This window comes from Dendrobates tinctorius, unplaced genomic scaffold (genome assembly GCF_039654945.1).
Source record: "Dendrobates tinctorius isolate UK_male_01 unplaced genomic scaffold, ASM3965494v1 ptg000038l, whole genome shotgun sequence".
NCBI classification, from domain to species: domain Eukaryota; kingdom Metazoa; phylum Chordata; class Amphibia; order Anura; family Dendrobatidae; genus Dendrobates; species Dendrobates tinctorius.
This window is the reverse complement of record NW_027361706.1, coordinates 894306-966394: the sequence shown is the minus strand read 5'-3', so window position 1 is coordinate 966394 and position 72089 is coordinate 894306. Positions and strand designations below refer to the sequence as shown.

At 47.2% G+C, this 72089-nt stretch overlaps 1 protein-coding gene across 1 annotated transcript; it reads right to left on the bottom strand.

The window, feature by feature from the left end:
• Window positions 1-23726: 23726 nt before the first annotated feature.
• Window positions 23727-49502, bottom strand: LOC141088161 (NADP-dependent alcohol dehydrogenase-like). The gene is made up of 5 exons (XM_073574086.1): window positions 49482-49502; window positions 45569-45654; window positions 38481-38610; window positions 25677-25751; window positions 23727-24374 (listed from the first exon to the last, which is right to left on the bottom strand). Exons 1-5 carry the CDS (start codon window positions 49500-49502, stop codon window positions 23727-23729), a joined length of 960 nt encoding a protein of 319 aa, XP_073430187.1.
• Window positions 49503-72089: the final 22587 nt, after the last annotated feature.

Here is a 72089-nt window from a genome sequence, read left to right as displayed (position 1 = left end):
GAAAAGGGGCAGACATGTTGTTGGTACAACTTGTGCAACTGCACACGGGCGATGAGGTACATATATTAATCCTTATCTATCTATCTAATAGGATGACGACAGCTGTCCAGACCTGCATCCCACCACAACAACCACTCCGGAGTAATCCCTGGCGAATGCTATCCTCCTCTGTGAGACAGTAAATGGCTACGCGCCCCCTTCTGCTCTGAGGGTATGTACTCATCTAAGAGTGATGCTCAAACTGTTGGGGTGCAGCTGTGGGACCCTATTTTCAGAGATGATGTCCTCCACCCAAGTCTCAAAAGCTGAAAGGGTCTTCAGGAGAGGTGGGTAGTCGAGCTAGGCTATCAGACGGTCACCTCTGTAGCTGTAGTGTCATCCTTCCTATGGTTCCATTCAGGGGTGGACAGGGGCGGACATGTTGTTGGTACAACTTGTGCAACTGCACATGGGCGATGAGGTACATATATTAATCCTTATCTATCTATCTAATAGGATGACGACAGCTGTCCAAACCTGCATCCCACCACAACAACCACTCCGGAGTAATCCCTGGCGAACGCTATCCTCCTCAGTAACACAGTGACTGGCTACGCGCCCCCTTCTGCTCTGAGGGTATGTACTCTTCTAAGAGTGATGCTCAAACTGTTGGGGTGCAGCTGTGGGACCCTATTTTCAGAGATGATGTCCTCCACCCAAGTCTCAAAAGCTGAAAGGGTCTTCAGGAGAGGTGAGTAGTCGAGCTAGGCTATCAGACGGTCACCTCTGTAGCTGTAGTGTCATCCTTCCTATGGTTCCATTCAGGGGTGGACAGGGGTGGACATGTTGTTGGTACAACTTGTGCAACTGCACATGGACGATGAGGTACATATATTAATCCTTATCTATCTATCTAATAGGATGACGACAGCTGTCCAAATCTGCATCCCACCACAACAACCACTCCGGAGTAATCCCTGGCGAACGCTATCCTCCTCAGTAACACAGTGACTGGCTACGCGCCCCCTTCTGCTCTGAGGGTATGTACTCATCTAAGAGTGATGCTCAAACTGTTGGGGTTCAGCTGTGGGACCCTATTTTCAGAGATGATGTCCTCCACCCAAGTCTCAAAAGCTGAAAGGGTCTTCAGGAGAGGTGGGCAGTCGAGCTAGGCTATCAGACGGTCACCTCTGTAGCTGTAGTGTCATCCTTCCTATGGTTCCATTCAGGGGTGGACAGGGGCGGACATGTTGTTTTTACAACTTGTGCAATTGCACACAGGCGATGAGGTACATATATTAATCCTTATCTATCTATCTAATAGGATGACGACAGCTGTCCAAACCTGCATCCCACCACAACAACCACTCGGAGTAATCCCTGGCGAATGCTATCCTCCTCAGTAACACAGTGACTGGATACGCGCCCCCTTCTGCTCTGAGGGTATGTACTCTTCTAAGAGTGATGCTCAAACTGTTGGGGTACAGCTGTGGGACCCTATTTTCAGAGATGATGTCCTCCACCCAAGTCTCAAAAGCTGAAAGGGTCTTCAGGAGAGGTGAGTAGTCGAGCTAGGCTATCAGACGGTCACCTCTGTAGCTGTAGTGTCATCCTTCCTATGGTTCCATTCAGGGGTGGACAGGGGCGGACATGTTGTTGGTACAACTTGTGCAACTGCACACGGGCCAAGAGTTAAGGGTACCAATTTCCACTTCCAAAGCTGATGAAGCTGTGCGTTATGATGAGTCATTGGGCTGATCATTAGCATAAAGACAGAATCTAAAATTTATCCACAACAAGACCATTAATATGAGGCATACAGGTAGGACTAGCTTAACATTTCTATTACCTGTATGCTCATATTAATAGGCCATATACGTCTCGCGGGGGGGGTGACAGATTCTATTTAAAGCATAAACAGACATATATAAATTCTTATGTATCTAATTGGATGACGACAGCTGTCCAGACCTGCATCCCACCACAACAACCACTCCGGAGTAATCCCTGGTGAATGCTATCCTCCTCAGTAACACAGTGACTGGCTACGCGCCCCCTTCTGCTCTGAGAGTATGTACTCATCTAAGAGTGATGCTCAAACTGTTGGGGTGCAGCTGTGGCACCCTATTTTCAGAGATGATGTCCTCCACCCAAGTCTCAAAAGCTGAAAGGGTCTTCAGGAGAGGTGAGTAGTCGAGCTAGGCTATCAGACGGTCACCTCTGTAGCTGTAGTGTCATCCTTCCTATGGTTCCATTCAGGGGTGGACATGTTGTTTTTACAACTTGTGCAACTGCACACCGGCGATGAGGTACATATATTAATCCTTATCTATCTATCTAATAGGATGACGACAGCTGTCCAGACCTGCATCCCACCACAACAACCACTCCGGAGTAATCCCTGGCGAATGCTATCCTCCTCAGTGAGACAGTAAATGGCTACGCGCCCCCTTCTGCTCTGAGGGTATGTACTCATCTAAGAGTGATGCTCAAACTGTTGGGGTGCAGCTGTGGGACCCTATTTTCAGAGATGATGTCCTCCACCCAAGTCTCAAAAGCTGAAAGGGTCTTCAGGATAGGTGGGTAATCGAGCTAGGCTATCAGACGGTCACCTCTGTAGCTGTAGTGTCATCCTTCCTATGATTCCATTCAGGGGTGAACAAGGGCAGACATGTTGTTGGTACAACTTGTGCAACTGCACACGGGCGAAGAGGTACATATATTAATCCTTATCTATCTATCTAATAGGATGACGACAGCTGTCCAGACCTGCATCCCACCACAACAACCACTCCGGAGTAATCCCTGGCGAATGCTATCCTCCTCAGTAACACAGTGACTGGCTATGCGCCCCCTTCTGCTCTGAGGGTATGTACTCTTCTAAGAGTGATGCTCAAACTGTTGGGGTGCAGCTATGGGACCCTATTTTCAGAGATGATGTCCTCCACCCAAGTCTCAAAAGCTGAAAGGGTCTTCAGGAGAGGTGGGTAGTCGAGCTAGGCTATCAGACGGTCACCTCTGTAGCTGTAGTGTCATCCTTCCTATGGTTCCATTCAGGGTTGGACAGGGGCGGACATGCTGTTGGTACAACTTGTGCAACTGCACACGGGCGATGAGGTACATATATTAATTCTTATCTATCTATCGAATAGGATGACGACAGCTGTCCAGACCTGCATCCCACCACAACCACCACTCCAGAGTAATCCCTGGCGAATGCTATCCTCCTCAGTGACACAGTGAGGGGCTACGCGCCCCCTTCTGCTCTGAGGGTATGTACTCATCTAAGAGTGATGCTCAAACTGTTGGGGTGCAGCTGTGGGACCCTATTTTCAGAGATGATGTCCTCCACCCAAGTCTCAAAAGCTGAAAGTGTCTTCAGGAGAGGTGGGTAGTCGAGCTAGGCTATCAGACGGTCACCTCTGTAGCTGTAGTGTCATCCTTCCCATGGTTCCATTCAGGGGTGGACAGGGGCGGACATGTTGTTGGTACAACTTGTGCAACTGCACACGGGCGATGAGGTACATATATTAATCCTTATCTATCTATCTAATAGGATGACGACAGCTGTCCAGACCTGCATCCCACCACAACCACCACTCCGGAGTAATCCCTGGCGAATGCTATCCTCCTCAGTGACACAGTGAGGGGCTACGCGCCCCCTTCTGCTCTGAGGGTATGTACTCATCTAAGAGTGATGCTCAAACTGTTGGGGTGCAGCTATGGGACCCTATTTTCAGAGATGATGTCCTCCACCCAAGTCTCAAAAGCTGAAAGGGTCTTCAGGAGAGGTGGGTAGTCGAGCTAGGCTATCAGACGGTCACCTCTGTAGCTGTATTGTCATCCTTCCTATGGTTCCATTCAGGGGTGGACAGGGGCGGAAATGTTGTTGGTACAACTTGTGCAACTGCACACGGGCCAAGAGTTAAGGGTAAAAATTTCCACTTCCAAAGCTGATGAAGCTGTGCGTTATGATGAGTCATTGGGCTGATCATTAGCATAAAGACAGAATCTAAAATTTATCCACAACAAGACCATTAATATGAGGCATACAGGTAGGACTAGCTTAACATTTCTATTACCTGTATGCTCATATTAATAGGCCGTATACGTCTCGCGGGGGGGGTGACAGATTCTATTTAAAGCATAAACAGACATATATAAATTCTTATCTATCTAATTGGATGATGACAGCTGTCCAGACCTGCATCCCACCACAACAACCACTCCGGAGTAATCCCTGGCGAATGCTATCCTCCTCAGTAACACAGTGACTGGCTACGCGCCCCCTTCTGCTCTGAGGGTATGTACTCATCTAAGAGTGATGCTAAAACTGTTGGGGTGCAGCTGTGGGACCCTATTTTCAGAGATGATGTCCTCCACCCAAGTCTCAAAAGCTGAAAGGGTCTTCAGGAGAGGTGGGTAGTCGAGCTAGGCTATCAGACGGTCACCTCTGTAGCTGTAGTGTCATCCTTCCTATGGTTCCATTCAGGGGTGGACAGGGGCGGACATGTTGTTGGTACAACTTGTGCAACTGCACACGGGCGATGAGGTACATATATTAATCCTTATCTATCTATCTAATAGGATGACGACAGCTGTCCAGACCTGCATCCCACCACAACAACCACTCCGTAGTAATCCCTGGCGAATGCTATCCTCCTCAGTGAGACAGTAAATGGCTACGCACCCCCTTCTGCTCTGAGGGTCTGTACTCATCTAAGAGTGATGCTCAAACTGTTGGGGTGCAGCTGTGGGACCCTATTTTCAGAGATGATGTCCTCCACCCAAGTCTCAAAAGCTGAAAGGGTCTTCAGGAGAGGTGAGTAGTCGAGCTAGGCTATCAGACGGTCACCTCTGTAGCTGGAGTGTCATCCTTCCTATGGTTCCATTCAGGGGTGGACATGGGCGGACATGTTGTTGGTACAACTTGTGGAACTGCACACGGGCGATGAGGTACATATATTAATTCTTATCTATCTATCTAATAGGATGACGACAGCTGTCCAGACCTGCATCCCACCACAACCACCACTCCGGAGTAATCCCTGGCGAATGCTATCCTCCTCAGTGACACAGTGAGGGGCTTCGCGCCACCTTCTGCTCTGAGGGTATGTACTCATCTAAGAGTGATGCTCAAACTGTTGGGGTGCAGCTGTGGGACCCTATTTTCAGAGATTATGTCCTCCACCCAAGTCTCAAAAGCTGAAAGGGTCTTCAGGAGAGGTGGGTAGTCGAGCTAGGCTATCAGACGGTCACCTCTGTAGCTGTAGTGTCATCCTTCCTATGGTTCCATTCAGGGGTGAACAAGGGCAGACATGTTGTTGATGCAACTGCACACGGGCCGAGAGGTAAGAGGACCAATTTCCACCTCCAAAGCAGATGATACTGTGCGTTATGATGAGTCATTGGGCTGGTCATTAACATAAAGACAGAATCTAAAATTTATCCACAACAAGACCATTAATATGAGGCATACAGGTAGGACTAGCTTAACAATTCTATTACCTGTATGCTCATATTAATAGGCCATATACGTCTCGCGGGAGGGGTGACAGATTCTATTTAAAGCATAAACAGACATATATAAATTCTTATCTATCTAATTGGATGACGACAGCTGTCCAGACCTGCATCCCACCACAACAACCACTCCGGAGTAATCCCTGGCGAATGCTATCCTCCTCAGTGAGACAGTAAATGGCTACGCGCCCCCTTCTGCGTTGAGGGTATGTACTCTTCTAAGAGTGATGCTCAAACTTTTGGGGTGCACCTGTGGGACCCTATTTTCAGAGATGATGTCCTCCACCCAAGTCTCAAAAGCTGAAAGGGTCTTCAGGAGAGGTGGGTAGTCGAGCTAGGATATCAGACGGTCACCTCTGTAGCTGTAGTGTCATCCTTCCTATGGTTCCATTCAGGGGTGGACAGGGGTGGACATGTTGTTTTTACAACTTGTGCAACTGCACACGGGCGATGAGGTACATATATTAATCCTTATCTATCTATCTAATAGGATGACGACAGCTGTCCAAACCTGCATCCCACCACAACAACCACTCCGGAGTAATCCCTGGCGAATGCTATCCTCCTCAGTAACACAGTGACTGGCTACGCGCCCCCTTCTGCTCTGAGGGTATGTACTCATCTAAGAGTGATGCTAAAACTGTTGGGGTGCAGCTGTGGGACCCTATTTTCAGAGGTGATGTCCTCCACCCAAGTCTCAATAGCTGAAAGGGTCTTCAGGAGAGGTGGGTAGTCGAGCTAGGCTATCAGACGGTCACCTCTGTAGCTGTAGTGTCATCCTTCCTATGGTTCCATTCAGGGGTGGGCAGGGGTGGACATGTTGTTTTTACAACTTGTGCAACTGCACACGGGCGATGAGGTACATATATTAATCCTTATCTATCTATCTAATAGGATGACGACAGCTGTCCAGACCTGCATCCCACCACAACCACCACTCCGGAGTAATCTCTGGCGAATGCTATCCTCCTCAGTGACAGAGTGAGGGGCTACGCGCCCCCTTCTGCTCTGAGGGTATGTACTCATCTAAGAGTGATGCTCAAACTGTTGGGGTGCAGCTGTGGGACCCTATTTTCAGAGATGATGTCCTCCACCCAAGTCTCAAAAGCTGAAAGGGTCTTCAGGAGAGGTGGGTAGTCGAGCTAGGCTATCAGACGGTCACCTCTGTAGCTGTAGTGTCATCCTTCCTATGGTTCCATTCAGGGGTGGACAGGGGCGGACATGTTGTTGGTACAACTTGTGCAACTGCACACGGGCGATGAGGTACATATATTAATCCTTATCTATCTATCTAATAGGATGACGACAGCTGTCCAGACCTGCATCCCACCACAATAACCACTCCGGAGTAATCCCTTGCGAATGCTATCCTCCTCAGTGAGACAGTAAATGGCTACGCGCCCCCTTCTGCTCTGAGGGTATGTACTCATCTAAGAGTGATGCTCAAACTGTTGGGGTGCAGCTGTGTGACCCTATTTTCAGAGATGATGTCCTCCACCCAAGTCTCAAAAGCTGAAAGGGTCTTCAGGAGAGGTGGGTAGTCGAGCTAGGCTATCAGACGGTCACCTCTGTAGCTGTAGTGTCATCCTTCCTATGGTTCCATTCAGGGGTGGACAGGGGTGGACATGTTGTTTTTACAACTTGTGCAACTGCACATGGGCGATGAGGTACATATATTAATCCTTATCTATCTATCTATCTAATAGGATGTCGACAGCTGTCCAGACCTGCATCCCACCACAACCACCACTCCGGAGTAATCCCTGGCGAATGCTATCCTCCTCAGTAACACAGTGACTGGCTACGCGCCCCCTTCTGCTCTGAGGGTATGTACTCATCTAAGAGTGATGCTCAAACTGTTGGGGTGCAGCTGTGGGACCCTATTTTCAGAGATGATGTCCTCCACCCAAGTCTCAAAAGCTGAAAGGGTCTTCAGGAGAGGTGAGTAGTCGAGCTAGGCTATCAGACGGTCACCTCTGTAGCTGTAGTGTCATCCTTCCTATGGTTCCATTCAGGGGTGGACAGGGGCGGACATGTTGTTGGTACAACTTGTGCAACTGCACACGGGCGATGAGGTACATATATTAATTCTCATCTATCTATCTAATAGGATGACGACAGCTGTCCAGACCTGCATCCCACAACAACCACCACTACGGAGTAATCCCTGGCGAATGCTATCCTCCTCAGTGACACAGTGAGGGGCTACGCGACCTCTTCTGCTCTGAGGGTATGTACTCATCTAAGAGTGATGCTCAAACTGTTGGGGTGCAGCTGTGGGACCCTATTTTCAGAGATGATGTCCTCCACCCAAGTCTGAAAAGCTGAAAGGGTCTTCAGGAGAGGTGGGTAGTCGAGCTAGGCTATCAGACGGTCACCTCTGTAGCTGTAGTGTCATCCTTCCTATGGTTCCATTCAGGGGTGGACAGGGGCGGACATGTTGTTGGTACAACTTGTGCAACTACACACGGGCCAAGAGTTAAGGGTACCAATTTCCACTTCCAAAGCTGATGAAGCTGTGCGTTATGATGAGTCATTGGGCTGATCATTAGCATAAAGACAGAATCTAAACTTTATCCACAACAAGACCATTAATATGAGGCATACAGGTAGGACTAGCTTAACATTTCTATTACCTGTATGCTCATATTAATAGGCCATATACGTCTCGCGGGGGGGGTGACAGATTCTATTTAAAGCATAAATAGAGATATATAAATTCTTATCTATCTAATTGGATGATGACAGCTGTCCAGACCTGCATCCCAACACAACAACCACTCCGGAGTAATCCTTGGCGAATGCTATCCTCCTCAGTAACACAGTGACTGGCTACGCGCCCCATTCTGCTCTGAGGGTATGTACTCATCTAAGAGTAATGCTAAAACTGTTGGGGTGCAGCTGTGGGACCCTATTTTCAGAGATGATGTCCTCCACCCAAGTCTCAAAAGCTGAAAGGGTCTTCAGGAGAGGTGGGTAGTCGAGCTAGGCTATCAGACGGTCACCTCTGTAGCTGTAATGTCATCCTTCCTATGGTTCCATTCAGGGGTGGACAGGGGCGGACATGTTGTTGGTAAAACTTGTGCAACTGCACACGGGCGATGAGGTACATATATTAATCCTTATCTATCTGTCTAATAGGATGACGACAGCTGTCCAGACCTGCATCCCACCACAACAACCACTCCGGAGTAATCCCTGGCGAATGCTATCCTCCTCAGTGACACAGTGAGAGGCTACGCTCCCCCTTCTGCTCTGAGGGTATGTACTCATCTAAGAGTGATGCTCAAACTGTTGGGGTGCAGCTGTGGGACCCTATTTTCAGAGATAATGTCCTCCACCCAAGTCTCAAAAGCTGAAAGGGTCTTCAGGAGAGGTGGGTAGTCGAGCTAGGCTATCAGACGGTCACCTCTGTAGCTGTAGTGTCATCCTTCCTATGGTTCCATTCAGGGGTGGACAGGGGCGGACATGTTGTTGGTACAACTTGTGCAATTGCACACGGGCGATGAGGTACATATATTAATCCTTATCTATCTATCTAATAGGATGACGACAGCTGTCCAGACCTGCATCCCACCACAACCACCACTCCGGAGTAATCCCTGGCGAATGCTATCCTCCTCAGTGAAACAGTGAGGGGCTACACGCCCCCTTCTGCTCTGAGGGTATGTACTCATCTAAGAGTGATGCTCAAACTGTTGGGGTGCAGCTGTGGGACCCTATTTTCAGAGATGATGTCCTCCACCCAAGTCTCAAAAGCTGAAAGGGTCTTCAGGAGAGGTGGGTAGTCGAGCTAGGCTATCAGACGGTCACCTCTGTAGCTGTAGTGTCATCCTTCCTACGGTTCCATTCAGGGGTGGACAGGGGTGGACATGTTGTTTTTACAACTTGTGCAATTGCACACGGGCGATGAGGTACATATATTAATCCTTATCTATCTATCTAATAGGATGACGACAGCTGTCCAAACCTGCATCCCACCACAACAACCACTCGGAGTAATCCCTGGCGAATGCTATCCTCCTCAGTAACACAGTGACTGGCTACACGCCCCCTTCTGCTCTGAGGGTATGTACTCTTCTAAGAGTGATGCTCAAACTGTTGGGTTGCAGCTGTGGGACCCTATTTTCAGAAATGATGTCCTCCACCCAAGTCTCAAAAGCTGAAAGGGTCTTCAGGAGAGGTGAGTAGTCGAGCTAGGCTATCAGACGGTCACCTCTGTAGCTGTAGTGTCATCCTTCCTATGGTTCCATTCAGGGGTGGACAGGGGCGGACATGTTTTGGTACAACTTGTGCAACTGCACACGGGCCAAGAGTTAAGGGTACCAATTTCCACTTCCAAAGCTGATGAAGCTGTGCGTTATGATGAGTCATTGGGCTGATCATTAGCATAAAGACAGAATCTAAAATTTATCCACAACAAGACCATTAATATGAGGCATACAGGTAGGACTAGCTTAACATTTCTATTACCTGTATGCTCATATTAATAGGCCATATACGTCTCGCGGGGGGGTGACAGATTCTATTTAAAGCATAAACAGACATATATAAATTCTTATCTATCTAATTGGATGACGACAGCTGTCCAGACCTGCATCCCACCACAACAACCACTCCGGAGTAATCCCTGGCGAATGCTATCCTCCTCAGTAACACAGTGACTAACTACGCGCCCCCTTCTGCTCTGAGGGTATGTACTCATCTAAGAGTGATGCTAAAACTGTTGGGGTGCAGCTGTGGGACCCTATTTTCAGAGATGATGTCCTCCACCCAAGTCTCAAAAGCTGAAAGGGTCTTCAGGAGTGGTGGGTTGTCGAGCTAGGCTATCAGACGGGTCACCTCTGTAGCTGTAGTGTCATCCTTCCTATGGTTCCATTCAGGGGTGGACAGGGGCGGACATGTTGTTGGTACAACTTGTGCAACTGCACACGGGCGATGAGGTACATATATTAATTCTTATCTATCTATCTAATAGGATGACGACAGCTGTCCAGACCTGCATCCCACCAGAACAACCACCACTCCGGAGTAATCCCTGGCGAATGCTATCCTCCTCAGTAACAAAGTGACTGGCTACGCGCCCCCTTCTGCTCTGAGGGTATAGAATCATAGAATCGTAGAGTTGGAAGGGACCTCCTGGGCCATCTGGTCCAACCCCCTGCTCAAAGCAGGATTCGCTAAATCATCCCAGTATGTACTCATCTAAGAGTGATGCTCAAACTGTTGGGGTGCAGCTGTGGGACCCTATTTTCAGAGATGATGTCCTCCACCCAAGTCTCAAAAGCTGAAAGGGTCTTCAGGAGAGGTGGGTAGTCGAGCTAGGCTATCAGACGGTCACCTCTGTAGCTGTATTGTCATCCTTCCTATGGTTCCATTCAGGGGTGGACAGGGGCGGACATGTTGTTGGTACAACTTGTGCAACTGCACACGGGCCAAGAGTTAAGGGTACCAATTTCCACTTCCAAAGCTGATGAAGCTGTGCGTTATGATGAGTCATTGGGCTGATCATTAGCATAAAGACAGAATCTAAAATTTATCCACAACAAGACCATTAATATGAGGCATACAGGTAGGACTAGCTTAACATTTCTATTACCTGTATGCTCATATTAATAGGCCATATACGTCTCGCGGGGGGGGGTGACAGATTCTATTTAAAGCATAAACAGACATATATAAATTCTTATCTATCTAATTGGATGACGACAGCTGTCCAGACCTGCATCCCACCACAACAACCACTCCGGAGTAATCCCTGGCGAATGCTATCCTCCTCAGTAACACAGTGACTGGCTACGCGCCCCCTTCTGCTCTGAGGGTATGTACTCATCTAAGAGTGATGCTAAAACTGTTGGGGTGCAGCTGTGGGACCCTATTTTCAGAGATGATGTCCTCCACCCAAGTCTCAAAAGCTGAAAGGGTCTTCAGGAGAGGTGGGTAGTCGAGCTAGGCTATCAGACGGTCACCTCTGTAGCTGTAGTGTCATCCTTCCTATGGTTCCATTCAGGGGTGGACAGGGGCGGACATGTTGTTGGTACAACTTGTGCAACTGCACACGGGCGATGAGGTACATATATTAATCGTTATCTATCTATCTAATAGGATGACGACAGCTGTCCAGACCTGCATCCCACCACAACAACCACTCCGGAGTAATCCCTGGCGAATGCTATCCTCCTCAGTGAGACAGTAAATGGCTACGCACCCCCTTCTGCTCTGAGGGTATGTACTCATCTAAGAGTGATGCTCAAACTGTTGGGGTGCAGCTGTGGGACCCTATTTTCAGAGATGATGTCCTCCACCCAAGTCTCAAAAGCTGAAAGGGTCTTCAGGAGAGGTGGGTAGTCGAGCTAGGCTATCAGACGGTCACCTCTGTAGCTGTAGTGTCATCCTTCCTATGGTTCCATTCAGGGGTGGGCAGGGGTGGACATGTTGTTTTTACAACTTGTGCAACTGCACACGGGCGATGAGGTACATATATTAATCCTTATCTATCTATCTAATAGGATGACGACAGCTGTCCAGACCTGCATCCCACCACAACAACCACTCCGGAGTAATCCCTGGCGAATGCTATCCTCCTCAGTAACACAGTGACTGGCTACGCGCCCCCTTCTGCTCTGAGGGTATGTACTCTTCTAAGAGTGATGCTCAAACTGTTGGGGTGCAGCTGTGGGACCCTATTTTCAGAGATGATGTCCTCCACCCAAGTCTCAAAAGCTGAAAGGGTCTTCAGGAGAGGTGGGTAGTTGAGCTAGGCTATCAGACGGTCACCTCTGTAGCTGTAGTGTCATCCTTCCTATGGTTCCATTCAGGGGTGGACAGGGTCGGACATGTTTTGGTACAACTTGTGCAACTGCACACGGGCCAAGAGTTAAGGGTACCAATTTCCACTTCCAAAGCTGATGAAGCTGTGCGTTATGATGAGTCTTTGGGCTGATCATTAGCATAAAGACAGAATCTAAAATTTATCCACAACAAGACCATTAATATGAGGCATACAGGTAGGACTAGCTTAACATTTCTATTACCTGTATGCTCATATTAATAGGCCATATACGTCTCGCGGGGGGGTGACAGATTCTATTTAAAGCATAAACAGACATATATAAATTCTTATCTATCTAATTGGATGACAACAGCTGTCCAGACCTGCATCCCACCACAACAACCACTCCGGAGTAATCCCTGGCGAATGCTATCCTCCTCAGTAACACAGTGACTGGCTACGCGCCCCTTCTGCTCTGAGGGTATGTACTCATCTAAGAGTGATGCTCAAACTCTTGGGGTGCAGCTGTGGGACCCTATTTTCAGAGATGATGTCCTCCACCCAAGTCTCAAAAGCTGAAAGGGTCTTCAGGACAGGTGGGTAGTCGAGCTAGGCTATCAGACGGTCACCTCTGTAGCTGTAGTGTCATCCTTCCTATGGTTCCATTCAGGTGTGAACAAGGGCAGACATGTTGTTGATGCAACTGCACACGGGCCAAGAGGTAAGAGGACCAATTTCCACCTCCAAAGCAGATGAAGCTGTGCGTTATGATGAGTTATTGGGGTGATCATTAGCATAAAGACAGAATATAAAATTTATCCACAAGACCATTCATATGAGGTATGCAGGTAGGACTAGCTTAACATTTCTATTACCTGTATGCCCATATTAATAAGTCATATACGTCTCGGGTGGGGAGGGAAACATTCAGTTTAAAGCATAAAACATACATATATAAATTCTTATTTATCTAATAGGATGACAACAGCTGTCCAGACCTGCATCCCACCACAACCACCACTCCGGAGTAATCCCTGGCAAATGCTATCCTCCTCAGTGACAAAGTGAATGGCTACGCGCCCCCTTCTGCTCTGAGGGTATGTACTCTTCTAAGAGTAATGCTCAAACTGTTGGGGTGCAGCTATGGGACCCTATTTTCAGAGATGATGTCCTCCACCCAAGTCTCAAAAGCTGAAAGGGTCTTCAGGAGAGGTGGGTAGTCGAGCTAGGATATCAGACGGTCACCTCTGTAGCTGTAGTGTCATCCTTCCTATGGTTCCATTCAGGGGTGGACAGGGGTGGACATGTTGTTGGTACAACTTGTGCAACTGCACACGGGCCAAGAGGTAAGGGTACCAATTTCCACTTCCAAAGTTGATGAAGCTGTGCGTTATGATGAGTCATTGGGCTGATCATTAGCATTAAGACAGAATCTAAAATTTTTCCTCAACAAGACCATTAATATGAGGCATACAGGTAGGAGTATCTTAACATTTATATTACCTGTATGCCCATATTAATAGGCCATAGACGTCTCACGGGGGGATGACAGATTCTATTTAAAGCATAAACAGACATATTTAAATTTTTATCTAGCTACTAGGATGACGACAGCTGTCCAGACCTGCATCCCACCACAACCACCACTCCGGAGTAATCCCTAGCGAATGCTATCCTCCTCAGTGACACAGTGAGGGGCGATTCTCCGCCTTCTGCTCTGAGGGTATGTACTCTTCTAAGAGTGATGCTCAAACTGTTGGGGTGCAGCTGTGGGACCCTATTTTCAGAGATCATGTGCTCCACCCATGTCTGAAAAGCTGAAAGGGTCTTCGTGAGAAATGGATTGTCAAGCTAGGCTATCATACGGTCACCTCTGTAGCTGTAGTGTCATCCTTACTATCTCTCCATTCAGGGGTGGACAGGGGCGGACATGTTGGTGCAACTTGTACAACTGCAGACAGGACAAGAGGTAAGGTGACCAATTTCCACCTAAAAAGCAGATGAAATTGTGCGTTATTATAAGTCTTTGGGGTGATCATTAGTATGAAGACAGAATGTAAAATGTATCCACAACAAGACCATTAATTTGAGGCATACAGGTAGGACTAGCTTAACATTTCTATTACTTTTATTCATTCAGTGACATCACTAGTAGAAGGTAATGGGGGTGAAACCAACAACCAAAACATTTAGTGACATCACAAGTAGTGTCTTATGGGGGCAAAGCTAACAACCAAAACATTCCGTGAAATGAAAAATAAGAGCTAATGTGGATGAAGCCAATAACCATAATCTTCCGTGACATCATATGACGCAGCTATTTGGGGTGGATCAACTATCCCATCACTCTAAGACAGTGTTCCCCAACTCCAGTCCTCAAGAGCCACCAACGGTTCATGTTTTCAGGATTTCATTCGTATTGCCCAGGTGATGGAATTTTTGCCTGTGCAGGTACTGCAATTATCACGTAGGCCATACTAAGGAAAGCCTGAAAACATGAATCCTTGGTGGCTCTTGAGGACTGGAGCTGGGGAACGCTGCTCTAAGACATAACAAGGAACAGCTAATGTGGGCAGAGCCAACAATTACCACATTCCGTGACATCGCAAGTAGCAGTTAGTGGGTGCGGATCCAACAACCTCACTTCCACTGAAGTGCATTGTCCAATATATTAGAGATCAAACTATATGAATCCTACCAATGTGGGGGAATATTTGAATAGTTTTACTACATATGGAGCTAATATGTATATACATCGGTGTTGTACAAGGATTTCCCAATATTGGTTGGATTTATATTTTTGACCTGGACTGTATTTTACTATGTGTCTCTATAACATCCGACAATTACATAATTATCTTCATGTTACATGTGTTCCATTTACAGGATGTAACTTTAATCTCCCAGATTTGGATGATTCTATAACAATACATGGCCTAAAAATCAAGAAGTCGTCATGTTCCAGTTATGGCTGAGGGGATTCTCTTAATTATAACTAATCTATGGACCTGATGAGCAAGAAAGTCAGAAACCAGTAAAATGTGATGGATAATCGGTAAATCATTGTCATTTCTGTACTTGAAGATAAATCCCGTCACATCCTATGTATCTCTTTACTGTTGGAAGAAAGGCTGTAAAATTTGGACATCTCCTAATATGAGGGGTTCACTATTTATTTTGGACCTGCTTGTATTATAGAGAATAAAGACTCCTTAATGAATAAAAAATAAATGAGAAATAGATGATAGAAGAAAATGAAGGACACAACAAGAGATGACATAGCGCCGACTTATCTCTCTCCACCGTCTGCAACTGTCAGATGGAATGTTGGCTCTGCAGCTCTTTACACAATATTTGTGTGTGATGTCATAATGCAAGGGGGCAGAGCCAGAAACCTCAACATTCCGTGACATCATCAGCAGGAGCAGCAGCTGTTTAAAGAGACCAGAGCAGGCCATACAACCAATTCATTACCATGTACATGAAATGGACTCTAATTATCCACCTTGGCTTCTTAAAACTTTTATAAAATGGCACAATGTTACCATACACTGTAATTCCAGAGTAGTTCCTACTGATTTGAACAGTGATAAATCAATAATAATAACTCATATATCCCAGTATTATAGAAGATTAGATTATATGGATGGTTGGATGGGGATGTGGACATGCTACTGTAGGATAATGTTACTATATACCAGGGTTGGGCTATTACTTATCCCAAGGGGCTACATGGTAGACTGTAACATATTAATTACAATTATTATTTTATAGTAATAATAACTTTATAACTTAATATTGAGCAGAATTAAATATGCTGACACCCCATACATACCATATGAGCCCATATACAGCTCTCCTCTATACCTCTTTATACTGTAAGAGCTCACACTTAGCTTCCTACATACAGTATGATTCCTCACATAGCCCCTCTATATACGTTGTCAGAACCCACGTAGCCTCTCTATATATAGTATGAGCCCCCACATAGCCTCTATATATAGTATGAGCCTCCACATAGCCACTCTGTATATAGTATGAGCCCCCAAATAGCCTCTCTATATTAAATATGAGCCCTCACATAGCCTCTCTATATTCAATATGAGCCCTCACATAGCCTCTCTATATATAGTATGAGCCCCCACATAGCCTCTATATATAGTATGAGCCCCCAAATAGCCACTCTATATATAGTATGAGGCCCCACATAGCCTCTATATATAGTATGAGCCCCCACATAGCCACTCTATATATAGTATGAGCCCCCACATAGCCTCTATATATAGTATTAGCCCCACATAGCCTCTACATATAGTATGAGCCACCACATAGCCACTCTATATATAGTATGAGCCCCCACATAGCCTCTATATATAGTATGAGCCCCCACATAGCCACTCTTTATATAGTATGAGCCCCCACATAGCCTCTATATATAGTATGAGCCCCCACATAGCCTCTACATATAGTATGAGCCACCACATAGCCTCTCTATATTCAATATGAGCCCTCACATAGCCTCTCTATATTCAATATGAGCCCTCACATAGCCTCTCTATATATAGTATGAGCCCTCACATAGCCCTTTGTATATAGTATGAGACCACACATAGCCACTCTATATATAGTATGAGCCACCACATAGCCTCTCTATATTCAATATGAGCCCTCACATAGCCTCTCTATATATAGTATGAGCCACCACATAGCCACTCTATATATAGTATGAGCCCCCACATAGCCTCTATATAGTATGAGCCCCCACATAGCCACTCTATATATAGTATGAGCCCCCACATAGCCTCTATATATAGTATGAGCCACCACATAGCCTCTCTATATTCAATATGAGCCCTCACATAGCACTTTGTATATAGTATGAGACCACACATAGCCACTCTATATATAGTATGAGCCCCCACATAGCCTCTATATATAGTATGATCCCCCACATAGCCTCTCTATATTCAATATGAGCCCTCACATAGCACTTTGTATATAGTATGAGACCACACATAGCCCCCTATATACAGTATGAGCCAGAGGTGTATCTAGAAGTGATGAGCAAGCCTGCTTGCCACTGCTCAATACTTGATCAAGCATCGCGGTCAGTGGCGTAGCGTGGGGGGGCAGGGGGGGTGGTCCGCCCCAGGCGGCACGTGTGTGGGGGCGGCGCGGTAGCAGCCGCAGCAATTCCTCTCCTCTGTGGGAGAACTCATTTCCGCCCAGTCTCCCTGGCTGTGGATGGTGCAGCAGTGCTGGAGGTCTCCTCCTTCCTCCAGTTATGGGGGTGGCTGGGATTGCTGTCTGATGTGTATACACTGGATCCAGGGCAGGGTTTGCTCCATGCTCTCACTCATGCTGAATGTGCCCGGGACAGGAGCTGTACAGCCTGGGAACCAAGTCCTCTGCCAGGCTGATGCCCACTCCTGCCCTGCAGGTAAGCTGCCCCCCTGCTGTGCTGGGGGCACTGTGTGGGTGAGGGGCTATAGAGTGCCAGGAAGCTCTGCTGCAGGGATCTGTGCCCCAGGCATGGGGGGAGAGCAGGGCAGCCCTGCTAATCCTATTAGTATGTGCAACTAGTAGAAAACTCATGAAGTTTTTTTTTTTTCTTTTTTTATTTTTAATGGAAAAAACTGCTTCACCAGGCTGCATGCCCTCTGTATGTGTGATCCCTGCCAAGAGGTTCTGCAGCAGCAGCTCAGAGCTGATAATAGTGATGTGGTTATGCACAGATATAGCAGAGTTGGGTGTGTCATATAACTGCATGCTGTACAAGCAGTGAAGCTATTGCATTGTAAGCACTTTCCCATTCCACATCTTGTAGCCCAGTTTAGGAGCCTGAATTTTACGTACCCTTACGACTTGACTTTTTTACACCCCTTGTGCATGTCGTACAGCAGGCGGTTGACACAACTGATGAGAACTGAGGGGAAAAAAAGAAATATTGCCAGGGAATTGCTCACAATGCAATTGCTTGATATATAGTAGGACCCAATGCAAAAACAATTGCCTTATTATGTGACAACTAGCTGGAGAGCTCGGCGCTGCCCGGGCATAGTTACTAACTGTGGTTAGTTATAACAAATTATAATTATCCGCCATCCCATAGTCCCATGCCCATATACCCATCACACATCCTCCATCCCATAGTTCCGTGCCCATATACCTGTCATACATATTCTCCATCCCATAGTCCAGTGCCCATATACCCATCACACATCCTTCATCTCATAGTCCCGTGCCCATATACCCGTCATACATATCCTCCATCCCATAGTCCAGTGCCCATATACCCATCACACATCCTCCATCCCATAGTTCCGTGCCCATATACTCGTCATACATATCCTCCATCCCATAGTCCAGTGCCCATATACACATCACACATCCACCATCCCATAGTTCCCTGCCCATATACTCGTCATACATATCCTCCATCCCATAGTCCAGTGCCCATATACCCATCACACATCCTCCATCCCATAGTCCCGTGCCCATATACCCGTCATACATATCCTCCATCCCATACTCCCGTGCCCATATACCCATCACACATCCTCCAACCCATAGTCCCGTGCCCATATACCCATCACACATCCTCCATCTCATAGTCCCGTGCCCATATACCCGTCATACATATCCTCCATCCCATAGTCCCGTGCCCATATACCCATCACACATCCTCCATCCCATAGTCCCGTGCCCCTATACCCATCACACATCCTCCATCCCATAGTCCCGTGCCCATTTACCCATCACACATCCTCCATCTCATAGTCCCTTGCCCATATTCCCGTCATACATATCCTCCATCCCATAGTCCCGTGCCCATATACCCATTACACATCCTCCAACCCATAGTCCCGTGCCCATATACCCATCACACATCCTCCATCCAATAGTCCCGTGCCCATATACCCGTCATACATATCCTCCATCCCATAGTCCCGTGCCCCTATACCCATCACACATCCTCCATCCCATAGTCCCGTGCCCATTTACCCATCACACATCCTCCATCTCATAGTCCCATGCCCATATACCCGTCATACATATCCTCCATCCCATAGTCCCGTGCCCATTTACCCATCATACATATTCGCCATTTCATAGTCGAGTGCCCATATACCCGTCATACATATCCACCATCCCATAGTCCAGTGCCCATATACCCATCACACATCCTCCATCCCATAGTTCCGTGCCCATATACTCGTCATACATATCCTCCATCCCATAGTCCAGTGCCCATATACCCATCATCCTCCATCCCATAGTCCCGTGCTCATATACCCGTCATACATATCCTCCATCCCATAGTCCCGTGCCCATATACCCGTCATACATATCCACCATCCCATAGTCCAGTGCCCATATACCCATCACACATCCTCCATCCCATAGTCCCGTGCCCATATATCCATCATACATATCCACCATCCCATAGTCCCGTGCCCATATACCCATCACACATCCTCCATCCCATAGTCAACCATTATGACATCATAATGAGCGGAGGCAGGGCTTGCAACCTATGATGACATCAGCGTCGCCATGGCAACCATTGTGACATCATAATGAGGGGCGGGGCTTGATACGCACACACTGCTTCCCCAGGATGCAAATAGGGGCATTATGACATCATAATGAGGGGCGGGGCTTGACGCGCACACACTTTTTCCCCAGTATGTAGGCAGGGGCAAAATTGTTTGGTGAATTGGAACGCACAGGGTTAAAATTTCGCCTCACAACATAGCTTAAGACGCTCTCGGGGTCCAGACGTGTGACAGTGACAAATTTTGTGGCTGTAGCTGCGACGGTGCGGATGCCAATCCCGGACATACACACACACACACACACACACACACACACACACACACACATACATACAGTTGTGGCCAAAAGTATTGACACCCCTGCAATTCTGTCAGATAATACTCAGTTTCTTCCTGAAAATCTTTGCAAACACAAATTCTTTGGTATTATTATCTTCGTTTAATTTATCTTAAATGAAAAAACACAAAAAGAATTGTCCTAAAGCCAAATTGGATATAATTCCACACCAAACATAAAAAAGAGGGTGGACAAAAGTATTGGCACTGTTGGAAAAATCATGTGATGCTTCTCTAATTTGTGTAATTAACAGCACCTGTAACTTACCTGTGGCACCTAACAGGTGTTGGCAATAACTAAATCACACTTGCAGCCAGTTGACATGGATTAAAGTTGACTCAACCTCTGTCCTGTGTCCTTGTGTGTACCACATTGAGCATAGAGAAAAGAAAGAAGACCAAAGAACGGTCTGAGGACTTGAGAAACCAAATTGTGAGGAAGCATGAGCAATCTCAAGGCTACAAATCCATCTCCAAAGACCTGAATGTTCCTGTGTCTACCGTGCGCAGTGTCATCAAGAAGTTTAAAGCCCATGGCACTGTGGCTAATCTCCCTAGATGTGGACGGAAAAGAAAAATTGACAAGAGATTTCAACGCAAGATTGTGCGGATGTTGGATAAAGAACCTCGACTAACATCCAAACAAGTTCAAGCTGCCCTGCAGTCCGAGGGTACAACAGTGTCAACCCGTACTATCTGTCGGCGTCTGAATGAAAAGGGACCGTATGGTAGGAGACCCAGGAAGACCCCACTTCTTACCTCGAGACATTAAAAAAGCCAGGCTGGAGTTTGCCAAAACTTACCTGAAAAAGCCTAAAACGTTTTGGAAGAATGTTCTCTGGTCAGATGAGACAAAAGTAGAGCTTTTTGGGCAAAGGCATAAACATAGAGTTTACAGGAGAAAAAGAGAGGCATTCAAAGAAAAGAACACGGTCCCTACAGTCAAGCATGGCGGAGGTTCCCTGATATTTTGGGGTTGCTTTGCTGCCTCTGGCACTGGACTGCTTGACCGTGTGCATGGCATTATGAAGTCTGAAGACTACCAACAAATTTTGCAGCATAATGTAGGGCCCAGTGTGAGAAAGCTGGGTCTCCCTCAGAGGTCATGGGTCTTCCAGCAGGACAATGACCCAAAACACACACTTCAAAAAGCACTAGAAAATGGTTTGAGAGAAAGTACTGGAGACTTCTAAGATGGCCAGCAATGAGTCCAGACCTGAATCCCATAGAACACCTGTGGAGAGATCTAAAAATGGCAGTTTGGAGAAGGCACCCTCCAAATATCAGGGACCTGGAGCAGTTTGCCAAAGAAGAATGGTCTAAAATTCCAGCAGAGCATTGTAAGAAACTTATTGATGGTTACCGGAAGCGGTTGGTCGCAGTTATTTTGGCTAAAGTTTGTGCAACCAAGTATTAGGCTGAGGGTGCCAATACTTTTGTCTGGCCCATTTTTGGAGTTTTGTGTGAAATGATCAATGTTTTGCTTTTTCTTCATTCTCTTTCGTGTTTTTTAATTTAAGACAAATTAAATGAAGATAATAATACCAAAGAATATGTGTTTGCAATCATTTTCAGGAAGAAACTGAGTATTACCTGACAGAATTGCAGGGGTGTCAATACTTTTGGCCACAACTGTACATATATACATACATACATACACACTTTGAGCTTTATATATTAGATGAGTGAGTTATGCCAAATGACAAACATGGCTCTGCTACATCTGTAAATAAGCTGAATTTAAGGAAAAGCATTATAAATGCAGAATGGTCAAATTGCTGGATGAGCTTTCTGGATGCCCTGGTGCCGGTGTTTGCGCTGTCACGCTACTGCACACCAGGACGTACAGCAACGTGACCAACAGGTTTTGGATTTATTATTTTCTTCTGTGATATTTTATTGGATTGTTTCATTGCAGACAGGGTTTCGCTGTTAATCCACCTTTACTGGGGACGGCCAGATATTTGTGGTATTAATACACAAACATCTTTAATCCACACAGCTCTTGCTAATACATGGGGGTCCTGGGCAGGTGACCACCTCGCAATGACGGGTATACAGGGTTTATCTTCGTGAGACATTTATTTTGGTTTCCTTTCTTTGGTAGCATCATGGTTGGCACTTGCTATGTGGTGGGGGCCCTCTGTGGCGCTGTAAGTGGGGGCCCTCTGTGTGACTGTGTTTGGTGGGGGTCCTCTGTGTGGCGCTGTTTGGTGGGGGCCCTCTGTGTGACGCTGTTTGGTGGGGGCCCTCTGTGTGGCGCTGTTTGGTGGGGGCCCTCTGTGTGGCGCTGTTTGGTGGGGGGTCCTCTGTGTGACGCTGTTTGGTGGGGGCCCTCTGTGTGGCGCTGTTTGGTGGGGGCCCTCTGTGGCGCTGTTTGGTGGGGGCCCTCTGTGTGACGCTGTTTGGTGGGGGCCCTCTGTGTGGCGCTGTTTGGTGGGGGTCCTCTGTGTGGCGCTGTTTGGTGGGGACCCTCTGTGTGGCGCTGTTTGGTGGGGGCCCTCTGTCTGACGCTATAGGTGGGGCCCCCAGCCCCTTATGTATTATCAACGACCAAAGGGGCGGCAAATTTTTCGACCGCCCCGGGCGCCACAAACAGTTGCTACGCCACTGATCGTGGTGCTTGGTTACACTCGTTACTCGATTGAGTATCGCGGGTGCTCAAGTGCCATTCTCAAGTAGTTTTGGATTAGAGGCATACAGGCAGGATTTATTGCCTTACAGGCCTTCCATAGGTATACTGCTGCTGTAAGCTAAAAACAAAAGTCCTTTTCAAGGCAACATATTTTCTTTTACCTATTAATACCAGAAAATTTGCATGCATAAATTATATACGTAATTTAAAAAAGCACAAGGCGTGGGGTAAGGGACAGAGAAGTTTACGTGCTGCTGATGGTGCACGCAGAGGCCAAAGCCGTTGGCCAAGTGAAACTATGCATGCTTTGGGAACACAACAAACACGATCATCCATGAGACGTAGGTTCCTGTCCCATTTTGCAGAGCGTTGCAGGACACCACTCTTAAAGCCAGATCAGTGCAAACAGGTGGTTGGTTAAATGGCAGATAATGCTTCCAGTATTTCCCAGCACTACCTGTCTTCCACACGGTCCAGTCTCACTAGCCAGGAGTCTGGACCACAGAATCCTCACCCTGATCCTCTTTCCTCCCACCATGGCGAGTCCCAGGAGCAGTAACGGCGTTAGGGGCAGGCAGACCAGGCAGCTGCCTAGGTTCCCCGCTAACCCAGGGGCCCCCCGGGTAGCGGCACATCACACATCCGCTATGGGGCCCGTGAGGCGGGGGGCCCACCTGCCGCTAGTGGCGACTCCCCCCACCGCCGCCACATTGAACTATACCGGTGTCTGCATTAGTATAGAAGTTGAACCAAAGCAAATGCCGAAATTCTTAAGTGGATTCTATCACTGTGAACAAAAAAATCATACACCAATCAGATAGGAGAATGTATGCATATAAGATATGATTAATCAGAAGCTGTAAAGTGCATTTCTACAAGGACAGCTCCATGGTCTACTTCCATATTTTCACTTGCAGTACGATTAGAATATCACAATACTCCGAGCTCCTGCCCCACTGCTAAGCAGTTCAAATGCTTCATTGATTTTTTCCAGGGCTAGCTTCTTGCTTACTAAATGTTCCAGATTGTTCCTTTTGTTCATATAATCTGTAACCAGTTTTGGGATATCAGAACCCTTGTAGCCTCCAAATATAGATCCTTTCAAGGTACGCCCTGTGACAAGCAAACCTGGATGCAAACAAAGTGTGTCCTTGGGAGATGCCACACCCAACACAACAGCAACACCATTTCCACAGTAAGTACACTGGAGAGCAGTCAGCATGGTTTCAGTGCGTCCTGCACATTCAATGGCAAAATCCACTCCTCCGTTAGTTAGCTCCGTAATGACCTCATGGATGGGTTTATCATAATCCTTTGGGTTTAGGCACTCAGTGGCTCCCAGTTGTAGGGCTTTTGGATACTTATCCTTATGTGAACCTACGCCAATGATTCGTGTAGCGCTTGCATCCTTGCATCCTACAATTGCTGAACAACCAACTCCTCCCAAGCCAAAAACAGCACAACTAGAGCGCTTGGTCACCTTAGCAGTGTTGACAGCTGCACCATATCCAGTAGCAAATCCACAGCCTATAAGACAAACTTCAACAAGGGCACGGGCATCTGGGTCGCCCTCCAAGGGCTGTGGGGTACTCGGTACCGGGCCAGTGTAAGTGGGATAAGTCACAGCAGCTGTGACCCGGTCCGTGGCCCTGGGCGCCCAAATCAATGGTGGTTTGTAATATAGTTTATGTGATAGTTTGTGACGCCACCTGTGGTGTTTGGCAAGCAAGATGGTAAGCCAACGCTTCGTGCAGATCCTCTGGGGCTGATGGTGTGTTGCAGCATAGATGGTGTAGCTCCCCACAGGTGAAGCTGTAACCCCAGGACAGTGAATAGGCGTAGGCGGTGTGAGGAATGTTGGTAGCCAGATGTAGCGGTGCTGACGGTGTTGGCGCACAAATGAATGGAAGACACCAGGGCTTGCAGTTCCAAAGCTTTACTCACAGTTCATGGTACACACTGGTGCCTGACTCCGGGGTAGAGACTCAATCAACCTCCCGGGCTAGTCAGGATTATCCTCTCCAACACTCCGCCAACATGTACCTTTCCTAAACGACTCCTCTATTGCGCCTTTTAGTGTGAAGAGCTCGAGCACCGTGGTACTCTGAAGTTCCTCCTGTCAGATGTTCCTAACAACTCTACTCGTATGGCAGACAGCTGTAGCCTCTCTTGGGGACTCCCTTCTCCGGAGTCCTGGCTCTCTATTCAGTTGCTGTTGTGCCCCAAGTCTTAGATGGGAGTAGTGCATTTACAGCCAACTACTCCACCAGTGTCTGCTGCAGAATCATAAGTGTCCATACAACCTCGGGGACCGGTCCCTGGCCTTGCGCTGAGAACCTATAGGCAGGGTTCCTCTTCCAACCCACAACTCCTCTCTGTTCTCCTACTCCTTCGTTCCGCACTGTTTCTTCTCTCTCTTATGGAAGCTTAGGTTGCAGTTCTACGTCTTTCTCCTTCTGTTCCTTTTCCGTGCCAGATGGCTCAGGTCACTGAGGCAGCTGCAGCACTCCTTCCTCCATCCCTTCTTCCAGGGATCCCCACTCCTCCCGAGTGGCTCCCTTCCTTCCTTTCTGACCCTCTGTCAGACTGAACCTCCAGACTGATCTGTAATTCTAAACCTTCCCAACCTTTTATATATCTCAACTCCACCCACCTCCCAGCACATCTCGTGTTACGAAGCAAGGACCCACGAAAGGTGCGCTGCTACCCTCTAAGCATGGAGCCGCAATGTGGTCCTGCTGAACTATCCTGTGTGTGGGGTGCAGGTGTTGGAGTGTGGAAAGGAGTTCCCTACTTACCTAGGTGGTGGGGCACTACACCTTAGGAGAAGGTGCAGTACCTCTGTGGCGACTGAGCCTCAGGGGCGCCACACATCCACTTTGGCAACGCAAATGTCAGACACCACTGTGTATTCAGTAAATGTACTTGTGCATGCGTAATGATTAGTGTTGAGCTATACCACCCGATATTGAAAAATATCGTATCGGAATGGATCGGCCGATCTAAAAAAAAGTATCGGGTATCGCAGATTCCGATCCTGGAAGTCCCATTCAAGTCAATGGAACAGAAATATCGGAATTAAAAAAAACCCTTTCTTTCCCTGTAGGTTAATTCTACATGAAGAAAAACAACTAATAATAATGTAGAATGTATTGTGGGAGGTGTAGGAGACATTAAAGCCATAGAGGTTTAGCCCAATCAAATGGAATAGCAGGATTTTTTTTTTTTTTTAAAGACGTTCGTAGTTACAAAGATATTGACTATGTTAAAGTCTTTAATTTTTTGTCAGATATGTATGTTTCACTACTTCCATGCTCTTTACCTTCTTTTTTACTTCTCCCACACTTTCTCCTTCATGATCCTCAGCAGCAGCATCTTTTTCATCAACTTCTTCTTCTTTTTCTTCTTTTTTTTCTTCTTTTTCTTTTTTTTTTTTACATTCTTCATATTCTTCTTATTCAACTATTATTCTTCTTCATATTCTACTTCTTCATCTTCTTCCTATTCTTCTTCATCATATTCTTATTTGTGTCAGGCATTCCTGTAGTTGTTATCTATAAAAGTTTGAAGATTACACCTTCCGTTCAGCCTGTCACAAAAGATTTACAACAGGATTTGTCCGCGTTCAGTTTGTCCTGCAGCAGCAGGCCTTTTCCAGGGGCACCACGAGGAGGAACGGACACACCCCTGTTGTGAGTTCATTTTCCCCTTCACCGTCGCTGTCTGATGAACTCCCTCTTCTGGTGAAGGAAGGTAGTGAGGCTGATTACCAAACACCTGATCTGGTAGATGATGACTGGGTAACAGGAAATTCTGACTGGATATAAGGCAGCCGACGCCCTTCTGAGTCGCTGGTGATTTCTCTGCTGGATTCTTGGAGACCAGTCTGATTCCTGCTTCCCAAAGATAAATTTTTGCTCTGCTATTGAACTTATTAGTTTTGTTTTGTTTACCTTGTTTTTTGGAGTTCAGCCATCCCCGGTCGGGGGTGTGCTGAGTTCCATTTTTGTCTCTTGGCTCTGTCTTCAGAATTTACCTGAGTGCTGATATAGCGACTTCAGGGCCTGTTTTTCCTATCAGACGGTTGGGACATTTTTTGGTAGGGTTTTTTACGGATTGCAGACAGCAGCTTTTCTATCCTGTCCTTTTTAGTTAGCTTGGGCCCCATCGTTTGCTCAACCTATCTTTCTATCTGTGTTAGTGTTTTCATCTTGCTTCACCGTCATTATTTGTTGGGGCTGCCTATTGCTTTGGGGTCTGCTCTGGGGCAGTTTAGATTTCCCCTTTCTTTCTTTAGGCCTATTTAGTTCTCTGGCTGTGATCGAGGGGTCTAGGGCATCGTAGGAACCCCCCACGGCTACTGTTAGTTGTTGTGGATAGGATCAGGGGTCTGCAATCTGATAGCTACCAACCTCTCCGGTTTTTCTGGACTTAGCTTGTTTTTTGTTTTTTCCTCCTTCGGTGACTCATTCATAACAGAATTACCAGCCATACCGCAGATCCTAGGGTACTCAATAGCAGGAAAGAATTGTAAAAAAAAAAGAAAGTTTGTCAGAATGTTTTTTTTTTTTTTTGTGTATATTTCTTCCTCTATGTCTCTGAGGCCGTAGGGGGAATTTTTTTTTTTCTTTCTCAATGGAGATGAAGCAATTGTCTGATCGTGTGGAGCAGCTCACTGCTGAAGTGCGGAGAATTTCCGCCTATCTTGCTCATTCACATGCTGCTGAACCAAAGAACCCTACTCCTGATGTGTTTTTGGGGATCGGTCTAAATTTTTGAATTTTAAGAATAATTGTAAATTATTTTTTGCCTTGAAGCCTAACTCGTCGGGGAGCTCCGCGCAGCAGGTTAAAATTGTCATCTCTTTGCTGCGCGGCGATCCCCAGGATTTCTTTGAAACCTGATGATCCTATTCTTACTAATGTGGACGCATTTTTTCAAGCCTTGGGGTTGTTGTATGATGAACCTAATGCTATTGATCAGGCTGAAAAGGCCCTGTTGGCATTGAGCCAGGGTCGGGATTCTGCAGAGTTGTACTGTCAAAAATTCCAAAAGTGGGCGGTCCTTACTACCTGGAATGATGGTGCCTTGGCAGCTCTCTTTCGGAAGCATTTGTCAGAAACCGTAAAAGATACTATGGTGGTCTCTTGGCTCTGTCTTCAGAATTTACCTGAATGCTGATATAGCGACTTCAGGGCCTGTTTTTCCTATCAGACGGTTGGGACATTTTTTGGTAGTGTTTTTGGTAGGGATTTTTACGGATTGCAGACAGCAGCTTTTCTATCCTGTCCTTTTTAGTTAGCTTGGGCCCCATCGTTTGCTCAACCTATCTTTCTATCTGTGTTAGTGTTTTCATCTTGGTTCACCGTCATTATTTGTTGGGGGCTGCCTATTGCTTTGGGGTCTGCTCTGGGGCAGTTTAGATTTCACCTTTCTTTCTTTAGGCCTATTTTGTTCTCCGGCTGTGATCGAGGGGTCTAGGGCATCGTAGGAACCCCCCACGGCTACTGTTAGTTGTTGTGGATAGGATCAGGGGTCTGCAATCCAATAGCTACCAACCTCTCCAGTTTTTCTGGACTTAGCTTGTATTTTTGTTTTTTCCTCCTTCGGTGACTCTTTCATAACACACCCCCATACACTGCTTAGTCTTCTTCTGCTTATAAATTTGATAATATCCCTTGCTCAGATTTTTAGTCTTATGCTTAATGTTCTTCTGCTTTTGTTTTTTATGCTTCTTGGTCTTCTGTCTCTTGTTGTTCTGCATCTTGGTGGTTGTCTTCCTGTTCTTTGTCCTCTTGGTCATCTTCTTCAGGGTCATCTTTTAGGTATTCTTCTGTGTGGTCTTCAGGGTATTTGTCTTCAGGGTCATTTTCATGGAGATCCAGAGTGAGAATCAAAAACCATTTCCACAAGCTTGAACTTGGAAAAGTAGCAGAAGTTACAAGAAGGCTGAGGAACTGTCGAGAACCAGCTGACGGTACTGGAACCCGGAGTGGCAGCAGAATGAACAAGAGCCAATGGCGCAACCGTGGACCAGCTGACTGTGCTGGAACACAGTTACTATGCAGGAGGTACCTGTGCTCCAAAGCACTACCAAGGACCAGCAGACGTTGCTGGAACTCGGATACCAAGAAGGAGGCACCTAGGCCAAAGGCACTGCCGAAAACCAGCTGACGGTGCTGGAACCCGGATGGGTAGCAGAAGCTACAATACTCAATGGAACTACCGAGAACCAGCTGACGGTGCTGGAACCCGGAGGGGCAGCAGAAGGAACAAGAGCCAATGGGACAACCGTGGAACAGCTGACGGTGCTGGAACACCGTTACTAAGCAGGAGGTACCTGTGCTCCAAAGCACTACCAAGGACCAGCAGACGTTGCTGGAACTCGGATACCGACAAGGAGGCACTTAGGCCAAAGGCTCTGCCGGGAACCAGCTGACGTTGCTGGAACCCGGATGGGTAGCAGAAGGTACCCATGATTAACAAAGTTTTGCATCCGCGAGCAGGCCGCAGTTACCGAAACCCACAGTCCTACAAGGGGTGCTTAGTCTTCTTCTGCTAATAAATTTGATAATATCCTTTGCTCAGATTTTTAGTCATGCTTAATGTTCTTCTGCTTTTGTTTTTTATGCTTCTTGGTCTTCTGTCTCTTGTTGTTCTGCATCTTGGTGGTTGTCTTCCAGTTCTTTGTCCTCTTGGTCATCTTCTTCAGGGTCATCTTTTAGGTATTCTTCTGTGTGGTCTTCAGGGAATTCGTCTTCAGGGTCATTTTCATGGAGATCCAGAGTGAGAATCAAAAACCATTTCCACAAGCTTGAACTTGGAAAAGTAGCAGAAGTTACAAGAAGGCTGAGGAACTGTCGAGAACCAGCTGACGGTACTGGAACCCGGAGTGGCAGCAGAATGAACAAGAGCCAATGGCACAACCGTGGACCAGCTGACTGTGCTGGAACACAGTTACTAAGCAGGAGGTACCTATGCTCCAAAGCACTACCAAGGACCAGCAGACGTTGCTGGAACTCAGATACCAAGAAGGAGGCACCTAGGCCAAAGGCACTGCCGAAAACCAGCTGACGGTGCTGGAACCAGGATGGGTAGCAGAAGGAACAAGAGCCAATGGGACAACCGTGGAACAGCTGACGGTGCTGGAACACCGTTACTAAGCAGGAGGTACCTGTGCTCCAAAGCACTACCAAGGACCAGCAGACGTTGCTGGAACTCGGATACCGACAAGGAGGCACCTAGGCCAAAGGCTCTGCCGGGAACCAGCTGACGTTGCTGGAACCCGGATGGGTAGCAGAAGGTACCCATGATTAACAAAGTTTTGCATCCGCGAGCAGGCCGCAGTTACCGAAACCCACAGTCCTACAGGGGGTGCTTGTCCTATTGGCACTATGGAACCAGCCTTTTTTACCAGAACCCGCAGCCCAAATAGGAAGCACCGAAACTGCAGGCACCATAGACTCGGCTAACCCTACCGCAACACGACAGGACAACGTATCGGTGGCAAAGTGACGTTGACACTACCCGGAAACAGCAGGCGTGCTGTAACAAGGCTGGGCAGGAGGGAGTACCCGTGCCAAAGACACTGCCGAGAACCAGCTGACAGTGCTGGAACCCGGATGGGTAGCAGAAGCTACAATACTCAATGGAACTACCGAGAACCAGCTGACGGTGCTGGAACCAGGAGGGGCAGCAGAAGGAACAAGAGCCAATGGCCCAACCGTGGACCAGCTGACGGTGCTGGAACACGGTTTCTAAGCAGGAGTTACATGTGCTAAAAAGCACTACCAAGAACCAGCAGACGTTGCTGGAACTCGGATACCGACAAGGAGGCAACAATGCCAAAGGCTCTGCCGGGAACCAGCAGACGGTGCTGAAACCCGGATTGGTAGCAGAAGGTACCCATGATCAACAAAGTTGCAAGGCCGCGAGCAGGACGCAGTTTCCGAAACCCACAGTCCAACAGGGGGTGCTTGTCCTATTGGCACTACAGAACCAGCCTTTATTACCAGAACCCGCAGCCCACATAGAAAGCACCAAAACTGCAGGCATCATGGACTTGACAAACCCGACCGCAACACGACAGGACAACGTATCGGTTGCAAAGTTACGTTGACACTACCCGGAAACAGCAGGCATGCTGGAACCAGGCTGGGAAGGAGGGAGTACCCGTGCCAAAGACACTGCCGAGAACCAGCTGACGGTGCTGGAACCCGGATGGGTAGCAGAAGCTACAAGAGTCAATGGAACTACCGAGAACCAGCTGACGGTGCTGGAACCCAGAGGGGCAGCAGAAGGAAGAAGAGCCAATGGCACAACCGTGGACCAGCTGACGGTGCTGGAACACGGTTTCTAAGCTGGAGTTACCTGTGCTGAAAAGCACTACCAAGAACCAGCAGACGTTGCTGGAACTCGGATACCGACAAGGAGGCAACAATGCCAAAGGCTCTGCCGGGAACCAGCAGACGGTGCTGGAACCAGGATGGGTAGCAGAAGGTACCCATGATCAACAAAGTTGCAAGGCCGCGAGCAGGACGCAGTTTCCGAAACCCACAGTCCAACAGGGGGTGCTTGTCCTATTGGCACTACAGAACCAGCCTTTATTACCAGAACCCGCAGCCCACATAGAAAGCACCAAAACTGCAGGCACCATAGACTCGGCAAACCCGACCGCAGTTTTATATTGGTTGTACACAACTACTGATTTTTACTGGGCTCCACTTGGGCCTCTGGTTCTACTGTCTCTAGTATTTCCCCTGGCCTACAACCCCGCCAGTCGCCGCTCTGAAGTGGCGTGTTCACAATCCACACTTGTTCCTGTGTGACTGGGGCTCAGTCACGTCAGTTGATCCACTGATGTGTGTCCGGCAAGGTCTCCTGCTCTGTCCACGTTCCGACTACTAGTAATGGGAATGGGGACAGAGCGGCAGACATTGCCGGACACACATCAGTGAATCAACTGACGTGCCTGAGCCACAGTAGCACAGGAACAAGTGTGGATTGTGCACACGCCACTTCAGAGCAGTGACTGGCGGGGTTGGAGGCCAGGGGAAATACTAGAGACAGTAGAGCCAGAGGCCTAAGTGGAGCACGGTGGAAAATCAGTAGTAGTGTGATTTTGGAGGCAGCAGGAGACTTTGCCATCCACATAGCAGGGGAACAGCAGGCGTTACTGAACCCCACAGACACAGGAGCGAGTGTTTGAATCTGTGCGGACAGCACTTCCAAGCTACAACTGGCTGTGTTGTAGCCCAGGATCAATGCTCCGAGCAGGCTGAGGCCTACTTGGAGCGAGGAGAAAATGCGTTGCAGTGTGAGTTTGGAGGCAGCAGGAGACATTGCCATTCACACAGCAGGGGAACAGCTGGCATTACTGAACCCCACTAACACAGGAGCTAGTGTGTTTTGCTCTGTGAAGACGGCACTTCTGAACACCAACTGGCGTTGTATGAGCACAGGATGAGGCATGGAGCAGGCTGAGGTCTGATGTTGTTGGCATGTGGATGGAGCAGGAGACTTTGCCGTCTACACAGCAGGGGAACAGCTGGCATTACTGAACCCCACTAACACAGGAGCTAGTGTGTTTTGCTCTGTGAAAACGGCACTTCTGAACACCAACTGGCGTTGTTGGAGCACAGGATGAGGCATGGAGCAGGCTGAGGTCTGATGTTGTTGGCATGTGGATGGAGCAGGAGACTTTGCCGTCTACACAGCAGGGGAACAGCTGGCATTACTGAATCCCACTAACACAGGAGCTAGTGTGTTTTGTTCTGTGAAGACGGCACTTCTGAACACCAACTGGCGTTGTTGGAGCCCAGGATGAAGCATGGAGCAGGCTGAGGCCAACTTGCAGCACGTTTTATAGAGGTTGTAGACTACTACTGATTGTAACCGTGCTCCACTTAGGCCTCAGGCTCCACTGTCTCTAGTATTTCCCCTGGCCTCCAACCCCACCAGTGACAGCTCTGAAGTGGCGTCAGCACAATCCACACTTGTTCCTGTGTTACTTGGGCTCAGTCCTGTCAGTTGATCCCCTGATGTGTGTCCGGCAAGGTCTCCTGCTCTGTCCTCATTCATACTACTAGTAATGGGAATGTGGACAGACCAGGAGACCTTGCCGGACACACATCAGGGGATCAACTGACGTGACTGAGCCCCAGTAACTCAGGAAGAAGTGTGGATTGTGCAGACGCCACTTCAGAGCAGCAACTGGCGGGGTTGGAGGCCAGGGGAAATACTAGAGACAGTGGAGCCAGAGGCCTAAGTGAAGCACGGTTAAAAATCAGTAGTAGTTTGAATGTGGATGGAGCAGGAGACTTTGCAGTCCACACAGCAGGGGAGCAGCTGGCATTACTGAACCCCAATAACACAGGAGCTAGTGTTTTTCTCTGTGCAGACGACACATCTGAGCGACAACTGGCTGTGTTGAAGCCCAGGGATTATAGTTCAGGTGGTAGAAACATGAACACAACAGGAGACCTGGATACAGTTGCCAACCAATTATTTAGTCGGGAAGAGGACTGGCAAATTCTGGGGAGATCCAGGCCTTGTTCATTTTCAGAAAAGTAAGCCGGTCAACGTTATCGGAAGAAAGTCGCGTGCGACGGTCTGTTAGTACACCACCTGCGGCACTAAAGACGCGTTCCGATAATACACTGGCAGCAGGGCAAGCCAGCACCTCCAATGCATACTGGCTAAGCTCTGGCCATGTATCCAGCTTAGAGACCCAAAACTTGAAGGGGGAAGAGCCATCTGGGAGTACACTCACAGGGCAAGACATGTAGTCTGTCACCATCTGATGGAAACGTTGCCTCCTGCTGACTGGAGCCGTCAGTGATGGTGTAGACAATTGTGGCGGACGCACAAAACTTTGCCACATTTGGGCCATAGTGGTCTTGCCTTGTGCTGAGGCGCTGCCTCTGCTCCCTCTTTGTGCCGAGTTTCCTCCTCTGGCTCGACGCACAGAGGTGCTTTGTAAAGCACTAGCACCACTGCTGTCGGGTTGAATGGAAAACATGATGGACTGCACCAGTGTGTCTTGGTACTCCCGCAGTTTACACTCCCGGTTCAACGTTGGTGTGAGGGTTTGCAAGTTGTCCCGGTAGCGAGGATCTAGGAGGGTGTACACCCAATAATCAGCCGTATAGAGAATGTGGGCGATGCGACGGTCGTTTCTCAGGCACTGCAGCATGAAGTCAACCATGTGCTGAAGACTCCCAACTGCCAAAGAACCGCTGTCCCCTGCTTGAGGCGTGATCTCTGCCTGCTCTGCATCACCCCACCCTCGCTGTACATACTGACTAGAGCTTTGTGTACCTCCCTCCTCTGGAGAGATGTCTTCCTCCTCCATCGACTCCTCCTCATCCGCCTCACAAAGTGTCCCCTGCCTAGGCCTTTGTGAGGAAGCACGTAGCGCAGACTGTCCAGTAGCAGATGGCATTTGGGACTCCTCATCCTCCACCTCTTCCAAAACCTCATCCCTTAGTGCTTGCAGTGTTTTTTGAAGCAGACAGATAAGGGGGACAGTCATGCTGACTAGTGCATCATCTGCACTCGCCATCCGCGTGGAATCATCGAAGGCACGCAAAACGAGGCAGATGTCCTTCATAGAGGCCCAGTCAGTGGTGCTGAAGTGTGACCGGCGCACAGTGCGACTTGTTTGCGCCTGATGCAGCTGGTACTCCATGACTGCTGCCTGCTGCTCACACAACCGCTCCAACATATGTAACGTAGAATTCCACCTGGTGGGTAAGTCACATATGATGCGATGTTCCGGAAGGCGTAATCCGCGCTGCAGAGCAGCAAGGCGCGACCTTGCCGTGCTGGAACGCTGCAAGTGAGCGCACTCTATGCGGACCTTGTGCAGCAGTGCATCAAGATCCGGATAGTCGCTCAGAAAGCTCTGCACGACCAAGTTGAGCACATGTGCCAGACATGGGATGTGAGTGAGGTTGCAAAGGCCAAGAGCTGCCACCAGATTTCGGCCATTGTCACACACTACCAAGCCCGGCTGGAGATTCGCTGGCAGAAACCACACGTCGCTCTCCTGCTTGATGGCATTCCAGAGCTCCTGCGCTGTGTGGCTTCGATTCCCCAAAGAAATTAATTTCAGTACGGCCTGTTGACGTTTGGCCACGGCTGTGCTCATATCGGTCATAACAGGCTCCTGCTGCGCTGTTTCAGAGGAACTTGAGTAGGAGGAGGAGTCAATGTGTACAGACTGGATTCCTGCAATCCGTGGAGTTGGCAGAACACGTACAGCGCCACTCTCCAGATCTGTACCCGGCTCAGCAACATTGACCCAATGTGCAGTGAGGGAAAGGTATCGTGTCCCTGTCCATGGTTACTGGTCCACGCATCGGTGGTCAGGTGGACCTTGCTACTGACGGCGTTTAGTAGCGCATGTTTTATGTTTGCCTCCACATGTTTCTGCAGGGCAGGGACGGCTCGCCTGCTGAAATAAAAGCGGCTGGGCACGGTGTATTGTGAGACCGCCAATGCCATGAAGTCCCGGAAGGTGTCAGTCTCCACCAGCCTGAATGACAGCATTTCAAGTGCCAGTAGTTTGGCAATGCTAGCATTCAGAGCCTGTGCTCGGGGATGGTTTGCCGAGTATGGTCACCTTTCTCCCATGCCTGTGCTACCGATGGCTGTCGAGTGGCCTGGGAGTGTGAGGATGACTTGGAATGTGGTGCTGTGGGTGGAATGTCACAGGGTCTCCGGACAACAGTGCCAGAGGTTCTTCCTTGGCGATCCTGTGAGGAAGCCGAACCAGCTGTGTGTGAGCTGGAGGAAGAGGCCCCAACACGAGCTGAAGAGGTGGTAGGTGGTGCTGTACGTTGGCCTACGTCTTCAGTGTGTCTGTGTAACTCCACCTCGTGCTTGGTCCGCACATGTTTCCACATATTAGTGGTATTGAAGTTGCTGACATTTTTCCCTCTTTTGACTCTCTGATGACACAGCTTGCATTTGACAAAGCAAATGTCATCTGCAACTGTGTCAAAAAAGGACCACGCACTGCAAGTCTTGGGAGCGCCCGTTTTGCCTTTTGAAAGTGGAATGCTCCTAACGTGTGCCGAAGTGGAGGCTACAGGCAACCAAGTCTGCCCCTCTCCCTCTCCCTCCGGTTTTGGCCGTTCGGGGAATCTCTTCCTCAGAGTTGCTCCCACCACCTTCCTGTTCCTCACGCCATGATGGGTCAAGGACCTCATCATCTACACTCCCCTCTTCAAACACCTGCTTCTCCTGGGTTGTCTCGCCAGCACCGTACGCAACAGAAAGTGGCAACTGTGTCTCGTCATCATCTGATGCGTACTGAGGTGTGCTGACCATAGGCACTGGCCCACCCGCCTCTTCAGATTCAGAGGGACAAAGAAGTTGCGCATCACTGCATACTCCCTCTTCTTCACAATCTGGAATGCTGCTTGGCTGGCCCCCTCTTTCCAAACCAACAGATTCCAAGAACAGAAGTAGAGACTGTGATGGCTCCTGTCCAGTGCTCTCTGACTGCCTGGGCACTTTGGCAGGTGGTGAAGAGACAGATGGTTGCTCTTCGGTGCTCTGGCCCTGAGAGGATGTGGAAGTAATTGAAGTCGATGCGTTAGCTGGCATCCATCCCACAACGGCTTCAATTTGTTCCTCCCGCAGCAGTGGGGTACGGTGAGGTCCTACAAAGCTGCGCATAAAGGACTGTTGCCTGCTAAAACTGGGGGATGCTGACTCACTGGTGCCAACAGCAGGCACAGACTCCCCACGTCCTCTCCCTGCAGAATCCCCACGTCCTCTCCCTGCAGAATCCCCACGTCCTCTCCCTGCAGAATCCCCACGTCCTCTCCCTGCAGAATCCCCACGTCCTCTCCCTGCTGAAACTCCACGCCCACGTGCCTTACTCCCTGCCTTCTTCATCTTGCTAGACTGAGAAAGATAGGCAGAAAAGTACAAAGGGGGGCCTTAGTGTGCTTATTCCTGAACAGCTGGTTACAGGTATAAGAAACACTAATTTTATGAAGTGTGTGTATCGACTACACTTTAATGGGAGCTAATGTGGCCTACACAACTTTCAAATGTAGTGTTTGGTGAACTTTGCTGGGTTTTTTTGGGGGAAAAAAAACTAAAATGATGTGATCAAAGATTTGAAAGTGAGAGTATCACCAACTTTCTGGAGCTATTACAATGCAGGCAGGTAACCTACAATGCAAAAGATGAGGCTCCAAAAAATTTGGGTAATACTAATCTGGCTGCAGCTGAAGGGCACAAGCCAGAAAAAAGGCTCCTCTACTCTTATATAGTGTTTGCAACCAACCAATGTAGATGGATATGGATGGACGCACACTAATAGGAGAAGAAAAAATGAGCTGCAATTAAAGAAAAATATGTGCGAGGCAGTGACGCACGCTGAGCAGCCTACAACCAGACGTAGCTGCAGGACACACTACTCAGCGTGAGCTGCACTCACACACAGTCAGAGACCTATCAGACAGCCGTGAACAATGCAGCTAAGTGGGCACTAGCACTGACAGGCTGCAGAAAGGCTCCTCTGTGTACTCCTAGAGTGTTTGCAACCACCATATATGGATACGGATGGATGCACACTAATAGGAGAAAAAATGAGCTGCAATAAAATAAAAATGTGTGAGGCAGTGACACGCTGAGCAGCCTACAACCAGACGTAGCTGCAGGACACACTACTCAGCGTGACCTGCACTCACACACAGTCAGAGACCTCTCAGACAGCCGTGAATAGTGCAGCTAAGTGGGCACTAGAACTGAAAGGCTGCAGAAAGGCTCCGCTGTGTACTCCTAGAGTGTTTGCAACCACCATATATGGATACGGATGGATGCACACTAATAGGAGAAAAAATGAGCTGCAATAAAAGAAAAATGTGTGAGGCAGTGACACGCTGAGCGGCCTACAACCAGACGTAGCTGCAGGACACACTACTCAGCGTGAGCTGCACTCACACACAGTCAGAGACCTCTCAGACAGCCGTGAACAGTGCAGCTAAGTGGGCACTAGCCCTGAAAGGCTGCAGAAAGGCTCCGCTGTCTACTACTAGTGTTTGCAACCAACGTATATTGATACGGATGGAGGCACACTAGATAGAATTTTTTAAAAATAAGCAGCTCAAAAAGGAAAATATGTATGAGGCAGCAGTGAGGCACGCTGGGCGGCCTACAACCAGACGTGGCTGCATGACCCACTCCACAGCGTGAGCTGCACTCACACAGCCCTTGCAGACAGCTGTGAACACTGCTGCTAGGGAAAAGAAAGCTACAGTGGTGGTTTATGTAGCCTGGGTAAAGCACAATATTGTTTTGAGAATCGCTATTTCTAACTGTCCCTCACAGTCTTCAACAGCAGCCTGTCCCTAACTGAATTCACAGCCGAGTGACCAGAAATGGCGGCGGCTTTTATAGTGCATCATGACATCATTTCAGCAGCCAATCACAGCCATGCCAATAGTTTACATGCCTAACAGGATGTGCCCACACTTCTGAGGATTCCCATTGGCTGAATCAAAGCGAGCGGGCTGATAGCATTATGGGAACTTCCCATTCCGTTATCCGATACGAAAAAAGTAACGGAAGTCAGTATCGGAATTCCGATACAGCTAATATCGGCCGATACCCGATACTTGCGGTATCGGAAAGCTCAACACTAGTAATGATAAATCACTTTCCCTTTACAGGTAAATCTGCTTGTACCATCATCCATCAGTCCTGATTGAGCTCCAAATGCAAACTCTAATTTTTTGCAGATGTTACTGTGTGGGCCATCGCAAGCTCTGCACGATTTCTTTTGACTTCATGAGCAAACAAGCAACACCATTTCCACAGTAAGTACACTGGAGAGCAGTCAGCATGGTTTCAGTGCGTCCTGCACATTCAACGGCAAAATCCACTCCTCCATTAGTTAGCTCAGTAATGACCTCATGGATGGGTTTATCGTAAACCTTTGGGTTTAGGCACTCAGTGGCTCCCAGTTGTAAGGCTTTTGGATACTTATCCTTATGTGAACCTACTCCAATGATTCGTGTAGCGCTTGCATCCTTGCATCCTACAATTGATGAAAAACCAACTCCTCCCAAGCCAAAAACAGCACAACTAGAGCGCTTGGTCCCCTTAGCAGTGTTGACAGCTGCACCATATCCAGTAGAAAATCCACAGCCTATAAGACAAACTTCAACAAGGGCACGGGCATCCACTTTGGCAACGTAAATGTCAGACACCACAGTGTATTCAGTGAATGTACTTGTGCATGCGTAATGATAAATCGCTTTGCCTTTACAGGTAAATCTGCTTGCACCATCATCCATCAGTCCTGATTGAGCTCCAAATGCAAACTCTGCAAAAATTTTTTGCAGATGTTACTGTGATGGCCATCGCAAGCTCTGCATGATTTATTCTGACTTCATGAGCCTTTGGAGGAGCTACTTCAATATCTTCAATGCTGAGGGGCTTGCATGGTTCCCAGGCAATAGCGGCCTTGCATTTAATAGCCTTTCCTGCGGTGCTCATGGTGGTTCCGGTTCAAAGCAATGATGGAGGAGAGAGCGTCAGCTGATGCCTCCTCTCCCATCATTCCCCTCTGCCTCTGACACTGCGGGTGTGTGATGACGTCATCGCGCACTCACTGTGTGCCAGGCAGTGCAGCCATTGAGACAGGAGCCCCCTGAGGAAGCGACGAAATATCAAGCGAAACGTGCGTTGGGGAACGTGGTCACAGCACGGGCAGTCATTATGGGTAATTAACCTCTTCATTCTTTACTTAGTCATGTAGCGGTCTTTGCATACGTAATGTATACATAAATATATTTATTGTTGATACTGTGGTAATTGCAGGTACGCAGGATGCAGTGACGAGTCGCGAGACAATTTGGTGCTTTCTATAATAACTTTTATAAGACTAGAGGGAACTTTCCTCAGTCACGGCTTGATCACCAAAAGCGGTAATGGAGCGCCGACACCAGGGCCTAGCGGGGTACTCGGTATCGGGCCCGTTGATCTCAATGGGAGTGTCACGGAAGCTGTGACCCGGTCCGTGGCCCTGGGGCTCCATGGCAAAAAAGGGGGTGAATGAACAATGAAATAAAGTTTATGAATAGTTTGTGATGCCACCTGTGGTGTTCGGCAAGTGAGGTGTTAGACCGACGCTGCATGCAGATCCTCTGGGACTGGTGGTGGGTTGCAGCCAAGATGGTGAAGCTCCCCACAGGTGGAGCCGTAGTCCCAGGGCAGTGTAGATGTAGCAATGGAGGAGAGGCACAGGCGGTGTAGAGGCCGTTGCCCAGATGTAGCTTTGCAGGGTGTAGTGATGCGGGAATAAGTGGAGGACACCAGGGCATGTAGTTCCAAAGCTTTACTCACAGTCTGCAGTTCACACAGATGCCTGCCTCCGTGCTGTGTCCTCCGGGTCCTGGGCTCAGTCAACCTCCAGGCAAGATAGGATGCTCCCTTCGAACACTCCGCCAACATGTACCTTTCTGAATGTCTCCTCTATAGCGCCTTTTACTGAAGTACTCCTAGTACTGAGTTACACTGGAGTGCCTCCTGACAGATGTTCCCAAGAACTCTACTTGTACAGCAGACAGCTGTAGCCTGCTTCGGGGATGCCTTACTCCTGAGTCCCAGCTCACTATCCAAGTTGCTGTTGTGCCCCCAAGTCTTAGATGGGAGTAGCTCACTACTCCACCGGTGTCTGCTGCAGAGCCTTCAGTATCCATACAACCTCGGGGACCGGGTCCCGGCCTTGCGTTTAGAACTTCTAGGCAGGGTTCTCCTCTAACCAACGTCCTCTCTGTTCCATTTTTCTCCTTCATTCTGTACTAATCCCTCTCTCTCATAGAAGGTCAGGTTTCAGTCCAATGTCTTTCTCCTTCTTTCCTTTCCTGTGCCAGCTGGCTCAGATCACTGAGGCAGCTGCAGCACTCCTTCCTCCATCCCTCTTCCAGGAATCCTCACTCCTCTCCGAGTGACTCTCTCTCTCTCTCGCTGACTGACTGACTAACTAACTCTTCCTGCTCTTTATGTAGTCTAAACTCCACCCGCCTCCCAGAACGTTTCGTGTTCCAAGCAGGGAACCACCAAAGGTGCTCTGCTACCCTCTAAGCAAGGAGCCGCAATGTGGCTTTGCTGAACTACCATGTTGTGTGGGATGCGAGTGTTGCAGCGTGGTCAGGAGATCTCACCTTACCTGGATGGTGGGGCACCACACCTCAGGAGGAGGTGCAGTACCTCTGTGGCGACTGAAGCCTCAGGGGTGCCACAGTAACACGGGTTGCCCTCGCAGGGGCTCTAAAACAAGCAAACACAAACGGGTAGAACACGACTACTTCCGGCAATAGCCGGTCACTATAGGGCCGCGGTATGGCTGACTACGGGTCCGTAAATATATAGTCAACTTAGCCGTCCAGGCGTCCCTCGCCATTCGGGATGGTGGTCTTTCGGCGTAGTAGTCGCTGGGCCCAGTTGCTGAGGCGTTGGCGTAGTCTTCGCACGCTCCAGCGCTCTGATGACACTGGAGCCCCACAGGCCCCGGCTGAGTCCTTGGACGGATGGGCCGCAGTTCCCAGACTGGGGCAAGTGGCAGCGATGTAGGGTGGCGAATCACAGACCACCCGCGCAGCTAACGGCTGCGACGGGGAGTCCACGGCCAGCAGAGGCTCGGCCCCTGCTGTGAACCGGTGCGGGACAGTGGTGGCCGGCGGCGGCACTGTACTTGCCGCGAACACTGGTGAGAGCAGGGCGACTGCGGGTGGCGGGGAACAGGTCGCTGCCGCGGGGTGGAGCGAGATGGCAGCGGCCGCGGGCGACCGTGGGTAGGCTGCAGCCGCGGGCTGGAGCGGGGCAGCAAATCTCGGATGATCGCCCTGCCACCGTCCCTCTGGAGTCCTCAGTCGGCATCTTCCCTGGCACTGGTAGGTCGCTCTATCTTGCAGTCGCTCCCACAGTCTCCTGCTGCCTCTGTCACAGTCTGCTCACTCATCGTCCCGGGGATTCCCCGCCTCCTTTATATTGTTCCCTCCTCCAGCCCATCTGTCTGTCACAACAGCCTGTCCTCGAACTCTGTGCCCCGGGGACAGTTTCCCCCGGAACCCAGATGACGGCTCCCTTGGTTCCGGTCCGGACACTCGACGGGGGCCATTCCTCCCACACTACCATGGTGATGTTTATGATTTAGGGGCATTTGTTCAGCATACCATTGCACTGCATGGTTGGCTATATGAGCCTCCTGATACTGAGTGAATCAGCTGCCTGATGTTTACATTAACTCTTTCTATTACTATTGGTTTGACATAGGTTATTTTTTGCTCTGTCCTGCTATTATGTTCTGCTCATAGTCTGTGGCCATCAGTCTTGTGGATCATGTGTATTCATACATACTAATTGACATATGATATATTTTATTGTACATTTTACTATTTATGTAATTGATGAACTTCTGTATTAATAAATACTTATTTTTCGTTGTATATGGTAAACTCATTTTTTTCTCTGTATTTTCTGATATGTATCTGAGTTTATATACATGAAATTTTCTTGACTTTGTGCTGGTACTTTTTATGTTTATGTAGGAGCCAGACGGGAGCAGCGCATGGCACGAGGAGAGGTGAAAATTGTGGAGTTTTTTAATATATCAGTGAGTTCTGGACTGTGGGGCCATTCTCGGGGGGGGGGGGGGATGTGGACTGTGTTATATATTATGTGGGCTGTGTTATATTCTATGTGGGCTGTGTTATATACTATGTGGACTGTGTTATTTACTATGTGGGCTGTGTTATATATTATGTGGCCTGTGTTATATACTATGTGGCTGTGTTATATACTATGTGGATGTGTTATATACCATGTGGCTGTGTTATATTCTATGTGGGCTGTGTTATATTCTATGTGGCTGTGTTATATACTATGTGGCTGTGTTATATACTATTTGGCTGTGTTATATACTATGTGGACTGTGTTATTTACTATGTGGACTGTGTTATATATTATGTGGCCTGTGTTATATACTATGTGGGCTGTGTTATATACTATGTGGCTGTGTTATATACCATGTGGCTGTGTTATATTCTATGTGGCTGTGTTATATACTTTGTGGCTGTGTTATATACTATGTGGCTGTGTTATATACTATTTGGCTGTGTTATATACTATGTGGACTATGTTATTTACTATGTGGACTGTGTTATATATTATGTGGCCTGTGTTATATACTATGTGGGCTGTGTTATATACTATGTGGCTGTGTTATATACCATGTGGCTGTGTTATATTCTATGTGGCTGTGTTATATACTTTGTGGCTGTGTTATATACTATGTGGCTGTGTTATATACTATGTGGCTGTGTTATATACTATGTGGGCTGTGTTATATACTATGTGAGCTGTGTTATATACTATGTGGCTGTGTTATATACTATGTGGGCTGTGTTACATATTATGTGGACTGTGTTATATACTATGTGGGCTGTGTTATATACTATGTGGGCTGTGTTACATACTATGTGGACTGTGTTATATACTATGTGGACTGTGTTATATACTATGTGGGCTGTGTTATATACTATGTGGCCTGTGTTATATACTATGTGGGCTGTGTTACATACTATGTGGACTGTGTTATATACTATGTGGACTGTGTTATATACTATGTGGCCTGTGTTATATACTATGTGGCCTGTGTTATATACTATGTGGCCTGTGTTATATACTATGTGGGCTGTGTTATATACTATGTGGCCTGTGTTATATACTATGTGGGCTGTGTTATATACTATGTGGACTGTGTTATATACTATGTTGGCTGTGTTATATACTATGTGGCCTGTGTTATATACTATGTGGCCTGTGTTATATACTATGTGGCTGTGTTATACACTATACTATGTGGCTGTGTTATATACTATGTGGGCTGTGTTTTATACTATGTGGCTGTGTTGTATACTATGTGGCCTGTGTTATATACTATGTGGCCTGTGTTATATACTATGTGGCTGTGTTATATACCATGTGGCTGTGTTTATATACTATGTGGGCTGTATTATATTCTATGTAGGCTGTATTATATTCTATGTGGGCTGTGTTATATACTATGTGGCTGTGTTATATACTATGTGGATTGTGCTATATACTATGTGGCTGTGTTATATACTATGTGGGCTGTGTTATATACTATGTGGCTGTGTTATATACTATGTGGGCTGTGTTATATATTATGTGGGCTGTGTTATATTCTATGTGGGCTGTGTTATATTCTATGTGGCTGTGTTATATACTAAGTGGGCTGTGTTATATACTATGTGGACTGTGTTATATACTATATGGACTGTGTTATATACTATGTGGCTGTGTTATATACTATGTGGACTGTGTTATATGGGATTTGGATGTTTCGCCCCCCCGCAGTTCGCCCCCAGCAGTTCGCCCCCGCACATTTCGCCCCCAGCATTTTGCCCCCAGGGTGTTTCGACCCCGCACATTTCACCCCCGCACATTTCGCCCCATACCCAAGGAGCTGCAGCTGTGAACAGGTAAGTATGTCAGTTTTTTTGTGTTCTAGGGTGATAATACTCCTTTAAGGCCAGCCAGATGAGACACTGGGTGAGCTGCTGAAAAGGCAGCCACAGGAATCCCCAGCAATTGGGGTCCTGTATATTTTACCCTCAGGTATGTTCAGCCCTAGATGTTTTGTTCCCTGCATGTTGACCCCAAAAGCTGAGGGTGAAACATCAGGGGTCAACATGCTAGGGGCGAAACATCAGATGGCGACCCATCCAGGGACAAAATGCTCTAGGTGAAACATCCGGGGGCGAAACATCCAGGGGCGAAACGCTGGGGGCGAAATGTGCGGTGGCGAAACATCCTGGGGGCCAAATGCTGGGGGCAAAATGTACCTGGGGCGAACTGCTGGAGGCAAATTGCTGGGGGCGAAGCTTCCTATAACCGCTCTTAATAGGGTGCATTTCCTGGAGTTGGACAATGCATTATTCTGCACATTGCTTCCTTCTAGAATTCCTGCCCATGATAAGGAGATTAAAGATTTTCTCTATTTCCTATTTTCAGTAACAAAACAAAGGTTCAGGAAGAAGATGAGCTGATAGAAATAATAAGTGATGACCCAGGTAAGTACAATAATGTGGGTCTATAAAAAAAAAAGCAAATGAACTGCATATTTTTTTTTACTGCTTAAAGGGTAGGAGAACTTATTTTTTGGATAGAGGAAAAAACGATTGTACCGTGATGGAAAAAGCGGACACATTGACCAAAAATGGATGAAAATTTTCTCTTTGCATGCAAAAACAACCCCAAAACATCTGAATGAGGCCTAAAGGTACTGTCACACTTAGCGATGTACCAGCGATCCCGACCAGCGATATGACGCGGTCAGGATCGCTGGTGCATCGCTAAGTGGTCGCTAGTGAGCTGCCACACTGGCAGATCTCACCAGCGACATCGCTGGGGACGGGGGTCGCTACTTACCTGTCACACCAGGGGATCCTGCATCCTCCCGCCCGGCTCCACGCGTCGCTCGTCATCACAACAGGAAGCTGACGACGAGAAGCGGTCCTGAACGTTCTCGCGCGATCAGCGATAACCAGGGGGGGAGCGGGTTGTAGGTAAGTATCACACACAGCGATATCGCTAGCAATATCGCTATAACGTCACAAGTTATAGCGATATTGCTAGCGATATCGCTTAGTGTGACAGTACCTTTACTAATTTTGAGTTGGCCTCCTCCATTACACCCAAAGAAATAATTACATTATCTTCTCCTGTTTTTCACAAACAGAGCGTCCCTTCAATATCAGAAAAGAGGAAATAGTGGACTGGGTAAGGTCAGTGGAAGGCTGAAAGAGACGAAGAAAGAATACAATCAAGATTTATAGACAACATTATTATTATTATTATTATTATTATTATTATTATTATACAATTTTATAGCGCCATTTATCCATGGCGCTTTACATGTGAAAAGGGGCAAATATAGACAAGTACAATAAACATGAGCAGTACAAGACACACATAAGTACAAAAGGAGAGAGGACCCTGCCCGCAAGGGCTCACAGTCTACAGGGTTGGGTGAGGATACACTAGGAGAGGGTAGAGCAGGTTGTGCGGCGGATCAGTAGACTGTGGGTCACTGCAGGTTATAGGTTTGTCGGAAGAGCTGGGTCTTCAGGTTCTTTTTGAAGGTTTCCATGGTAGGCGAGAGTCTGATGTGTAGGCGGAGGGAATTCCAGAGAATCGGGGAAGCACAGGAGAAGTCTTGTATGCGGTTGTGGGAAGAAGAGATAAGAGGGAGAGTAGAGAAGGAGATCTTGAGAGGATCGAAGGTTGCATGCTGGTAGGTACCGGGAGACCATGTCACAGATGTAAGGAGGAGACAGGCTGTGGGTGGCTTTGTATATCATAGTTAGGGTTTTGAACTGGAGCCTCTGCACAATAGGAAGCCAATGAAGGGCTTGGCATAGGGGAGAGGCTGGGGAATAACGGGGAGACAGGTGGATTAGTCGTGCAGTAGAATGTAGGATGGATTGGAGTGGTGCCAGAGTGCTAGAGGGGAGGCCAGAGAGTAGGAGGTTGCAGTAGTCAAGGCCGGAGATGATAAGGGCATGCACTAGTGTTTTTGCGGTGTCATGGTCAAGGAATGCACGGATCCGGGAAATATTTTTGAGATTGCGACAGCAGGAGGTTAGGGTTTGGATAAGTGGCTTGAAAGCGAGGGCAGAGTCGAGGATCACCCCGAGGCACCGAGCATGCGGGACTGGGGAAAGTGAGCAACCATTGACATTGATGGATAAGTCTGGTGGAGGGGTAGAGTGAGATGGGGGAAAGATTATGAATTCTGTTTTGTCCATGTTCAGTTTTAGAAAGCGAGCAGAGAAGAAAGCTGAAATAGCGGACAGACATTGTGGGATTTTGGTCAGTAAGGAGGTGAGGTCAGGTCCAGATAGGTAGATCTGCGTGTCATCGGCATAGAGATGATACTGCAAGCTGTGGAATTCTATGAGCTGTCCCAGGCCAAAGTTGTAGATGGAGAAGAGTAGGGGTCCTAGAACTGAGCCTTGAGGAACACTGACAGAGAATGGGAAAGGTGAGGAGGTGGTGTGGGAGAGGGAGACACAGAATGATCAGTCTGTTAGATATGATGAGATCCAGGATAGGGCCAAGCCTGTGATGCCCAGAGATGAGAGAATCTGGAGCAGGAGGGAATGGTCCACAGTGTCGAAGGCAGAAGACAGGTCCAGGAGAAGAAGGACTGAGTATTGTCGCTTGCTCTTGGCGGTTAGTAGGTCGTTGGTGACTTTAGTTATGGCAGTTTCAGTTGAGTGGTGCAGTCGGAAGCCTGATTGTAAGCGGTCAAAGAGGGAGCAGGAGGAGAGGTGGGAGGACAGTTCAAGATGGACAACATCAACAATATCATCATTACCACCAGTGAGATCATCACTACCATCATCATCATTACCACCAGTGAGCTCATCACTACCATCATCATCATTACCACCAGTGAGATCATCACTACCATCATCATCAATACCACCAGTGAACGGTTTTGTCAGCAGATCGTCAGTATTCTCACAAATAAATCTAAAGAGAATAGAACATCAGAAAGTTTCCTGAATGCAAAAAACTTTCTTAAAAATAAAAGCAGAAAATGTGATAGTTTCACATTTATACCTGTACTTACTGTGACAAATATTGTCTGTGTAATCATATTATAATATTTATTGCCCCCAATTTTTTTTAACTCTCAACTTTTTTTGTTATTTCAGTCTTTGACATATACCCTTCACTTTTCTACTGTTGGGATATGGGTATTTTTTCCTTAAAATTCATGTATTTGGGGCTAAAAATCATTTTTTCAACTAGGTTTTATTAATGAACTTTACACCAAATGAGATGTCCCTTTTCAGAGATTCCTTGACGAGGTGGGTTGGGTTGATCTTTGAGGGATGCGTCCGCCATGCAGGGTCGGTTTTAGACAAAGTGGGGCCCTTGGCAAAAGCTTAAAGTGGGTCTGCAAATGCTCACATATCGCTCCATCACTCAGAAACATTTCTGTTGTATTTACTTGCGCTGAGTTCAGGCCGCTAAACGAGCCCGATCGACAATATTGAAGTCATTCAACGCTTGTTTCCTGGAATTTTTAGGGTATCTGCACACGTTCAGTAATTGGCAGCGATTTGTATGCAGCGCATGTCCGCTACGTCCATAGTGTTGCCAGCTATTGAATGCAGGTGATTCTGAATGTGTCCATTGAACTGTTCGGAATTAAACCTTCAAACACATTGTACGGGTGAGATTTATCTTACGGAGGCTTGTGTCTCTGCAAGATAAATAGACATGCTGCGAACTGGAGAGACACGCCACATGTCCATCTCTGGGTGATCCGCGGGCATCGGTGCACGCACAGTAGGCATGGGATTTCTTGAAATCCCATCCGCTATGCTGTAACATCTGGTACGCAGCATCCAACCCACATCATTTACTGACCGTATGCACCTACCCTTACTCTGGCTGAGGGAGAATGATTGGTGCAGATAGTCCTTGATACTGTATAATGCAGGTCCCATATAGTACATATAGTAAAATGCGCTCCCATGGTCCTTGATAGAGTATACTGCAACCCCCCTCAGAGTATAAAGCAGCCCCTCAGAGTATAATGCGGCCCCCCACAAACACACACACACACACATAGTGCAGCCCTCACACACAGTATAATGCAGAACCCACACCCATAGTATTATGCAGCCCCTTCAGAGAATAATGCAGCTCCCTCAGAGTATAATGCAGCCCTTTCAGATTATAATACAGCCCCCCACACACACAGTATAATGTAGACCCCCAAAGTATAAAGCAGCCCCCTCAGAGTATAATGCAGCCCCACACACACAGTATAATTCATCCCCCCACAAACACACACAAAGTATAGTGCAGCCCCCACACACAGTATAATGCAGCCCCCCACACAGTATAAAGCAGCCCCCACACACAGTTTAATGCAGCCCCCACACATACAAAGTATAGTGCAGTCCCCCAAACACACAGTATAGTGCAGTCCCCCCACACACACAGAATAGTGCAGACACACAAAAAAACAGTATAGTGCATTCTCCCCACACACAGTATAATGCAGACAACACAGTATAGTGCAGTCCCCCACACACAGTATAGTACAGCAGACAAACACACACCAAAGTATAGTGCAGTCCCCCCATACACATTATAGTGCAGCAGACATACACAACACAGTATAGTGCAGCCCCCTACACACAGTATAGTGCAGACAACACAGTATAGTGCAGTCAACCCCACACACAGTATTGTACAGCAGATATACACACTCCAAAGTATAGTGCAGTCCCTCCATGCACACTATAGTGCAGCAGACATACACAACACAGTATAGTGGAGGCCCCCCCACACACAGTATAGTGCAGACAACACACTATAGTGCAGTCCCCCCACACACAGTATAGTACAGCAGACACACACACACACACCAAAGTATAGTGCAGTCCCCCCATACACACTATAGTTCAGCAGACATACACAACACAGTATAGTGCAGTCCCCCCATACACACTATAGTTCAGCAGACATACACAACACAGTATAGTGCAGTCCCCCCATACACAGAATAGTACAGCAGACACACACACACAGTACTTACCTGCTGCTCTCGCTTCTGCATACTGCAGAGCTTCTCAGCTTCAAATCAGCTCCCCTGTTGGTACATGCTGAGTCAGAGGCGAGTGATGGGAGAGGGAGCATCACATGATGCTCTCTCCTTCATTACTGCTTTCAACTGTATCGGCATCTATAATTTGATATGATTATTAACAGGTTGGCTTAAGATTATTTCAAGGTTTTCTATGGGTCTGATCACTTTGATAATGGCTACAGTAACGAGGCGTACGGAGCGGAGTCGCATGTGTACGAGGTGTACGGAGCGGAGCCACGTATGTATGAGGTGGATGGAGCGGAGCCGTGTGTGTACGAGGTGTATTAAGTTTGAAAGGAATGGCGCCCGCCAGCTCAAATTTTTTTTATGTGCGGCACATTTACTCTGCCGAGTTTGAGACCTCTGCTGTAAAGTGTCAGATCACTGATCTGACACTTTGCAGTGCACTGTGTAAGATCAGCGATCTGACATGTACTGCAGGAGGCTTTCTGAACGCCTAATCTCAGCAGGCACTGAGAAATCCACCTCCCTGCAGGACCCCGAAGGCCCCCGCGGCCATCTTGGATCCGGGGGCCTGCACTGTTCCCTGCGTGATTCTTCCCTATGCCCATGTTTGATCGCAGTGTGCCAGGGGTTAATGTGCCGGGGGCAGTCCGTGACCGCCTCTGGCACATAGTGCCGGGTGTCAGCTGTGATAATCAGCTGAGACCCTGCCACTATCAGCGGCGCTCCCCCCGTGAGCGCTGCTGATCACTATGACGTACTATCCCGTCCATGGGAATTAAGTCCCAGGTCACATGGACGGGATAGTACATCATATGACAGAAAGGGGTTAATATGGAGCATCTTATAGGGCCACCATTAACCTTTGTGCAGCATTATATGGGGCATATATTAATATGGAGCATCTTATGGGGCCACCATTTTACTTTTATTAGTATCTATTTTTATTTTTGAAATTTACCAGTAGCTGCTGCATTTTCCACCCTCGGCTTATACTCAAGTCAATAAGTTTTCCTAGTTTTTTGTGACGAAATTAGGGGCCTCGGGTGATGCTCAGGTCGGCTTATACTCGAGTATATATGGTATGTCAAATTGGTAGCTAGACCCTAGTGGGTCTTGCACAGTGTCATTTTTACTACAGTCCACAGATGTAATTTAGATCCCTAATCTCACCTCTGCTTTACCAGCATGATGAATTAATAGGAAAAACACATGGTATTGATGGAGCTGTTGTTTTCCTGCCAAAGAAACTCAATAAGATCAATGAGGTGGTTAGCCGCACACGGAATGGAGAAATAGTAAAGATGACAATTAGTTTCACATTTGAGTTAAAACTCTCTTCACCAATTTGCTTTCACTTTTACAACATTATATTCCGAAGCCTTGAAGAAAAAGATGAATATATTGTGAAGCAAATAGGTGTGAATAATTATCACCCAATTGATGTTACATAAGTCAAATCAATCCTATAAAGAGAGCACGGCACTCAGGAATAGCTTGGTTGTTGGTGCTCAAGTCGGGTATCCAACCCATCAATCAAAAAATGACAAAAATCTTTGCAGTCAATATGTGAAATATTCAGACACTTTTATTTTGTGCATCCAGACAGAAAGGTTTAAACGTTTTCGGTCCAGCATAGGACCTTCATCAGAAAAATCTCGTTTACTGAAATAAATAAATCCTTGCAATGGTAGCCAAAAGAAGGACAAAGTAGAGAGTCTGGATGGCCAGTGGAAATGTTAAATGGCTGGCGTCTGGAAAGCGTATGTGGACTGAGCCGTCCAAAGTCATAAGTCAAAACATACACAACCTAACAATGGGGAATTGATTTACCACCAAAATTTTGAAGTATGAGACTAAGATAAGATAAGATAATCCTTTAATCGTCCCACCAAGGGGAAATTCAGAGCATTACAGCAGCAAGGCAGGAACAAGTACAGATACAGATGCATAAAGGCATTACACTGACATTAGGTAGGTACATATACGAAAAAAAAAAAAAAAAAAGATGTAACCGGACTATCACAACTTTGGATCTATCAGTTCACTGTTTGGGTCGTTCTCCATTTTGGACAGTGCTGGTTATACAGCCTAACTGCAGCAGGAAGGAAGGACTTTCGATAGCTCTCCCTCTCACATTTAGGATGAAGTAGCCGGTCACTGACAGTACTGCACATCTTTGTCACGGTCTCATGCATGGGATGGGAATCATTCTGCACCATGTAGCTCACCTTGGCCAGTATCCTCCTGTCGCCTACTTCCTGAACTGGATCAAGGGGGCATCCCAAGACAGAGCTGACCCTTCTAATCAGTTTGTCCAGCCTATTTCTGTCCCTGGTTGATATGCCACTACCCCAGCACGCCACACCAAAGAAGATGACTGATGCCACAACAGAGTTGGAGAAGGATGCAAGGAGTGCCCCTCTAACTCCGAAGGCCCTCAGCCTTCAGAGCAGATAAAGCCTACTTTGGCCCTTCCTGTACACTGCATCCAAGTGATGGGCCCAGTCAAGCTTATTATTGAGGATCACACCAAGGTACTTATAGGTGTCGACTATCTCAATGTCATTTCCCTGAATGTTCACCACTACTGGTGGATTTTTTCCCTTGCGAAAGTCCACCACCAATTCCTTGGTCTTCACGGAATTAATCCTAAGGTGGTTCCTCTGACACCACTCCACAAAAGCTTGGTTAGTATCTCTGTACTCTCTTTCATCTCCTCCTGAGATGAGGCCTACTATTGCAGAGTCATCAGAATACTTCTGCAAGTAGCAGCTAGATGAGTTGCACTTAAAATCCGCAGTGTACAGTGTGAAGAGAAAAGGGGCAAGAACTGTACCTTGAGGTGCCCCTGTATTGCAGATCACTGTGTCTGACACACTGTCCTGAACCTTTCCAAACTGAGGTCGGTTCGTGAGGTAGTTAAGGATCCAGGTGGAGAGTTGGAGGTCCATGCCAACAAGGCCCAGTTTGTCTCTCAGTAGAGCTGGCTGTATGGTATTAAAAGCGCTAGAGAAATCGAAGAACATTCTCACAGTGTTCCCAGGTTTCTCCAGGTGAGAGAGAGTCCTATCTAGAAGGTGGATAATGGCATCATCCACACCAATGCCCGGCCTGTAGGCAAACTGGAGAGGGTCCATATCCGAGCTCACTAGAGGACGGAGACGTGTGAGAACCAATCTCTCTAGTACCTTCATCAGGTGTGATGTCAATGCTAGAGCTCTATAGTCATTAAGGTCTTTCGGATAAGGTTTCTTCGGAACTGGTACCACACACGATAATTTCCACAATTGTGGTACTATACCTATTCTCAGGCTCATATTGAACAGATATGTAATGATCTCACTCAGCTGGTGCCCGCAGGTTTTGATTAGCTTTGCACTGATGCCATTGTGAAGTACAGTATTCAGATGTACAGGACATCTTGTTCTCCGGGATCCATTTTTGTGCTTGCGACGCCATTTTGCTGTTTACGAGTTAAATTTTGTAACTTAACTAGATGAAAGTTCACGGCTGTTATGAAACCAGACTGTTCCAGCTTGTACAAGATATAAGATATGAGATGAGACCCTAAAAGAATGTGCTATTGTTCTATATTCTACGTCACGCAGCTAGGGACATATTCTGATTCTCTTACAATACTATTGGCTTACATGTATTACGATTCTATTGGTAGATGTATACTTTGCATAATTAAGCAGAATGCTATGTAATGTGAGATTCAGTAAAGGGGCTCAGTGATCTGCCTCGATCCTCCCGTACAGAGACCCCCGTCTCCGTGTGGTCATTCCCAGTTGCTAGCAACGCCCTGTGAATTAATTTGAAAATCACTGGCTCAACCGTGAAGGGTTAATTTAGCCCTACCTCAACACCGTCAGGACCTGCAGCCTTCAAAACTTTGATCTTATCCAGTTCTTTTGCAACCTGGGTACTTGTGAAGAACAGACCCTGGCTCAGTTGACAAGTTGCAGCAGGTGGTGAGGTTATTGTAGCAGAGAGGTGTGAATGATATGCAGGGGCAGGAGCAGCCAGTGTGTGATTAAATCTGTTAAAGAATAGATTAAGTTCATTAAGCCCCTCTTTATTTACAACCATCCTGGCGACAGTCTGTCTATGCCCAGATATAGACTTTAGACCCTCCCAGACTTCATGAATCCTTTTCTGTGACAATTTCAGTTCAATCTTTGTCTTATAATTAGCCTTTCCCTGCCTGATTAGATTCTTCAGATCTTTCTGCACCTCTCTCAGCCTGCCCTTGTCACCTGATCTGAAGGCCAACTTCTCTTTGAGAAGAGCCTTTATTCCGGGGCTGATCCCTGGTTTATTGTTAGAGAAGCACCTCACTACTTTTGTGGGTACCATGTTGTCTACACAGAAATTAATGTAGTCCGTTATACAGTGTGTGAGACCATCCATGTCATCACCATATGAATCTTGCAGCACTTCCCAAGTGGTTGTTTCAAAGCAGTCTCTCAGTGAGGCAGGTAACATACTGTGTGCAACTGGGTAGTATAGATGCTGGAGACTAGGAGACAAGATGACTAGTGTCATCTTGTGGATTGATATGAGCCACAAAGTCCTTCAAAATGAAACTGTTCTGGATGTAATGATGCTTGCATTAAAGAACTGATTGGCCAGATATGTACGGGGTCAGGATGACCGGGCTGCGGGTACATGTGCTGCATCGGGTCCAGAATTGTCAAGGCTGCGTCCCCTATTTCCCAGGGGAAGGAATAGGGGAACGGACAGACCCCATTACCCAGGAAGAGGGGGCATGTTTAGACAGGGAACCTGTCCGGAAGCTGAGGAAAAAAATGCAAAGTAGGAGTGAGTCCCCAGCTGTGAGCGTGTGAGCAGCAAGGGGGGCAGTGCACTACGCACCCAAAGTGCCAACGCCACGTCAAACTGTAGCAGACGTACAGACCCAGTGACCTAGAGGCAGGGGGCCAGCTTAATAGAAAGCGGGCATGACAGCAGAGATTTTTGGCGTGGACAAGCAGCGCATAGGAGGCTGAGCAGTGTGCTCCATCCTTAGAGCACTGGCGCTGCAAAGGACTGTTCCCGTTGGCTCCCGCCACTAAAAGTGATACTGCCAGAGAGCGAGGCGCTGTGTGCCCACTGACCACCAGAGAGCGAGGCGCTGTGAGTTCCTTGACCATGAGTACCACGCACATGCGCAGTAGAGAGAGCAAGTTCATGCCACGTGTTCAGCGTGGATAACCAATAATTATAAGGCACAGAGGAATGACAGAGGACGATGGTGTGGTCAGCAAGGTACTCCCTCAGCATTTTCCCAAACTTTGCACTCTTTGTGAGAGTCCCCCGTGCCTCGGGGTCAGGGCGATGGGATGGTCTGAGAAAACTCTCCCCGAACTTTGCCAGTGTTCCACTGCGTCTGCTCGATTGTAGTTGTGTTTCTCTCACCTGTACTCCTTGCTTCGCCAATGAACTGAGACCTCTGCTGTCAGCGTTTTCATATGGGAATTTTTTTAATAATTCCGCAAGAAGGGCCCTCTGGTCCTCCAACATTTTAGTACACCTGTCTGCCTCTGGAATAAGAGATATAAAGTTCTCCTTGTAGCGTGGGTCTATAAGTGTCACCAATCAGTATGGGTAGGATACGTAACTCAGGTATATATAGATATATACATACAGTTGTGGCCAAAAGTATTGACACCCCTGCAATTCTGTCAGATAATACTCGGTTTCTTCCTGAAAATGATAGCAAACACAAATTCTTTGGTATTATTATCTTCATTTAATTTGTCTTAAATGAAAAAAACACAAAAGAGAATGAAGCAAAAAGCAAAACATTGATCATTTCACACAAAACTCCCAAAATGGGCCAGACAAAAGTATTGGCACCCTCAGCCTAATACTTGGTTGCACAACCTTTAGCCAAAATAACTGCGACCAACCGCTTCCGGTAACCATCAATGAGTTTCTTAAAAATGCTCTGCTGGAATTTTAGACCATTCTTCTTTGGCAAACTGCTCCAGGTGTCTGATATTTGAAGGGTGCCTTCTCCAAACTGCCATTTTTAGATCTCTCCACAGGTGTTCTATGGGATTCAGGTCTGGACTCATTGCTGGCCACCTCAGAAGTCTCCAGTGCTTTCTCTCAAACCATTTTCTAGTGCTATTTGAAGTGTGCTTTGGGTCATTGTCCTGTTGGAAGACCCATGACCTCTGAGGGAGACCCAGCTTTCTCACACTGGGCCCTACATTATGATGCAAAGTTTGTTGGTAGTATTCAGACTTCGTAATGCGATGCACACGGTCAAGCAGTCCAGTGCCAGAGGCAGCAAAGAATCCCCAAAACATAAAGGAAACTCCGCCATGTTTGACTGTAGGGACCGTGTTCTTTTCTTTGATTGCCTCTTTCTTTCTCCTGTAAACTCTATGCTGATGCCTTTGCCCAAAAAGCTCTACTTTTGTCTCATCTGACCAGAGAACATTCTTCCAAAACGTTTTAGGCTTTTTCAGGTAAGTTTTGGCAAAGTCCAGCCTGGCTTTTTTATGTCTCGGGGTAAGAAGTGGAGTCTTCCTGGGTCTCCTACCATACAGTCCCTTTTCATTCAGATGCCGACGGATAGTACGAGTTGACACTGTTGTACCCTCGGACTGCAGGGCAGCTTGAACTTGTTTGGATGTTAGTCGAGGTTCTTTATCCAACATCCGCACAATCTTACGTTGAAATCTCTTGTCAATTTTTCTTTTCCGTCCACATCTAGGAAGGTTAGCCACAGTGCCATGGGCTTTAAACTTCTTAGTGACACTGCGCACGGTAGACACAGGAACATTCTGGTCTTTGGAAATGGACTTGTAGCCTTGAGATTGCTCATGCTTCCTCACAATTTGGTTTCTCAAGTCCTCAGACAGTTCTTTGGTCTTCTTTCTTTTCTCCATGCTCAATGTGGTACACACAAGGACACAAGACAGAGGTTGAGTCAACTTTAATCCATGTCAACTGACAGCAAGTGTGATTTAGTTATTGCCAACACCTGTTAGCTGCCACAGGTAAGTTACAGGTGCTGTTAATTACACAATTTAGAGAAGCATCACATGATTTTTCGAACAGTGCCAATACTTTTGTCCACCCTCTTTTTTATGTTTGGTGTGGAATTATATCCAATTTGGCTTTAGGACAATTCTTTTTGTGTTTTTTCATTTCAGACAAATTAAATGAAAATAATAATACCAAAGAATTTGTGTTTGCAATCATTTTCAGGAAGAAACTGAGTATTATCTGACAGAATTGCAGGGGTGTTAATACTTTTGGCCACAACTGTATATAACCAGAGGTGTCCGGAGGGATAGTCTGAGACGCCCTCCTCCTTTCACTGAGTACCGCGAATTTTGGGCTTCCCAGATGGGGTTGACCTGGTGGAACAAACTGAGACGGCCGCTCCAGTATTGTGCACAACTAAAGGATATTTAGCTCTAAATGAGAGAATCTGTGGAAGGAAAAGAAGAATTTTGTGGCTTGGCACATGAATTGTGTGACGAAGGTGTTAGGAAGAACAGAGGAAGTGAATTCTGATTGTTTCTGTTACTGCTATGTTGAAGAAGGAAAAATTGTCTATTATTATGGCAAGGACGGGATGTATTGTGGTTCAAGCAAATGTCTGTGGTGTGAGGAAGTGATTAAAAGAAGGAACTGAGATTAATGATACTAATGTGTTAGGCAGACTAATAGTTAAAAGTGATGATTTGAAAGAAGAGGTCTCCTTGCTAGATGAGAATTGTACAAGAAGACCGAGAGGCAGCCCCCACCTTTTCTTTGTTAAACGCTCACAGTATCTATTATCAGCCACCGCTGACAGCCTCAGTCCCCGCTAAGAAAAAAAAAAAGTTTTCAGAAGAATTTAACCCGTCTGTTCAGCGTACAGAGAAAAAAAAAGCAAGCTAGCAGCCAGCAGCTGCTCCAGCCCCCACCATTGTGCCCAGCGAGGCTGCGAGTTCACAGTCCCTTATCAGTATCAGTGTGCCCTTCAGCCCACACAGCAAACTCTGCCCCCCCCCACAGACTTCAGCTACTGGGAAACCTGCTCCTCAGCCCCTCCCTGCTAATGCTGGCACTGTGCCAGACTCGAACATTTTCAGAGATTGTCATTCCCCTGCTATTTTAATCGGAGTAGATGGTAGACCCAATTAATATACTTTTATAAACCCTATTTCTGTGGGACCTTTTCCCAAGGTTACTGTTCAGTTTGTAATCTCCCCCACACGTCCAGTAAATTTACTAGGGGCAGATTTATTATTACAGTTCCGCTCCGGAATACAATTCCAAGATGATGGTCAGATGGCTCTTACGTTATGAAGACAGTGAGGAAGTCTGTATTTTGCATGCCCTTCCTACAGTTATGATGGCCCTGATAGGCCCAGATCCACCCCCAATATTGCCTGAGGATCAATGACGCACCCCATACCTCTCAGAGATACTATCTAAACTCTGGTCAAAAGGGTCAAATAATATAGGGAGAATGCCTGTAGAACCAGTAAAAGTGTTTCTCAAACCTGGTGCCTAATCCTCATACTCTTTTGTCCCAAATACCCCAGGATGCTCACTGTATAATGAAGCCCATACATATCTTTTTGTGGCAGCTTTGATGTCCGGCCTCAGACCCGAATTGCAAGAGGCAATAATTTCAGTTAGACTTGACGTTGAGAATTCCACCCCGGCTGATGCATTGAAAGTAAAAAAAAGTTTTCAGACTTTAACCTGCTCTGTTCAGGAGAGAGAGAGAGAAAAAAAAAAAAAAAAAAGCAAACAGCAGCCTCTAGCCCCCACCGCAGCTGCGAGCACACAGTGTGCCCTTCAGCCCACACAGCAAACTCTCGCCCCCCTTCTTCAGACTTCAGCTAGTGGGAATCTTGCTCCTCGGCCCCTCCCTGCTAATTCTCGTTACTGCTCAGTTCGTGATCTCTCCCACATGTCCAGTAAATTTACTAGGGGTAGATTAATTATCACAGTTCCGCTCCGGAATACAATTCCAAGATGATGGTCAGATGTTTTTTTTTGTTATATAATCCCTATGTAGATGAAGACAGTGAGGAAATCTGTATTTTGCATGCCCTTCCTACTGTTATGATGGCCCTGATAGGCTCAGATCCACTCCCAATATTGCCTGAGGATCAACGACTCACCCCATACCTCTCAGAGATACTATCTAAACTCTGGTCAAAAGGGTCAATTGATATAGGGAAAATGCCTGTAGAACCAGTAAAAGTGTTTCTCAAACCTGGTGCCTAATCCTCATACTCTTTTGTCCCAAATACCCCAGGATGCTGCTTGGTTTACAGTTATTGATCTTACCAATGCCTTCTTTAGCATTCCGTTACACCCAGACTGCCAGTTTCTATTTGCATTCACTTATCATGGCCGACAGTTAATATGGACAGTTATGCCATAAGGGGCCTAAAACAATCCCAACCAGTTTGCAAAAAAAAAAAAAAAAATATGAGCAGGTGTCTTTTGCCATTTCTGCCATTGCTAGCCTCCTTAAGCATCTGGAAGCACTGAACTGTCGAGTTTCGGCCTCGAGACTTCACTTCTGCCTTGGTCAAGTGATATTCTTGGGTCACTGTCTCCTTCAGGGTGCCAGACACCTCGCAGAAGAAAGAAAAATAGCTGTCAGCTCCCTTCCTATCCCAAAAGATGAAATTGAACTCCAGCGTTTTCTTGGACTATGTATTTATTTTTGTCAGTGGATACCGGATGCATCCCGCATAATGCAACCCCTTTACAACGCCTTGAAAGACGGTATAATGAACTATAAGGAAAGATGGCAGTGATGAGGATTACCTCCAACATGACTGTTCCCAACTTCTGACTGAAGAAACAGCTACTCCACCAAATGTCAGTGAGAATCCACTCCCAAATCCTGATCTGGTGTTATACACGGATGGTTCAAGATATGCTGACGAGTTTGGTAGATTCCACTCGGGATATGCTGTTACCACAGAGGACACTGTAGTGCACACAGCTGCGCTCCCGCCCTCACAGTCAGCACAAGAAGCAGAACTCCAGGCTCTGTCTACTGCATGTACTTTGGCCAAGAACAGACGGGCTAATATATACACGGATTCACGGTATGCATTTGGTATTGCTCACGATTTTGGGGCTCTATGGGCCAATCGAGGGTTTATTACTACTGCCGGAACCCCAGTGAAAAATGCTGAAGCTGTTAAAACCTTCATGGACTCGATCAAATTACCTACTCAGTTGGCCATTATCAAAGTTAAGGTGCACGGTCCTAGGACCAGACCACAGACTGTTGGCAACGCATTTGCGGATATGCAAGCAAAAGCCGTCGCTCTGTAACCCGTTGAACCAAACATACCAACTGTGGTGACCACACGCTCTTAGCGTAAACAGTTACAAGAAGCACTGACCCTACAAGAACCTGAGGATCTACAACAGACTGAAGTTTTCTGTCGGACCCCGTGAGACCGCTTAATGACGATGCAGAGAATGTCTCCAAAGGAAGAGGTGAAGCAATGGAAGACTGATGGGGCACGTATGGATAATGGTCTCTGGAAAAAGGACCAACTCGTGTGTCTCCCTAAGCGGATGTACCCTGCTATTGCCATATGGGCACATGGGCCTACACATCGAGGAAAGAATCAGGCCCTCACACTGGTGCAAAAATTCTACTGGGCCCCGGTTCTCCAGTTGGCCGAAAGCATTCCCTGTTACCAACATGACTGCAAAGACCACAGCGAAGAAACTGGTGATGGAAGTTATATGCAGATATGGGGTTCCAGAAGTTGTTGAAAGTGACCAAGGTCCGGCCTTTTCTTCTCATGTGTACCAAGAAGTTTTGACAATGCTTGGATCCACTGTAGCCCTCCATACTCCGTACTACCCACAATCCAGTGGGAAAGTTGAGAGGTTGAATGGCACACTGAAGGGACAATTGACCAAAATGATGCAGGAGACTACGGCTCCATGGCCAGAGCTCCTACCCATTGTACTATACCATATTCGTACTACCCCTATTGTAAAATATGGCCTGTCCCCATATGAGATATTGTTTGGTGCTAGGCCCCCAGTTGCAAATTTCCAGCCTCAGCAGTTATCAGAAGAAACTGACCGTGCTGTTCAATATGTTATTCAGCTTAGCAAGATTTTTTACTAACACCCATGTGCCCATGTTCTAGTTTCCTCTTCTTTTCCAGATTCAGCAGAAACCGACACCTGCTATAACCTGAAGCCTGGTGATTTGGTAGTCGTGAAAAGGCATGTCAGGAAGCACGGACTAGAACCTTTGTATGACGGTCCCTATGAAGTCCTCCTCATCACCCAACAAGCCAATAGCAAATGAAGGGGCATAATGTTTTGGTCTTTCGCATTTTCCATGTTATTATTGGTAACCGCATGGTACAGCCTAAATTCCCCAACGTCCTTGAATAATAAGTTTATACAACATCATGAAAAATTACTGAGAGATTTGTTGGACAATTCCCAGTCTCTGGCAGACTGTTGGATCTGCACGTATTCACCAGTGTCAGCCACAAGCATCCCCTTTTTGGCTATCCCTGTTCCACCCGAGGAGTTATTTGCTTGGACTGACTGTTCTGACACACTCGCTAATAGTGCCACAGATAATGCTAAATTATGGAATTTAACTGTTGGTATACCTATTGTGGGATGGGTGGGATACCCCTGGTGGCAAGGTAACCTTTCAGGAAGTAATACACAACTTCAATATTTGGCCTACAAAGGGGGGGGTTTGGGTCCCTAAGAATAAGACTAGTGTAACCAATCTGGGGCAAGTTCCAACGTATGGTCTACAAGTCAGATTCAATGTAACTTCACACTCTACTGATGCCTTCAAACCAATGTTGCTAGAAAGAAGGTTACATAACACGTCATGGGAATTTTCTAATTTGTTTCCCCAGGGTTCTAACGAAACCTGTGCCAGTATTTCTGGCAATATATCTTGTAATGAGTCCTCTGAATATGTGCCAGGAACCCCCACTTGTGGAAATCCCGATGTAGGTGATTGTAGTCCTTTAGGACAATCTCCAGCTTGGTGTATGCTTCAGAATGCATCTGCATTCATAGACTTAACTTATAGATTGGTACTGCAACATTCAGCCCTATGGGATTTACCTGATGACATGTTCTGGGTATGTGGAGACAATGCTTATAAATGGTTGCCAGTAGGGGTAAGAGGTACTTGTTCTCTGGGTCGCTTGACCCCGGCCACCTTAGTTATTCCGAACAAACAGTTGGATACACAGGCTATACCCAAACATACATTATACAAAAGAGCTGCGGACAATTCACCCTGCCCTTCAGGGAGACCACATTTAGTACAGATGAGTGTGGCCAATAAAATTGTCAGTTCCATTTTCATTTACCCTATGATTACACAAATGTGGGATAAATTGGTTAGGGCCACAGATTATCTAGATGATCAAATTTGGGATATATTGGACATACTTAACACTACTGTTGCTGTCCAAAATCAACTTATTATAGTCACTAATCAACAAACTATAGTGCTGGACTACTTAACAGCAGCACAAGGTGGTATGTGTCAGGTCATTGGACCCGCTTGCTGTCATTATATAGATCCTAACAGTACTATGAAGTTAAAGTTAGAAGACATTCAAAGACTCAGAGATCAATACGATAAAGACAATGATCGTACTAAGGACAGTTGGTGGTCAGACACCTTCTCCTTTCTCAATCCAGCCAATTGGTTTAAGGGAATTGGGGGCTGGAGAGCTGGGATCTTACAGAGCTTGTTACACATTGCTGCCTGTATCCTTGTTGTATATGTGATACTAAAACTTGTTCTTTGGTGTATTTCTGTATGTATTAGGAAATTCTGCACTAAGCCAGATAATGATGATACCAAAGGTGTCGTTGCCCCTGCTCTTCTCTACACCGATCTTAAAAGGCTACTTGATGAAGATGTTGAAGCCAAGCGCATGGCTACCTACAAAAGATCTCCACCACCGGCATCAAAAATTGTTATTCGTGAACTGCAGTATACAGGGGGGGACGGGTCGCCGCGACAGCCATGACTGGTAACACGGCATCAGTCATGTGAAGACCAGTACCCCTCAAGCTGTTAGCTTAGGATAGCACCTCTGATGCTGCATATGTGTTATCAAAATTTATCTAGGGGGGAATTGTGAAGTACAGTATTCAGATGTACAGGACATCTTGTTCTCCGGGATCCATTTTTGTGCTTGCGACGCCATTTTGCTGTTTACGAGTTAAATTTTGTAACTTAACTAGATGAAAGTTCACGGCTGTTATGAAGCCAGACTGTTCCAGCTTGTACAAGATATGAGATATGAGATGAGACCCTAAAAGAATGTGCTATTGTTCTATATTCTACATCACGCAGCTAGGGACATATTCTGATTCTCTTGCAATACTATTGGCTTACATGTATTACGATTCTATTGGTTGCTGTATACTTTGCATAATTAAGCAGAATGCTATGTAATGTGAGATTCAGTAAAGGGGCTCAGTGATCTGCCTCGATCCTCCCGTACAGAGACCCCCGTCTCCGTGTGGTCATTCCCAGTTGCTAGCAACGCCCTGTGAATTAATTTGGAAATCACTGGCTCAACCGTGAAGGGTTAATTTAGCCCTACCTCAACACCGTCAGGACCTGCAGCCTTCAAAACTTTGATCTTATCCAGTTCTTTTGCAACCTGGGTACTTGTGAAGAACAGACCCTGGCTCAGTTGACAAGTTGCAGCAGGTGGTGAGGTTATTGTAGCAGAGAGGTGTGAATGATATGCAGGGGCAGGAGCAGCCAGTGTGTGATTAAATCTGTTAAAGAATAGATTAAGTTCATTAAGTCCCTCTTTATCTACAACCATCCTGGCGACAGTCTGTCTATGCCCAGACATAGGCTTTAGACCCTCCCAGACTTCATGAATCCTTTTCTGTGACAATTTCAGTTCAATCTTTGTCTTATAATTAGCCTTTCCCTGCCTGATTAGATTCTTCAGATCTTTCTGCACCTCTCTCAGCCTGCCCTTGTCACCTGATCTGAAGGCCAACTTCTCTTTGAAAAGAGCCTTTATTCCGGGGCTGATCCCTGGTTTATTGTTAGAGAAGCACCTCACTACTTTTGTGGGTACCATGTTGTCTACACAGAAATTAATGTAGTCTGTTATACAGTGTGTGAGACCATCCATGTCATCACCATATGAATCTTGCAGCACTTCCCAAGTGGTTGTTTCAAAGCAGTCTCTCAGAGCATCATCACTCTCCTCAGTCCATATCCTCACAGTGCGAGTGACAGCAGGTTCTCTGTACAAGTGGCTTGTACACGGGTTGGAGGTGCTCTAGGTTGTGATCCGATCTTCCAAGGGGCGGTAGGGCTGACGAGGCATATGCCCCTCTCACATTGGCAAAGAACAAGTCCATTGTTTTGTTGTCTCTAGTGAGGCAGGTAACATACTGTGTGCAACTGGGTAGTATGGATGCTGGAGACTAGGAGACAAGATGACTAGTGTCATCTTGTGGATTGATATGAGCCACAAAGTCCTTCAAAATGAAACTGTTCTGGATGTAATGATGCTTGCATTAAAGAACTGATTGGCCAGATATGTATGGGGTCAGGATGACCGGGCTGCGGGTACATGTGCTGCATCGGGTCTGGAATTGTCAAGGCTGCGTCCCCTATTTCCCAGGGGAAGGAATAGGGGAACGGACAGACCCCATTACCCAGGAAGAGGGGGCATGTTTAGACAGGGAACCTGTCCGGAAGCTGAGGAAAAAAATGCAAAGTAGGAGTGAGTCCCCAGCTGTGAGCGTGTGAGCAGCAAGGGGGGCAGTGCACTACGCACCCAAAGTGCCAACGCCGCGTCAAACTGTAGCAGACGGACAGACCCAGTGACCTAGAGGCAGGGGGCCAGCTTAAGAGAAAGCGGGCATGACAGCAGAGATTTTTGGCGTGGACAAGCAGCGCATAGGAGGCTGAGCAGTGTGCTCCATCCTTAGAGCACTGGCGCTGCAAAGGGCTGTTCCCGTTGGCTCCCGCCACTAAAAGTGATACTGCCAGAGAGCGAGGCGCTGTGTGCCCACTGACCACCAGAGAGCGAGGCGCTGTGCGTTCCTTGACCATGAGTACCACGCACGTGCGCAGTAGAGAGAGCAAGTTCATGCCACGTGTTCAGCGTGGATAACCAATAATTATAAGGCACAGAGGAATGACAGAGGACGTTGGTGCGGTCAGCAAGGTACTCCCGCAGCATTTTCCCAAACTTTGCACTCTTTGTGAGAGTCCCCCGTGCCTCGGGGTCAGGGCGATGGGATGGTCTGAGAAAACTCTCCCCGAACTTTGCCAGTGTACCACTGCGTCTGCTGGATTGGAGTTGTGTCTCTCTCACCTGTACTCCTTGCTTCGCCAATGAACTGAGACCTCTGCTGTCAGCGTTTTCATATGGGAATTTTTTTAATAATTCCGCAAGAAGGGCCCTCTGGTCCTCCAACATTTTAGTACACCTGTCTGCCTCTGGAATAAGAGATATAAAGTTCTCCTTGTAGCGTGGGTCTATAAGTGTCACCAATCAGTATTGCCCATCAAGCAAAATTTTGAAAATGCAAGGGTGACGGGAAAAGCAGCGTAACATAAACTCAGCCATGCGTGTAAGACTGCTAAAAGTCAATACTTCCGTGTCCTTACCAAGAGTACGACTGACCATGATCTCCTCCTCCTTGTCCTCAGGCCTCCACGACTTTCGACTAACCTCAGTAATATCATTGTAAAAACATCATCGTATATATAAAGCTCAAAGTGTGTATGTATGTATGTGTGTGTGTGTGTATGTCCGGGATAGGCATCCGCACCATCGCAGCTACAGCCACAAAATTTGGCACAGTCACATGTCTGGACCCCGAGAGCGTCCTAAGCTATGTTGTGAGGTGAAATTTTAACCCTGCGCGTTCCAATTTACCAAATAATTGTGCCCCTATCTACATAATGTGGAAAAAGAGTGTGCGTGTCAAGCCTCGCCCCTCATTATGATGTCATAATGCCCCTATCTACATAATGGGGAAAGAGTGTGTGCGTGTCATAATGGTTGCCATGGCGATGCTGATGTTATCATAGGTTGCAAGCCCTGCCGCTCATTATGATGTCATAATGGTTGACTATGGGATGGAGGATCTGTGATGGGTATATGGGCACTGGACTATGGGATGGAGGATATGTATGACGGGTATATGGGCACGGGACTATGGGATGGAGGATGTGTGATGCGTATATGGGCACTGGACTATGGGATGGAGGATATGTATGACGGGTATATGGGCACGGGACTATGGGATGGAGGATGTGTGATGGGTATATGGGCACTGGACTATGGGATGGAGGATATGTATGACGGGTATATGGGCACGGGACTATGGGATAGTGGTTATGTATGATGGGTATATGGGCACGGGACTATGGGATGGAGGATAATTATAATTTGCTATAACTAACCACAGTTAGTAACTATGCCCAGGCAGCGCCGGGCTCTTCAGCTAGTTGTAAATACATTCTTGTAAATATACCCCTGTAGTTTTTATCTCCCCCACCTCATTGTAAATTGTAAGTTGTCACGAGCAGGATTGCATTTTTGGGGGTTAATTATTGATATCGTTGTTACTTAGTGTAGAATGCAAGCTGTCACGAGCAGAGTCATTTTATTTTGGTTTAATTATTGTAATATTGTTGTCGTTATTACTTAGGACTGTTGTGCTTGAAACTGTTAAACTGCAAATATGTTTGCTCTATATAAATAACCACCAACTTGGTGGATTCCTCAAAGTTTTGGAGGATGGCACATATGTCTGAAATCCATGTCCACTCCTGAGATCTTATGTGTGAAGTCAGAACTGATTACCGACAACCTTGTTGATGCTGGTAGATTAGTCACCAAATGCCCTCTTCTGCTCACAAATCCTTTCCAACATCTGCAGTGTAGAGTTCCATCCCCTGAGGACATCACACACCAGTCAGTGAGCCAGAAGCTGCAAGCGCCGCTGAGGCACAGCAAGGGCGGATGAAGATGGAGATGACTTTCAAAATGGGTACGCAGAGAGTTGTACTTTTCTAGCAGATCTGTCAGCTCTGTGTCGCTTTTCAGAAAACATTGACTAATGAGATTAAGCGCATGAGCCAGCCATGGCACATGTGTGAGCTCGCATCGCCACAGACCAGCCACCAGGTTCCAGCCATTGTCACACACAACCATGCCTGGCTGTGGGTTCAGCGGTGTCAGCCACAGATCTATTTCAATGTGAAGCGAAAAAAGGAGAAATATGCAGCACTCACCGATATAGCTGAAAAACTGTGCGTCTTTATTTCACATAAATTCCATCAATAGTTAAGTGGACATGCAGGATGTTAGAGGAATGCTAGGGGAGGGAGGTGCCGGACAACGGCCATTTCGCGATTACTCGCTTCTACGGGTCCAAGACTGGAGTGCTGCATATTTCTCTTTTTTTCGCTTCACATTGAAATATTCATGTTTTCCATTTCGTCCCTCTGGACAACACCATGGAGGAAGTCCTCCCTTGACCTATAGCGGGACAGGATCACAGAGAGGTTAAAAGGTCCCTCCAGCCTCCAGTGTTTTTCCTGTCCCAAAGGGGACGGTCATAGGAGAGGTTGCTCCAGGAGGAGTGAAGATAGAAGGTGAACGTTTGACGGGCCCAGGGGGATCGGGCGGCTGGGCCAAACCTTCCCCCTGTCAAGCAGCCCGGGGCTGAAACCCTCCTAGGGGGGTCCCTCAGCCACAGAGACCAGGGTGCGGACGAGGCTCCTGGGTAGAGCCGCTTCCTCCCACAGTCGAGGCTCTCGGCTCTGACGCCGGCCTGCAAGCCACTGCTACTTACGGAAATCGGGGGAGAAGAAGGCGTCGCTCCTCCGGTAATGCCAGAGCAGGTCGGCGTGCGTTCCGCTGTAGAACGCGGTTGTGCAGAACGAGACAGGCAACGGGCGAGTTTCCTGGATCTCGTGGGGCACAGGAGAAGAAATCATTGGCAGTAATGCAGCATGCCTGACGGGACTCCGCTTCCCTCCATGGTGGGCACTCGGCATTACCAGCTCCCCCTGTTTTCTAGCAGGTATGGAGCCAGCACAGGTAAGTGCACGGTGGAATGCTGTTGATGGCCTAGGCCTCTGGACGGATGCTAGTCTCATGCCTTTGTGCTGAAAGCTGCTCAGGTGATGAGGTATTTGTTCACATATATGCAGATTAGCCTTGCACCTCTAGGCTATAATAAGGCCATATGTCCAGGTTACATCTCATGGTTCGACTTAACTACTCTATCCATAGGAGGACACAGGGGGTTAATGCAGCACAGTGTCTCCATGAAGGCCCTCCAGCTGCAGCTCAGTAATTAGCTCCTTCAGGTGGGGTCAGGCTGACAAATGAGATGTTCCGTTCAGAGTGGCAGCTCATGGCCCTAGCCGTAGAGACACAGAGGGAAAGGTAAAGAAAGAAAATCACACCACTCAACAGGATTGAGAGCAACGGTTGGGTCTACGGATTATATTGAGCATCTATGCTTTAGATTGCATTATAGCGTTTCCATGCTTTATATTGTGGGCCTCTGTACATCATATTGCATCAGACTGCCTCTATGCATTACATTGAGTGTTTCTCTGCACCATATGGCTTCTATGCAATATATTGGGTGCCTCTATGCTTCATATTGCATTAGAGTGCTTTTATGTTTTATATTGTTTTATATATATGTTTTATATATATATGTTTTATATATATCCACGGTCTGCTTGTAACAAGCTTCCTTTCCTACACAACTACTTTCTGAACAACTCTCTTAATCTGTTGGCCCTCACTGAAACCTGGATTCAGGATTCTGACACTGTCTCTCCTGCTGCCATTTCCTACGGTGGCTTACAATTCTCTCACTCCCCGAGACCCACAAACAGACCTGGTGGTGGAGTTGGCATACTCCTGTCCCCACAATGCACTTTCCAGGTCATCCCCCCAGTCCCATCACTCTTATTCCCTTCTTTTGAGGTCCACACCATCAGGCTCTTCCGTCCCCTCTCCCTCAGGGTAGCGGTCATATACCGGCCCCCAGGCTCACCCACCCTCTTCCTTGACCACTTTTCAGCCTGGCTGCCACACTTCATGTCCTCAGAACTACCAACCCTCATCCTGGGAGACTTCAACATCCCCATTAACAGCCCTAATTCCACATTTGCATCCCAGCTTCTATCACTAACCACCTCTCTAGGCCTCTCACAGCTTTCAACCTCTGAGACACATAAGGACGGTAACACCCTTGATCTGGTCTTCTGCCGGCTCTGTTCAATCTCCCACCTAAACAACTCACCGCTTCCACTCTCTGACCACAACATTCTCTCCTTCACGCTCACAAATCCTCGCCCACCCCAGCTCATTCCTACCTACCACACAGTCAGAAGTCTACAAGCTATTAACCCTCAGACACTTTCAGATTCCCTACACTCATCTCTGTCCCCAATCTCCTCTCTTTCCTGTCCTAATCTGGCTGTTCATCACTACAATGACACTCTTAGAAGCACCCTTGACCAAGTAGCTCCCCTCACCCTCAGAACCTCCAAACACAGAGTAAAAGAGCCCTGGCTCACATCGCAAACTCAACTTCTCCAGCGATGCTCCAGGAGTGCTGAACGCCTATGGAGAAAAACCCGCACACCAGAAGACTTCATCCACTTCAAATTTATGTTAAGAACCTATAACGCTGCCCTTCACCTTGCCAAACAGACCTACTTCACCACCCTGATCTCCTCACTAGCCAACAACCCCAAGAAACTTTTTGACACTTTTCACTCCCTCCTCAGGCCAAAAGCACAAGCCCCTATCACAGACATTTGTGCTGATGACCTGGCCTCCCACTTTACAGAAAAAATAGATAATATCCATCAAGAAATCTGCTCCCAACCACCAAGTGCTGTGACTCCCATCCCTTCCTACATCTCCCCTGGCTCACTCTCCACATTTGATCCCATAACAGAAGAAGAAGTCTCCAGACTCCTCTCTTCTTCTCGTCCGACTACATGCACTACCGACCCCAATCCCTCACATCTCCTCCAGTCTCTCTCCAGTCGTCACAACCCACCTAACTACAATCTTTAATCTCTCCCTCTCCTCGGGCATTTTCCCATCCTCCTTCAAACATGCCATCGTTACTCCACTACTAAAGAAACCTGCTCTCGACCCATCCTGCACAAACAACTACAGACCAGTCTCCAATCTCCCCTTCATCTCTAAACTTTTGGAACGCCTAGTTTACTCCCGCCTTACCCGTTACCTCTCCATTCACTCCCTTCTAGACCCTTCACAGTCCGGCTTCCGCCCCCTACATTCGACTGAAACTGCACTCATCAAAGTGACCAATGACCTTCTGACAGCAAAACGTAACGGTGACCACTCTGCTCATTCTTCTTGACCTATCTGCAGCTTTCGATACTGTTGACCACCATCTCCTACTCTCTAGGCTCCAGTCACTAGGCATTAAGGACACTGCACTCTCCTGGTTCTCTTCCTATCTCTCTGACCGCTCCTTCAGTGTTTTGTTCTCTGGCTCCACGTCATCTCCTCTTCCTCTTGCTGTCGGGGTACCTCAGGGCTCAGTCCTTGGCCCCCTTCTTTTCTCTCTCTACACGGCCCCAATTGGACAGACCATCAGCAGATTTGGCTTTCAGTACCATCTTTATGCTGATGACACACAACTATACATGTCTTCCCCCGACCTTACCCCCGCTGTACTACAGAACGCCAGTGACTGTCTGTCCGTTAGTCTCCAATATCATGTCCACTCTCTATCTGAAACTCAACCTCTCCAAAACTGAACTTCTTCTGCTCCCGCCGTCTACTAACCTCCCTAAATCTGACATTTCCTTCTCCGTGGGTGGTACCACAATAACACCCCGGCAGCAGGTGCGCTGTCTGGGTGTTATGTTTGACACCAATCTCTCCTTTACATCCCATATACAATCCCTTACCCGCTCTTGCCGCTTACACCTAAAGAACATCTCTAGAATCCGCCCTTTTCTCACTATGGAAACAACAAAAACCCTCACTGTTGCATTGATCCACTCTCGCCTGGATTACTGCAACGCTCTATTAATTGGCCTCCCCGTCACTCGACTATCCCCTCTCCAGTCCATACTCAATGCAGCAGCCAGGATCGTCCATCTGGGTAATCGGTACTCGGACGCGTCCGCTCTTCGCCAGTCCTTACATTGGCTGCCCATTCATTATAGGATCCAATTCAAAGTACTTGTTCTCACCCACAAAGCTCTCCACAGTGCGGCACCCCCTTACATCTCTTCTCTCATTTCTGTCTATCGGCCTAGCCGATCGCTGCGCTCTGCAAACGACTTTCGACTAACCTCTGCACTAATCCGTACCTCCCACTCCCGACTCCAAGGCTTCTCCCGTGCTGCTCCTATCCTCTGGAATGCTCTACCCCAAGAAATCAGGACTATCCACAATTTGCATAGTTTTAGGCGCTCCCTCAAAACACACCTGTTCAGCGCGGCCTATCACATTCACTAATCAAAGTCATTCTCTGTGTAAGTGTGCGTGCGTAGCCCATTCACTATCTCCATCCATCCTTCACTCCTGCAAGATGGCTGGACCTTCATTGTAAATACACCATTGTAAATACACACCTGTACTCTGTATCTCCCTCACCTCATTGTAGATTGTACGCTCTCACGAGCAGGGTCGTCTTATTTCGTCTTATTTTGCTTTAATTATTGTATTGTTAGCGTTGTTACTTATGACTTGTGTTTTGAAACTGTTAAACTGTAAAGCGCTGCGGAATATGTTGGCGCTATATAAATAAAGATTATTATTATTATTATTATTATTATTATTATATTGAGGGCCTCTGTCCATCATATTGCATAGTGCCTCTATGCATGGCACTGAGTATCTCTATGCATCATGTTGCTTCTTTGCATTGAGTGCCTCTATGCTTCATATTGCATTATAGTGCTTTTATACTTTATATGGAGTGCCTCTGGACATCATATTGCATCATACTGCCTCTACGCATTACATTGAGTATCTCTATGCATCAGGTTGCTTCTATGCATTGAGTGCCTCTATGCTTCATATCGCATTATAGTGCTTTTATGCTTTATATGGACGTGTCTCTGTGCATATCATTTCAACATAGCATCACATTGAGTATCTCTATGCATCATATTGCCTCTATGCGCTATATTGAGTGCCTCTATGCTTCATATTGCATTATAATGCTTCAATGCTTTATATTGAGTGCCTCTATGGATCATATTGCTTCAGGATGCCTCTGCATCATATTACATCATAGTGCATCATATTGCATCCATAGTGCCCGGGGCATCAGATGGCATCATAATGCCTCTGTACATAATTACATCATAGTGCCTCTATGCATTATATGGAGTGCATCACGTTGCACCAGATTGCATCATAGTACCTCTGTCATACTGCCTCTAGGCATTATATTGAGTACATCAGGTTGCACCATATGGCATAGTGCTTCATAGTGCCTCTGCATATTGAACCATAGTACTTCTCAGTAATTCGACATCATATTGCATCAGAG

Excerpts from the sequence above, each read along its gene's own strand:
- LOC141088161 (XM_073574086.1), bottom strand. The coding sequence starts at position 49,502 with ATGCAGAAGCGAGAGCAGCAG. Across the intron at positions 45,655-49,481 it reads TGCAGAAGCGAGAGCAGCAG|CCTTCCACTGACCTTACCCA; the intron begins GTAAGTACTGTG and ends CGTCTCTTTCAG. Across the intron at positions 24,375-25,676 it reads TTTGCGTTGCCAAAGTGGAT|GGCGACCCAGATGCCCGTGC; the intron begins GTGTGGCGCCCC and ends CAGCCCTTGGAG.